Source organism: Manis pentadactyla, chromosome 3, assembly GCF_030020395.1.
Source record: "Manis pentadactyla isolate mManPen7 chromosome 3, mManPen7.hap1, whole genome shotgun sequence".
Classification (NCBI taxonomy): Eukaryota; Metazoa; Chordata; class Mammalia; order Pholidota; family Manidae; genus Manis; species Manis pentadactyla.
In genome coordinates this window covers 32,251,169-32,323,257 of record NC_080021.1, presented here as the reverse complement: position 1 = coordinate 32,323,257, position 72,089 = coordinate 32,251,169, and the positions used below count along the sequence as shown (strand labels likewise).

Here is a 72,089-nt window from a genome sequence, read left to right as displayed (position 1 = left end):
TATAGATTTGATATAGATTATAAACCTATACTTCCAAGAAATTCAGCAAATAACAAGGAGTATAAGCATAAAGAAAACACTCCATGGTACATAATAACTAAAAACCTAAAAAACAGCCAGTGGAAAAGAAATATGTATATATATACAAATATGCTTTTATATGTATGTGTGTGTGTATGTATATATATATATATATTATAGAGAGAAGAAGGAAGATAAGAATTACTACAGACACAGTTCTGAATTTTCATCAGAAACTATCCAAAATAGAAGAAAATTTTGTGACATCCTAAAGTACTGAAAAAATAAAAACCTTCAACCTATAATTCTTTACTCAGCAGAAATTTATTTCATAAATTAACTGGAAATACATTTTTTTGCAGACAATCCAAAGTGAAGATAATTCATTGCTAGCAGACCTGCAGTAAATGAAATTTTAAAGAAAGTCCCTCAGTCACTTAAGAAATAATGACACTATCTTTCTCAGAAGAATGAACACTGGAAATAAGTAGGCAGGTAAATATGAAAGACATGTTTTCTACCTTCTTTAATCCCTTTAAAAGATAATTGATGGTCATAATGTAGGTGGGGGGACACGGGAAAGGCAGTATATACAGAGAAGACAAGTAATGATTCTATAGCATCTTACTATGCTGATGGACAGTGGCTGTAATGGGGTATGTGGGGGGGACTTGATAATGGGGGAGTCCAGTAACCATAATGTTGTTCAAGTAATTGTACATTAATGATATTAAAATTAAAAAATTAAAAAAATATATAATTGATGGTTTAAAGCCAAAATAATAATAATTTATTGTAAACTTTACAGTATGTGGATAAGTGAAATGTGTGACTATAGCACAAAGAACAAGAGGGAAGTAAGACAAGTATATAATTTAAGATTCTTATATTACATATGAAGTGCCATAGTGTTATTTAAAGGTAGAGTATGACAAGTGAAGAGTATATAAGAAACTCTGGAAAACCATATAAAATTTTAAAATCCATATAGTTAATAAACAATATTGAAGATAAAATCAAAGTAACAAAACCACTTCAATTAATCCAAAAGAAGATGTGAACAGACTGGGGAAAAAAAGGGAATAGGAGATGTAGGCATTTGGACAATTAGCAAGATTGTAGTATAAACCCAAACATACCAATAATTACATTAGCAGTCAATGGTGTAAACATCTCAAATAAAAGACATAGACTAATAGAATGGAATAAAAAAGGAAGAACCAACTACATGGTACCCATGAAAACCTGATTTTTAAGATGCACATGGGTTAAAAATAAAATGATAAAAAGTTATACCATGCAAATATGAAAAAGAAAAAATCTGGAATGCATATATTATTTTTAGACAAGGTAGATTTGAGAATAAGGACTATTATTCAGACTAAGGCACATTTCATGACAAAGAACTCACAACAAAGTTAAATATTTAATAACATTAATAGAGCTTAAGAACAGATGAAAAACTTACAAAACTAAAAAAAGAAATAGATACACCTATCAAATTCAGTTGAAGATTCAACAGTCCTTTCTCAGTAATTATTAGAACAAATAGAAAGAAAGCACAGTTATAGAAGACTTAACACTATAGCCAACTTGACCTACTTGACATTTATGTCATACCACAGAACAACTTCAGATTACAGTTTTCCAGTGTATAGAAAACACTAACCAAAATAGAACATATTGTGGGTTAAAAAACAAGTCTCAATAATTGTTAAAATAAAGCTGAATTCCTGCTAAGCATATTTTCTGAACACAACAGAATTTAACCACAAATCAATAACAGAAAGATATTTGGTGAATTCTGAACTATTTGGAAATTAAGTAACACATCTCCAAATAGGAAATAAGTCAAAGAAGAAGTCACAAGTGAAATAAGAATGTATTTTGAATTGAATGAAAACCAAAACACAATGTAACAAAATTTGTGGGGTGCCGCTAAAACAATACTTAGAGGGAAATTTAGAAGATTAGATGTTTATTTTATCAGGTAGAAAGGTCTACAGTCAATAATAGCATCTATTTCCACATTTAAAGAATGGGCAAAGAGGACAAGTTAAACCCAAATCAAGCACATGGAGGAAAATTATAGAGTGTAAAAATCAATGAAATAGAAAACAGAAAAATTAATACAGAATATTAATAAGACCAAAAGCTGATTGTTGTAGAGAAAAATAAAAATGGACAGACCTCTAGAATCAAACATGAGAGCTAGATATTTTTATTCTTATACTACAAATGAATAATCTGAGACTTAGAGTAGAGAATTAATGTTCTTGTGGTCATCCACCCACTAAGTGACAAGAACTTAACTTAAACCCAAGTCTGTGTGAGTCTAAATCCCATTCTACTTTCAATATACCAGGAATAAATAAGTAAATTGTATACTGTAGGGTGGTATGGACATACAAGTTTTCTGTTTTATTTTAACTCACCCTTAAATGTGTGACCAAGCACTAAAAATGAAAGTAAATACTTTTAATATCTGAAGCTAGACCCACTACCGTATTACCATTTATCAGACAGTGACATTACTAATTTATCCCTGAGTCACAGCTATGGTTATACAACGCAGAACTCTGTCAGCACTATTCACACTACGGTCAATGTGAATGATTCCCCTGGAGTTGTGCTGCAAGCCACATTCACAGCCATACCTGGTGGCTGCTCTGGTTCATTCATAATTAAACAAATATTTACCGAGGGTCTGCTATGTGCTAAGCTCTCAGATATGGATTAATAGGGATCTTAGAGTTTAGTGGGGGGAAATGGGCAAAGGGACCGTTAATTACAGTACTTTACAGTGAGAGCATAATGACATGGTAAGTCTTAGGAAAGACTTCTAACTCGGAGACCAAATGAGTGTCTGGGATTTTCCTCTCTTCTCTCTCTCCACATTGGATATTTACTCCTTTGCCAATAAACCCAGGGTTTCTGCTCCACAAAGGTGGTAGTGCACCAAAGGTTACGGCAGGAATGTCCTCATTCCTGGCTCCTTTATGGGGAGATTATGGTGGGCTCTTAGAGTTTTTGGCTCATTATAGCTCTGGTAAATTAATCTATAAGGCAAACAAAAGTGAGTCTGTGACTATTGATTCCTTTTCTTTTTAATGTCAAAGTTATTAGGCTAACAGACTCTCTCCAACAGGGGCAAAGCTGAGAAGAAGAACAGGAAGGGAAGGGAAGGGAGAAACCTCTCTCGGCAGGGCTGTAGATCCCCTGGGTGACAGAGCCATGAGTATCTTGTTCAAGACTGTACTCCCTTCCCACACACGCCTGCACACACAGTGGTACTGGATTATACTCAAATTTCAAATGAATAAGTGGATGGTTGAATGAAAGATGCATGAAAGTATTAGCCAGGGAATGTGAGTGCTTCAGTGGATGGGAAAGAATATTCCAAGCAGAGTAAACAGCATATGCAAAAAAAAAGAAAAAAAAGTCAAGTGAGAATATGAGAAGTTCCAGGACCTGAAAATAGACTAGTCTAGCAGGAGTTGAGAGTAAGGGGTTGAGAGTAAAGGATGAAAGCTAGAAATGTAATTCTGAGTAAAATAACCAACCAATTCAATCATTTGGCATCATGAACTTTTTGAATAAACTATTTCCCTTTCCATGGACTGGATTAGCATTCTCTAGCATGTCATAATATACAGTTATTAACACATTAAACCACCTTCTGTGTGTTATTATGGATTTATGGGGGTATATCAATGAACAGATCTACCATTTTGAGTATAAGCAAACATAAAGATTTAAACACATATTTTAAGTTTTCCCCAATTTTAATAACTTTATCTGAGTTGTCATGGTTGGGAAGCTCATAAAGTCATTCTATAATTTAAAAATAATGTTAATCAGCTTGAAAATTAACATTTTCTTTCTTATGCTAGCAGCAGTAGCTTCTGAGAGATTAATTTCAATTAGAAATGTCCAATTATATTAAATTCCTCTAATGAAGATGTAAAAGGACAGGAATAAAATTGAAAGAACTGAAATACTGAAGAGATAGGTTCCAAAGGGCAACCATTATTCAGTTTGTTGTAATTGCCCTCAGAATACACCATCTCCCTTAAAGGAAGGAAATCTAAATTATATATAGTGTATTAGTAACAATTGTGCTTTGGGAGTTTTTCCAGATGGTTCACATAAATGGAAAAAATATATATATATATAAGATCTTGCATAGCTGTCTGAATACTTAAGGATAATCATATTATTAATTCCAAAGAGAAAAATAGGTCAAACTTTCCCTACTGCCCTTAAGTTCCTATTGCCTTGCTCAAGTATACTTTTGAAAAAGTTTCAAGATGAAAAGTTGTCAAGTGCCAACATTTATTTATTGTAGCCAATGAGCTCATATTTTAACTGGAAAAAGTTAAAATTTCCCAGCATTCATCTTAACTATTAAGATATTTACTCTGGGTTCATATGGACCATGTGTGGAAATATTTTCCTGACCAGCTCTTAAGACAAAGGTGAAATTCAAGAGCTCTGGCTAGACTCACAATCACACAAGTAGCATTAGAATCAAAGTCTATTTTAATGAAACCTATAAGCACAATATTTTCTTTCAATAAAGTAGCCACTGTCCAAGGATGGAACAGCACATTCAAATTGATGGTGTATATAAGCAGACAGATAAAAGTCCAGAAGCAGGGCAGGGGGGAAAGTTTGACAAACTTGTCCTACTATTAATAATCAGTCTTTGCTCTACTTTTGCCCATAAGGAAGTCCAAGACTTTTAAAAGGAAACTCCACAGGAGGTCTGTGTAAGAAATCTATACCTACTATTATCTACCGTTTGGTTTTTTAGTCCCATGATTTAGTTTAATGCTCACACTTCTATAAGTTAGACAGGTTGGTTTTATTATCTCCACTTTACTGGTAAGGAAAATGAGGATGACAAACTTGACCAATGACACAGCTAAGAGGAGCAACCAGGATCTGAATCCAAGCTTATCTAACCCAAACCCTTTGCTTTTTCTTCTATACCCACAAACTATCAATCCTACATAAGTTTTTTACAACATGGAATTATGGCTTGGACTATATAACAACTTTTCTCCTAGTACTCAGAATTCTGTACCGTCCTTTGGCATAAAGGGGATTGTCATGGGGTAAAGTCTGAAAATAACCCATTCCTGTAGAAAAGCCTGTGTAAAGTACTCTGAAATGAAGAGACCCATGATGAATATATTCTGTTTACTATAGGCTCACATTTAAATATCATTCTATTGAAAAAAATTGGTGTCTGTGATTCTTAATATAACCACAAGGCAGAGAACATTCTCTTACCTCCATCTTGAGTATCAAACATTATTAAGAAACTTTCTACAGGAATATTGCCATTGTTAAAATAAATTAACCATTAATTTAACCATTAGTCACTTCCCATATTCCAATTATGGAAAATCTCCCTCAAATAGGCACAGATTTCCTTAGGGAAACTGGGACAGTAGGCAGGGTGGAATTACCACATGGATTTGACATTTCCTTTTTTGTGAATCTCATTTAAGTAACTGAACAGGAATTCTAAGGAAGCTCAGAGACTGCCACTGAAGAGAGTTGGCTTGATGTCACAAGAAAGGGAGAATAACGTCTCTATGATTCCCATTATTTATGCATCAGTCAGTATTTCTTCCCCAGACCACCCCTAATCCTTCATGGCTTTTCCTCCTTTGGGCCTATTCCAGCTACTTCACTTCTTACCTATTTGGAAATGATTTCAAAGTAAGACCTCTAAGCAACCAGAAGTACCCCTCTCCCTGCCATGCCCTTAATTAGATGCAGCACAGTGGTCAAGAAAATGGGCTCTGGTACCATTTGGCTAGCGGTGTAGTCCAGCTTTGCTGTAAACCTGGGCCTGTCATTTAGGCCTCAGTTCCCCATACATAACAATATCTCCTTCATGGAGCTGTAGTGAAACATTTCCAGTAGTACCTGGACAGAGAAGGTTTTCAGTCAATGACAGTTATTAGTAATATTTTGAAGAAGTTGTAAGTTGAACCTATATAATTCATGAAAATTCCATTTATACTTTCAATTTACTTGTGAAAAACAGTATTTTTGTTCCAAGATTTATTTAAAAAATCAGAGGTAAATATCCCATCTGCCCCTGAACAACATTTCAGACCTCACTGGTCACCAACTTCCTTTCTGTGCTCCTATAGTTTATGATTATTAATTTTTAATGTAGTGAAAAAGGAGCACCCACACTTTGCCATATTTATTATCTCCAGCTTTTAATGTGAATGATAAATATTCTTTTATTAATTAATTCATTTAGTCACACCTATATAATTGCAGGCTAGTCTTTTCATGTTTTTCTTCCCTTATATGTACACATGGCCATTAAAGCCAACAACTAAAAAATTAATGTTGTTTTAGTTTCTGTTAAATCATATGAACAGTTAGATTTACAGAAGGTGACTCGCTAGTCCCAGTTTTCTGGGGACTTTATAGATTTAAGCACTAAATTCCCATGTCCAGAGTACTACTTTGATCCTGGACAAATTGGAATAGTTGGCCTTTTTACCTCATTAATATTGAACAAATATATTGCAATAGTCTTTAAAGTATCTTAAGTTATTACAAAATGAATCATAGTGAAAATGCAATTGAACCTTGAACTCAGAATAGCTGGTTTCAAATACGTCCTGGTTTTGCCTTCCACTATTTGTGATTTCAGCAAGTTAGTCTAACTTTCAAGATTCTCATTTATAAAATGAGTTTGGAATATTGGCCTTTGTTAAAATAGAGCTGCTGGGAAGGTCAAATGTAATGATGGCCATGCATACAGAATCTTCATGAAGAAAAAGTTTCACATATGTTATATCCTCTGATCTTAAAATTTAGTGTAAAAGTTGCTAAATGGTGCTGCTGTCAGTTGATGGGGGTTCCTAAAATTCAGAAATTGAAATTAAGTATTGCACATGGAAGTTTTTGCTTTTTTGCACAGATATTTCATGTCCACCCATATCCAAAAGTGACTTTATTATATGTTTAATCAATAATAAAGGTTCTCATCTCTTATGGTATTCTAATATGCTCAGCCATAAGAGAGTCCCAAAACCCTCCCTTTAACATCTGTAGCACAAATGTCCTCTCAGTTCAAAAGGGATTAGTAAAAGGATACCATCTTAAGTACTGCTCTCATCAGTGAACATACTCACACATAGTTATACAGGTATTGTTTTTCTAGAATAACCATTTCTTCAAAATGTACAATATGCTTATATGCACCCAGCTTCTGAAAAGAGACTACTAGTCATGCCTGTATGAGCTGTGTGACCTTCCGTCAGTTGCGTAGCATCACTGTGCCTATATCTGTGCATCTGTAGAGTGGAGTTAATAATAGCACCCACCATACAGGATTGTTATGAGGACTACCTGGGTGGATACAGAAGAAAAGTCTAGAACAATACCTGGCACAATCCATGTATTCTAAAAAGTATTTTATCATTTTATTACTTTGAGCCAATCACTGCCCTCCCTGGGTGCTGAGAACAAGACACTGAATAAGGTTGGTTACTCTCCCCAAGGAACAGCATATGGGTATTATAAATCTTTTAGGGAAAGTGATCCAAGGTCATGGTGTCAAGCAAGGCTATCCTGAAGAACACTGTGCTTAGTCTCTCCCTTTAACTCTGGAAAGGAGCCTGATCTTGCGATGCATCCATTTCCTACAAAGCTTCATAAAGTTAAAACCTTACTCCCAGATCATTTCCAGGTTTCAAATGTGTTTAGTCTTCAAGAAGACTTTCTCTTCCCAAATGAGATGTAGGACTAGGACTTGCGACATTTCAAATACATACCAGGGTCAACAAAAATAGCTTCTGTTTGTATCTCAGTGCCTTCTATTCTGAATATTTGTGTTAACAATTTACTTCCTCAGTGCTCCAAACCAAAAGATTCTTTATTCTCATCCTAAAGTTTTCTGAGGTTGTCTTCTTCAAGGAAATGTTGCCAAAACATTATTATTCTCTCCATTAGAAAACTGAAGAACTGTTTTCTATGTAGTTCAGTAAGAATGTGAGCATAAGTGAGGCTGTCCCAGTCAGACGGCTAAGCTGACAGCATCCTCTGTTGTCATCTGAGGTCGTAGTGACCATTTGGCCCAGCACTCCCCCCCTACCCAGTCTTGCCATCACTGCTTTCCCCCTCTCCTCAGTCCCTCACTAATTCTGCAGTGTGAGTCACTTTTCACCACAAGGTGAGAGGATAAGTGACTCACTGCCTGTACAGTTATCAAAAGTGCAATTATTATTTGCCCTATCTTCTTCTGAAATGAATCCCACCATATCTCATTTGGTTTTATTAATTGCCAAACTTTAACTTTCTTAACAGCATGGCACCTACTACTTAATTTCCTTCATTGGAAAAGTAAAAGTGTCTTAAAGATGGTAATTAGATGTTTTCTAATTACCTTGTGTACCTACTCTTCATGGGCAAATAGGGGTGCCATCTAAGGGGTGTGCAGCGGTGGCAAGGCAGCTTGCAAGACACAGGAAAAGCTTGCTGACCCTTCCCAGCCCCACAGATGTCCCATTAGCCACCATGGCCCATGATTCAGCTGAGCCCCACCACAACCCAGGCTGACTTCCTGATTTACTCCGTGGTCCAGTTCAAATACCAACAGAAGCATCATCCCATAATGAGAAGATCATGGAGTCAGATGGGCTTGAAGTTAGGTTGCTCCAAACAAAAATGACTCAATCAGTCAATATTTCACCTTGCTTATATTTCTTATTAAGGCTCTTCAGAGATTCAAGTTCAGCCATGTACTCAGGGCTTTATCTTATGAATGGTCTCATGTTCTTCCCGATGTCCGTGTGCACTTTTCCCTGCCACATTCCAGACTGCTTTATCTTGTTTTGTTCTCCTAATTAATGAAGCTTTTCTCTTACTGTCTTACCACTGTGAACTATTTCTTTAAGTTCCTCATATTCCAGAGGCCAGCATTCAAATCCCATTACTCCATTCTCCCGTGAATAACAAGAGTAATCAGCTACTGCTTTCTAATGATTCTCTTCCACAGATATTTTGCACATCTTCCCTCCTCTTCTAAGCCCCATGCCACAATTCTAATAAAAACAACAATAATTACAGTTTATGGAATGGTTGTTAGGGGTCAGGCACTTTGCACACATTGTCTCTAAATCCTTGCCACCACCATGTAATCAAGTAGTTATTACCTTCCCTTGGTTTTTATCTATTTTCTTAACTATGGTCTGATATATAAATGTTAAATTGATTCATTTATATGTTTATTGGTTGTCTCAATAGCCTAAAATGCAAGCTCCGTGAGGACTGGGATGTTTGATTTGTTATTTGTGATATCACCAGTACCTAGAACTGGTACCAGGTTGGCAAGAACCAAGTCTGTTGCCCATCATTTTAATTTAGAACACAGCACAAAGTCTGGCATTTATGTATCACTCAATAAACACTTGTCGAATTAAGAGATCAAGAATGACATACAAGACTCCTCTTTTCTACTTCTGTCTAGTATATTCTATTTTAGGCACTTCATCCCTAATTGGCCCACCTTGCACTTATTTATTCCCCTTAAATTTCAAACTGTTTTTGAAGGGTACATTTTATCAGCCAGGGTTCAACCAGAAAAGCAGAACCTCTAGGGGAACCCATTATAGGAAGGGATTTGTCGCAGAGATTTGACCTTCTGCAACTGTGGTCTATATAATGCTACTGTCTTTGCACCTGATGTTAGAGCTTAAAGTCCACTCATTCGTAGTCAGGAAAGGAAAATAGAGAGAAAGTCCAAGGAGAGCAAGAAAAAACTGGAATCCATAAACATGATCTGGAATCCACAAAGGACCGAAACCTGTGTCATTTCCTATTGCCTCTGACCCTGATGGTTGGGCATCTGCCAAACTCTGAGCCTTTTCACTGTGAATCAGCACACACATCAGGCCCCTGAGTCAGCAAAGCTGAAGAAGGATCCAAAGGAAGGCGGAATAATTGCAGACCTGGCTGCTGCCTCACAACAGTGAAGTGAACCAACAGGTGTGCAGCACATTGTATAAGTTACCAAATGGCTGTAGCTTCAGTTCCACCCTCTATATATCCTACAAGGATCCCTCTTGTGGCCCATCCTACTGGCAAACACAGAAAAGGGGATCTAAGAAATGTAGTTCAGCTTAGCAAAGTTGAACTATTACAAAGCTACCACTCAGAGATTCCACCTAGTTGGTCATGACAATTTTGAGTTGCATTCTTATTTTGTCAGTTATTAACAATCCACCCTAATTTAGACTAGAAACTTGAGGAACAGTGTTTTATTCTTTTTGAAAGTCTTGATAGTATTACTGAATACCTGTAATGTCTTTCTTGTACCATGTCACTTAAAATTTAATTGGATATTCACTTAAATTAATTTCTCTATTGGATAGAATTACATTGGTCTGCAATAATGATAAAAAAATATATAAATAAAAATAAAAATAATACCTTAAACAAAATAGAAACATTTCTTTCTCACATAAAAGAAGCGGGAAGTTGAAGGAAGAGAGAACCAAAATGGCGGCGTGAGTAGAGCAGCGGAAATCTCCTCCCAAAACCATATATATTTTTGAAAATACAACAAATACAACTAATCTTAAAAGAGAGACCAGAAGACACAGGACAACATCCACACCCATGAGAACCCAGCACTTCGCGAAGGGGGGTAAGATACAAGCCGCGACCTGGTGGGACTCAAGCACCCCTCACCCCAGCTCCCGGAGGGAGGAGAGGAGTCGGAGCGGGGAGGGAGAGGGAGCCCAGGACTGCTGAACACCCAGCCCCAGCCACCCGCACCAGAGCGCAGACACACAGTGCATGCATGGGGTGCCGGAAACTAAGGAAGCAGGACAGTAAGACCTGTGAGCGGGTCCCGCAGACGGCACCCCTGGAACAAAGAAAAGCGAGTGCTTTTTGAAAGTCTTAAAGGGACAGGGACCCCACAGCTGGACCGAAGCACTCTTGGACACTCTTGGACACTTAGCCCAGCAGCTGCAAATCCTGGGGAACTCTGGGTGCCCGAACCCCCGCAGTGCAGATCGGAGGCCCCTCACTGCGATAAACAGCCTACCGCCTGTTCCCCCTCCAACGCGGCTCTGCCATATTGGAGCAGCAGCCTGAGGCAGGCCATGCCCACAGCAACTGCAGAGCTGAATAAACTCCATAGCAGCCAGGCAAGATCAGAAGCCCCATCTGCATGCAGCTGCCCAGCACAAGCCACTGTTCTCCCAGGAGAGGAAGACCACAAACTGGCAAGAAAGGACTTTCTCTTACCCAACGCATGTGCCAGCTCCCCACAAATATATCTATTGCCATGAAAAGGCAGAAGAAATTTATACAGACCAAGATCACAGAGGCAAACCCTGAGAAGGAGACAGACCTAACCAGTCTTCCTGAAAGAGAATTAAAAATAAAGCTCACAACCATGCTGATTGAGCTACAGAGAAATATGCAAGAGCTAAGGGATGAAGTCTGGAGGGAGATTACAGAAATGAAACAATCTCTGGAAGGATTTATAAACAGAATGGATAGGATGCAAGAGGCCATTGACGGAATAGAAATCAGAGAACAGGAACGCATAGAAGCTGACGCAGAGAGAGATAAAAGGATCTCCAGGAATGAAACAATATTAAGAGAACTGTGTGACCAATCCAAAAGGAACAATATCCGCATTATAGAGGTACCAGAAGAAGAAGAGAGAGAAAAAGGAATAGAAAGAGTATTTGAAGAAATAATTGCTGAAAACTTCCCCAAATTGGGGGAGGAAATAATCGATCAGACCATGGAAGTACACAGAACTCCCAACAGAAAGAACCCAAGGAGGACAACACCAAGACACATGATAATTAAAATGGCAAAGATCAAGGACAAGGAAGGAGTTTTAAAGGCAGCTAGAGAGAGGAAAAAGGTCACCTACAAAGGAAAACCCATCAGGCTAACATCAGACTTCCCAACAGAAACAATACAGGCCAGAAGAGAATGGCATGATATATTTAATGCAATGAAAGAGAAGGGCCTTGAACCAAGAATACTGTATCCAGCACAATTATCATTTAAATATGAAGGAGGAATTAAACAATTCCCAGACAAGCAAAAGTTGAGGGAATTTGCCTCCCACAAACCACCTCTACAGGGTACTTTAGAGGGACTGCTCTAGATGGGAGCACTCCTAAGACTAAACAGATGTCACCAGAGAAAATAAAATCACAGCAAACAAAGCAGACCAACCAAATACTAACTAAAGGAAAAAAATAAAATCAACTACCCACAAAAGCAGTTAGAGGAAGCACAAAAGAGCACAGAATAAAATAACCAACATATAAAGAACGGAGGAGGAGGAATAAGAAGGGAGAAAAATAAAGAATGACCAGACAGTGTTTAAAATAGCTCAATAAGTGAGTTAAGTTAGACAGTAAGATACTAAAGAAGCTAACCTTGAACCTTTGGCAACCACGAATCTAAAGCCTGCAATGGCAATAAGTACATATCTTTCAATAATCACCCTAAATGTAAATGGACTGAATGCACCAATCAAAAGACACAGAATAATGGAATGGATAAAAAAGCAAGACCCATCTCTATGCTGCTTACAAGAGATTCACCTCAAACCCAAAGACTATAGGAACAAGGAAAGACTGAAGGAACAAAACAGCAGCAGAATCATAGAACCTAAGAATGGACTAACAGGTACCAAAGGGAAAGGGACTGGGGAGAAAGGGAGGGAAGGGAGAGATAAGGGTGGGGAAAAAGAAAGGGGACATTACGATTAGCATGTATAATGTGAGGGGGGGCATGGGGAGAGCTGTGCAACACAGAGAAGACAAGTAGTGATTCTACAGCACCTTACTATGCTGATGGACAGTGACTGTGAAGGGGTATGTGGGGGGGATTTGGTGAAGGGGGGACCCTAGTAAACATAATATTCTTTATGTAATTGTAGATTAATGACAACAAAATTAATTAATTAATTAATTAATTAATTAATTAAAAAATAAAAAGAAGTGGGAAGTCTAGAGTTGGTTTGTCCATGAAAATCACAAACCCAGGCTTTTTCTATCAAAAATATAACATCTTCAAAGATACTTCATAGTCTGTGAAGGCTTCAGATCACCAACCAGTACACCTACTTTCCAGGAAGAGATAGTCAAAGAACTAACTCCTAGCTCCCTTACAACTTTCTTGACACTTCCTGGAAATTCTAAAAAGCAACTTCCACTTGTATCTCAAAGCTTCAAGAGAAACTGAGAATTAAAGCCCAGAGCTCTGTACATGACTCAGGGGAAAATGAATACTGGGAAGCAAATAGCAATGTCTGCCACAGTTTCTAAGAAGAAATACTCTCTGTGCAAATCATACTCACCAATATGATCTATTGCTTTCTTCCCTAGGGATGAGAATATTATCAGATATAATGGTGGCCTTTAAAACAGTTAATTTTGTGATAGATGACTTCATTCAGTGATGACCAACAAATATTTTGAAGCTCTGTGCTTACAATACAGGTGTTACAAAGAAAGTCTTCAAACTCCTAAGCAGAAGCAGTGGAGATTCTGCAAAGTCATAAAGCGTTAATTACTGTAAAAGTTGTGCAGAGCTTTCTGAGAGGTCAGTGGGAGGCTGGGTGCGCATCAGCTGGGAGCAATGGCCGTAGGAACCGGACACTGATTCAAACAGGGCTGTGGGTGGGGCATTGGTGTATTGAGATGCGCATGAAACCATCATGATTTGAACCAGGTTGTGGAGAGCACAGGGGTCAGTCAGACAGGGTTCATTAGTTTTCCAGAGGGCATTTTTCCATTTGAGAGACAGAAGGGGCCCTAAGAAGTAAACCTTGATAAGAATCCTGAGGACCCGCAGAAGTGGAGGAAAGCTATGCAGAATTTACTTTGGCCACAGAATTAGTATCTATTTAATATCATAGCCTGTGAGCCTGAGCTACCCACAATCCCCCCACAGGGATTGCTTTAATCCACCCGATCATACTACCGTCAAAACACTTTCCTGCTTTCATTGTTAAGAATGCTATGCCAGATAAAACATAAGCTTCCTGAAACCAGTGCAGTGTTCTAGCTTTGCCTTTACTGCCTTCCCTCTCTAGTGTTAAAGAAAAAGGAAGCTGGTTTGTCAAATTTTGCTTTTTCTCACTTATCCAGGTTGATTACTATATATGTAGTAGGACAACAGTGTAATGAGATTAATGTCTTACACATGTGGCAGCATTTACACATCCTTGTGAATGCTTTTTCCTTCAAAGTGTCATGGGGCAAGGAGACATGGTGCTGGGCTGCTACAGTTCCAAACATTTTGGGGTCTCATGTTTTATAATCAACAGAGACTGTGGCATTTTTTTGCCACTCTCATGTGTTCCTCTTTTTTTGTTCCATCCTGCTTAGGTAAAAGAGGACCCAAAGCATGGGTCTGTTCTATATGGTGGGCCTTGGGGAGGCCCAGAGCATATAGTTAAGAGTACAGGCTCTAGGAACAGACCACTGAGTTCAAATCCCAGCCTTGTCCCACACAAGCTGGGCAAACCTGGGTGAGTTTCTTACCACCTTCTTGTCTCAGTTTTCTCATCTGCAAGTGGGGATACTAAGAGTAACTCCACATCATAGGGTCTGGAGCAGAGTTGAGGTTCAGGGAGGGTGTAAGCTCTTTTAATTATGAGGATAAGGTCCCTGAGAGCAACCAGAACAGGAATATGGTATTGGTGAACAAGTAAGCATGAACTTTGTACTTTAAAGTATTTTTTCCTCACAAAATATTATGATGCAATTTTGCTAAATCTCAGCAACCAAGTACCTACTGTTTTAAAATAAAAATGGAAACTTTATAATTAATGTTATAAATCTTTAAAAAATAACAGATTCTCATAATATAAAGAAAGAGCAGAACAAGGTGTCTCTAAATTAGCATTCCTATTTTGAAGATGAACTAAAAGTTACTGAACAATTAAAGGGCAGTTTCTAGTTCCCCATTTGCTTGTTTTCAGGACTGTGTAGTGTAAGCTCAGTGCTCTGGAATGGTTTCACCGCCTCCCTTCAATCATCTGGTGTACATGAAGTTGTGTCAACCTGACAGGTCAAATTCAGTTTGAGGAAACAAATTGGAAAAGTAGAATCAATTATTGGATACTTTTAAAGATCTTCAAATTGTTTAATTACAGCCTTTCCTGAGTTTATTAAATCCAGTTTTCTTCCACATTAAGAACTGAGTGGTTATCTCCAAACGGCAATGTAAAAACAAGACTGCCATCTGCTATTGCCACCAAGCCCTAGAGCAGTGGATCTCTCAGGCTCATGACTCACTCAAAGCCCAGGACCAGTTGAGCATGCCTGCCAGCGTTGGATGGGTCTTGCTATGAAACTATTCATGTGTCTAGAAATGCTAATTTGCATTGGGGGTTTTGCATGAGTATGTGAATTCAGATCCATGGATCGCTAGGGCAGCAATAATTTTGACTAAATGTCTGTTTCTTTATTCTCAGGCAGACCTGGCTTTGAAGAATTCATGTGGGTCCTTGATTGTTTGTCTAAGCACTTTGCAACTCATGGCCACAGGTACAATGTTCTGTGGTTGGCCCTGGCCATGGCTGTTTCCTCCATTCCTCAAAAGGATATATTCACTTTCAGGCAACATATCCCTGCCTATGCAACATGCGTAGCCCTTCTTTCTGGTTGTAAGCATTGTACAAGCAGTACCTGAGAGTGATTTATACCATGGGCTTGAATCAGACAGAGGGGAAATCTTTATTAATGCACAAAACAGAATTCCTTCTAATCTGAGATGAAAGACCATTTTGGCATATACATTTGCAATGGATTTCAACTATCACTTTTCCTTTTTTTCCTACTCTTTGCTTTTTCCACCTATTTCAAAGTGTTAATCTGATGCTTTGAGAAAGTTTCCTTTAAAAAAATGTTAAGATGCTAATTGTGAACTCACTATAGACAATTCAAAGGAAAATCTCTAGAACTCCTGTAAGTTCCAGGAGATGTGAAGAATACTTCTGTGCCTGGCATGATATTATATTTAGACCTTCAGAACACCAGCAGGAATGTCAGTAAAAGGTAACACGGCAGATGCATATGGGCATTATAGAGGTGGAAAAAGATAAAGCATCGTTTTCCAAAATGAGTTCTACTGGAGTAGAGCATGAAATACACACACACACACACACACACACACACACACACACACACATTTCCCCCTGAAAACAAATATTCCTCAACTCTAAGCTCTCCTAAAGGACCAGGAACCAGAAGTAAATGAGAACAGTTAAATGAGGAGAGAAAACAACAAGCATCATAAAAAACTTTGTATTTTCATAGACAACTCTGGGAGGACAGCTCTCTACTGCCAGACAGCTGCATAACGTTCAGCAAAAATTTGCCACTCTAGATTTATGAGGTATAAAACATGGCCATCATAAGATCTGAAAATGATGAGTCCTGAAATCACCATGTCAACACTTAGAAAGTGCAGCGGATAGCAAATAAAAATGATAAATTTTGTGCAACAGAAGGTGTCGGCACGCAAAGCACAAGGCGCCATTTCCACAGGGAAACATAGGTCATAAGGGGACCCCAGATGGTGGCTGGGAGCAGGAGACCAGGGGCAGGTGGGTGAAAGGCAATATTTATTGCTCTGGTGCCTGTGGAAGGGAAGGGTGTCTATATTATATTCTCACTCTATGTCACATTAGCTCTCCCCATGGATTTCAAATCTTGCTACTTCAGTCCGGAGCCATGATGACAGAGCATTTCCCTTAGTGCCCGGAGGTCCTTGGTGGATGATAACCATTCCTATTAGTGAGCACTCACTATGTTAAATACGATTGTAATCACTCTACATCTATCCTCTTATTTAAACCTTTAAAAACCCCACGAATAGGTATTATTACCAACTTCACTGTACATATGAGTAAACCAAGAAACTGAGAAATTAATTGTCCAAGGTAAAAGAGGTAGAAAGGAAAAGTCCAGACTTCGGAGAGAGACAATTTTACCCAGATTCCACCCTTTGAACATTCTATGGCTGCTGGCCCAGTCAGCCCACTGCCTGTTATTTCAGTGGCCCACTAAGAATCATTTTTACATTTTTAGATGTTTGAGGAAAAATCAAAAGGAGAATAATATTTTGTGACATGAAAATTACATGAGATTCAAATTTCATTGTTCCCAAAGTCTGACTGGAATAAGGGGGCACATTTATTCATTTATGTATCACCTCTGATTGCTTTTGTGCTACCGGGACAGAAGGGAGCAGTTAGTTATGAGAGGTGGTATGGCCTGCAAAGCCAAAAATATGTATTCTCTGGACTATTATAGAACAAGCTTCCCAGAGCTGGTCTGTGCGACACTGAGTAAGGGCTGAGGAGGTTCTCCAAAGTCTGTGTACCCCAGTGATGATCGGTCCTTCTGCTGTTCAGGCAGATCTTCCATTCCGCTGAGCCCCATCTGTTTCATTCTCTTATCTTTGCTCCTGTGTGTGAATGTGATATAGTACCAAATTTCTAACCTATGACCAATAGGTTAGCTTATTTTGTCTTGAAATATATGGATAGAAATATAAGCATGTTATACTAGCAAAACTGAATAAAAGCATTCTACAAAATAGAGCTAGAAACGAAATCAAATTTCCAAAGTATAGTTACTGTGACTTTAAATATTTGGGCCAGTGTTCCAGTGGGAGGGGACAGAAGCACTTAAAATCTGTTTTTAATTAGATTGCTCCCATCAAAGAATTGAAGGTTAAACTGTTGCCCAGAAAAGGTAGTCACTCAACTGATCTAGTCATTCAACTGCCTTCATTGTGTCTTGAAGATTCTCACCTGAGAATAAAAAAATGCAAGTGAGTCACTTTTGCTGAAACACTTAAGTGCATAAAACAGCAGTCATAGAGGAAACAGCAAAGGTCATTGGGAAAGCAGTGCTTCAGCGTCTCTGATCACCTGATTTCACATGTTTTAATAAATAAATTAAAATCCACCTTTAATTTAAACATTAGTTTGATAAAATTTCACCTGAATACTTCATGCCTGGCTTTTATCACTCAGCAATCACTATAGCAACTGCACAGGGACAGGATTTGGCATTTCCTGAACCATAGTTAAGGGGGCAACCAATAAAGGGGTGAACTTAACAACGAAAGAACCATAAAATGTACATCTTTAGACCAGCACAGCTCTGGAGTTTTCTTGCATTAATATGCATTCCATTAGAACAGAATGCAAGAAGGTAAATATAATGCTTATCTCCAAACTGGAGACACTACCCTGAGCTCTCAAGAGGACTTACCTACACATGAACAGTGGGTTTAAAGGTCCCCCAGAGCTTGATTCTTTGAGATTATGTGGGTTTTTCTGCTCTGTTCCCTCAGGCAGCTTTTAGCTTCTTAGCTTCCAAAGACTCTGTGAGCTGTTGTCATTAAGTCTGTGGTGCAGAAGAGGCTTGGGCCTTTTCTGTGCTGGAGGTAAACCAACATAGGAGAGCCAAACAGAGCAGCCGTGTAGGCTGCCAGTAAATGCAGGCAGTGCAGTTCTACAGATAGGATGAAATCCAAGGGGTGCCACGAGAGGTCCAACTTCCCAGCCTGTGCTCGGAAGACAGCGTGGTCCAGCTTCAGAGAGGACACCGGCTTCTTCCCCTTTTGCTCCCCTGAGGTGACGGGGTAAGAGAGATGCTATAGAATGACTCTGAGCTACCCGAACTGTAAACATCTTTTCTTTTGGTTCTCTAGAAGAGCCTAAAATACTCTCAAAATCAAACATATAAAACCAGAATATGTCAATCATTCCAATACCATCATTTTTTTCCACCAGGACACTGGGGTTCAGAGAGTTGACGCAAATTGCCTTTGGCCATCCAACTAATTAACGGTGTACTCAAGTATTTTAAGGGGCACTCCAGGCTTTCGTTTCCCCTACATGTATCACCCTGCCTCCTTGACCCTTTAAGCATGGACCGACTATTTTTAAAAATAACCCTGGATCACTACACAGTATACTGAACTCTGAGTTGCTAAAAGCTAATGTTACTTGTTGAAGAATGCTGTTAAAAGCATGTGTCTAGAATAAGAAGATATTCTCATGGCTTGTTCTACCCTGGAGAGGTGGTGAACATTTGACATAATCTAATTGAGGCAAGAAAAGAAAGTTTAAAGTTGCTGCCTGCAGCATCTCCCTTGAAAGGCAATCAATCAATAAAAAGTGTTTCCATCTCTGAAATACACTAACCCCTTAGGTAAGCCAATTCAGACAGAATTTATTTGGGACAAACATAATATTGTAGAAATTTTCTTTTACTAGCTGTGCTAGTATTCAATAACACATACTCAATAGAATGCAACTATCTTGGCAAGATTTGGCATTTCTTCAGTTATTAGGCTGTGGTAAGAAAACACAATGTTTATTGCCAAAGGCATTCTCATTCCTAGGAAACATGGCAGTAAGTTGGAACAACACATAGTTGCATGAACACACCCCACCCTCCCACTCCTTCACTTTATGACACACATTCTTCCCTCCTCTTTCTACTCCAAAGATTCAGGTCAAGGATTAGCACCTCTGTGAGGTTTTTTGATTTTCCAGGCCAAGCTGGTGCCCACTCTTCGGTACAACTGAGCAGCTCGCTGCATTTCTTCACATTTCTATCATTGAGCTTATGAGGTAATCTTGTACCTCATATTTTGTGTTTGTTTGCCTCTCACATTGAACTGTAAAATACTGAGAACAAGAAACCTGTTTTATTTATCTTAGCTCCCCACAATATTTGGAATATGTAGATGCACTGTAAATATTTATTTTCTGAGTTAATGTTTCCTGAATGATACTGAATTGTTTATGGTCAGCACATTCCAGCAGTTCACTATTTTCTCTCCCTAAAACATGTCCTATAGACTTTGACATCTTATTTCTTTTTGCATATGCTTACATTCCTCTTTCATTCTTAAATTGATTAAATCATTTGGCTAAAACTCAAGTAACCTGATCATTAACACCCGATAAGATTGCCAAGATGGTGGAAAGTTTGCAAAGGTAGGGACTTGTCTAGGGATGTTGGGATGGCGGGAGTCACACATCTTCACTTCACCATGGTGGCTTTCAAACTCTTTTGACCCAGACCCACACTAAGAAGTATATTTATATTACGACCATGAACATCATAGTTTCTAAGGCCAGACTTCCAGGCCTGTGGCCTCGTTATAGAATACAATCTTTCCTTGCCTAGTTGTTTCAGCCCTTGGTTTCCTCACCTGCAAAATAGAGCTGATAAGATAAACTATCTGCTAGGATCGTTATGAGATTTAATGGATTTACTATACATAAAGTTCATGGACAGTGTTAAGCACTGTATCAGTGCCAGCCATTGTTTTATTACCTACATGAATCTGTGAAACTAGAAGTTCATGAAATAATACCCATATAATCTGCAATCTAAGAAATCTAGTTTGAAAAAAAAATGCCTAGCTATTTCATTCTCTTATTGAGCATTTATTTGCTAGAGTTTGGTGAACACCAATTGCACTTGGAAACCCCTTCGGGACAGGCAGAGGGGCTGCACAGTTTCAGTCGGAAAGAGTCATGAGAATGGACACTCTAGTTTCCCTCATTTATCTCAAGAATTTGTTCAGCAAAAAAGGAGCTACACTAACCATTCCTTTCATCATTAAATAGATTTGAATCCTGTTTTTCTCTGTCAGTTCTCTGCAATACAGATGAGCATTCAGCTCTGGTCCTGCCGCTTCTTGAAACCTATAAGTAGTCAGCTGGGTACAGCCTCAAAGCCCCATGCCTCAAAACTCAGAAAATTAGAAAACAGTTTTTTTCTTTTGTTTTAAGTACAATTACTGTTAACATTATATCAGTATGCTCTTTGTGTTGGCATAGTTCTAATAATTTTACCTTATAATATGTCATTTAATTCTTGAAAAAAATACATACAACTCCATGAGATAGCTACTGTTATTACCCTTATTTTACAAATGGAAGTATTGAGACACAGAAAAGTTAAATGACTTACCATAGTCACAGACAGTAAGTGAGCTGGAACTAGAGACCAGCCAGTGTGAGTCAGGAGCCCTGGGCTAAATGTGTGCCTTTGCAAGAGGGCTGTGCATGTGAGGGGGAGGAGTCAGGCGCTGCATCTGCTACGGGGTACCGTTCACCACGGGGCGTCCTCACAGAGAGAGGGGGCACCTGCTGCCCTCCACTGAGGATTTTCTCTGCATGCTACCTTCCCTCTGCCGCAGCTGGGTGGCCAGGGTCTCTTTATCCATCTCTTTATGGCTTACTTTCTTCTACTGGACCTGAGTCTGTTGACTTTCTCCCTGGTCTTGTGAAATTACTCCACACCATTTCACATGGAATTAGTTACTCCTGACCCTGTACACCCTTAAAAATGTGTGCACACCTCAATTACAGCAGCTAACACTGCATTATAATTGGCAGTTTATGTAAGTCACCTCTGTCAGGCTGGGAGCTCCTCTGTGCTTTTCATATTCACATTTCTATCTATAGTGTCTGGCATAGAACCTGTTCAATAATTGACACTCAGTAAGTAAGCTCTTAGCAAGTGTGAATGAGTGAATCAGTGGACAGACAAATGAGCCTTTACACTGACGTGAGAAATTGCTCCAAAGTTGTCACTTAATTTGGTCACCACACTTCTTTCCTGTCATTCTTCGCAGAGGATTTCCCAGCAGAATGGAAAGTATAAGAAAAAATACAAAATATTTCAGAAACATCTTGCTTTAGAAGAAATTACTATAATTTCACAAACTGAAAATTTGTTCTATAAAAAATTCTCTTTTTTATTTATTTATTTTTTTAACCATTTTCAGTATTAAAGTGGCCTTGATTCTCTAAGATGCTATACTTTTTTATTTTGGCAGGTCTTACTAATCTCCTTCAAACAAGCCACCATTCTTACCATCCTCCCAATGGGCTCCCACCCCACCCACCTTCTCCATGGCTGTGGGCCACCTTGGAACTGTCAGAAAACACCTCAAGGAAAAGCATTTCCTTTTGCACATCAGTGTGAGGGTCACCTCATCAGTGACACCAGATATATCCAGCTGCAACTAACACCTGACAGGTAACTGCATTTTATTTGTGACTACCACCTTCCTTTCCTTCTTTTCTTTTATTATATGCAACTTCAATATTCTATACTTTCCTTTCTGTTTTAGAATACTGTTTAAGCCAACAATTCCTAACAACTGAAACAAGTAATTTTTTCAAGGTTTCTGTCACAATCATTATCATTTCAAAGACATTAGTAAAAATTTCAATTCCACAAATTCCCTCATTAGTTATGGGCATAATTATGATGAATGGATGAATGCTTGCTTTTTTGTTAATTGTAGTTAATAAGGTTACAGAGGCATAAAACATTTAATGTTACGTTTCACATTAAGTCAGTTTTAGAAGCATTAGAGTGATATGCCACTGGAATATTCATAGAGATATAACTTAGCCTAACCACTGAGAACTCCATTTAATGGAGCAAGAAATACTTTATAACTTAGATATTTTAAAGGTGCTGTGTGGTGTTTTAGCAAGTTTAGTAATAACAGGTTTATTTTCCACAAACACATTGTATTTATAGAGTGGAAAACAGACTAAATTTTTACAATGTGCCAAATGTTGGACTGCATGCTTCATATGTGTTGTGTCATTTACTCATTACATCTATTCTCTTTTAAGTCATTATATTTTAAGTCAATCATTTGGGAAAATTAGCTCACTCACTTTACAACAAACTTGTACACCATCTACTGTCTCTGTGTGCTCTGCATATTCTGTCTGCTGTGTGTTGGGGGACACATAAATGTGTAAAGCAGACATGTAGAGTTACTTTCTGCTTTGAATTTTTTTATATGTAGCCATTATTTAGATATGTATGAAAATGGTGCTATCATTTTGGAAAAAGTTTTGCAGATTTTAAAAAATGTACTCATATACTAGATTTATGTCCTAACCATTTCACTCATAAGTAACTTGGCAATTCTTATCCAAGAAAAAATGACAACATATTTCCACAAACATTGTATTTGTGTGTGCATTAATAGAAGTTTTGTTCATAATAGCCAAAACCTGAAAACAAAATGTCCAGCAATGTGTGAATGTATAAGCAAAATATGATATATCCATATATTCATAAAAAGGTATATTATGCAGCAATAAAAGGGAAAAAACTACTGATTAATGCAACAAAATGGATAAATATCAAAAACATTATCCTGATTTAAAGAAGCCAGACACAGAAGAGTTCATACTATGTATTTCCACTTGCATAAAACTCTTTAAAAGATAAATATAACCTAGACATAGAAAGCTGGACAACATTTACTTGAGCACAGAATTGTTCAGCAGATAGAGAACTGACTAGGAAGGAACACAAGGCACATATTAGGGTGATGAAAGTTTTTGTATCTTAATTGTGGTGGTGGTTACAAAGTTCTACGTATTTGTTAAAATTCATGAAACTATGCTTAAAGTGAATTCTTTTCATTTTATGTAAATTGTACCTTACCAAATTGATTTTTTTTTTAATGTCACACATCTGGAAGCAGGGCTATGTGTCTCTGTTTGTGTATATGACAATAAAGAACTAACAGAAGAGAAACTAAAGGTCAACTACTAAGATGCAGGATTTAGTAGACAAGACAAACCCATTTTATTGATAAATCTTATACAATTATTCACATAAAGATGTACATTTGTACTTGAGATTCCTAACAGCTAGAGTAAGAATAAAACATGATCAGCTACCAGATGGAATTTTATAATAACTTAGTTACAGTTACTTTTTTTGAAGTATATTAATTTTTAAAAGTAAGTTTAGTGTTCCCTAAAACATGTAATAAATCAAAATAAACACAAGCTCAGGAATTAGATGTTTTGATTAAAATTCTTACTCTTTTATCTTTCGTGTAGGTCATGTGCCCAAGTGACACTTTGGGGAAACCTGTAAATGTTGGTTGGTTCCAGAACATGCTTTGCCTGACCAGACAACAAACAGCACAGACTGTGGAGGGGAAGGAGCTATGTGTATGTGTACATACTTTTTCATTTAAAAATATTTTTAGGTTAAGTTCCACTGCACTGTTTTTTTTAAATTTAAGATCCTATTTTCTCCACAGATGTGGACATTAGGAAGTATGGAAGTCTCTATGGTAGAGACACAGAAAGGAAGGGCAGCTTGAGCTAAGAATTCAGAAAATTACCGCACAGCACATTTTACCTTTCAGAGTAAACGAGGTTTCATGTATTTTCCAATTAGCACAAACACAACTTTACAATCTCATTACATAAAGTATTTTCTTTCATTGATCAAAAGCCAACAATTTTCTTTGGCTAATATTTAAATTTCAGCAAAAATAGATTTTGACTTCTTTTGTATAAAGTTTGCCAAATGCTTTCTTCTCCTGCAGGCTCTGTGATGAAGCGCTTACACCTGAACAGAGGAACCGGAAGGATCCTTGGTTCAGGATCGAGGTGATTCAGCATCATACCCTGTGCTGACTTTCTTTTCTACTTCCAGAATCCAGACCTTATATCCCAGTTTCAGTGATTAATTCTTTGCCATGGTTTCTGCGTCTGAATCTTAACATGATAGACTGCATCACACTCAGCACTTCTAAACCTGGAAAACTGCATAGTTACACAATTTGTCTCAGGAAACACAATGTTGTGCAGGTGTTCTGGGGCCAAAATTTTCTGATGTTGCCCCCTTTCCAAATCTTTTCAGGTTACTTGCACCCAGTTTTTTTTTTCTTCCCTGACCCTCCTACAGTCCAGGCCACCATGGACCACTAATCTCTAGCCCAAGAGATCAGCCTTTGCAGGTATTGCTCAGTGGTTCTTAACCACTGTTGTAAAGACCAAGCTTAGGCTTCATTTCCTGACTCATTAAATAAGAATACCTGGGAGAGGGGCCTAAGTATCTGTGTTTTTGAAAACTCTCCAGATGATGCTGAAATTCAGCCAGCAATGAGAAGGCTGGGAATAGGATCAAACAAGGGAGGGACAAAATGCAAGGGGGCCCCCAAAAAACAGTAATCAAGATATAACTTTAGTGAAATATTTTTAAAAACCAGAATGAATGCAAAATAATCCATAACAAAATATCAAAATTTTAAGTAAAGATCAGTGCTTGGAGCCTGAAGTGAAAGGGAAAACTGATAATATTGATCCTGTCTTTAGGTAAAATTTTGACGTTTTAAGTCATCATAGACTTCTTACACTAACAGTAATTTCTAAAAAGTACTCCATTACAATATTGATTATATTAACTCCTAAGGTTTTTGGTGTCCCCTGAAATTTTGCCGTCTCCTCACCCAGGTCTGGGCCCTACAGACCACTGGCCTACTTGAATGCTCGACGTTATCTCTGGCCCGTTTGAGACCCGTTATCTCTGACTGCAGCAAGCATAGATACCCTCTTTTGCTCACCTACTGCCACCTGCCAAGCCAAGCTCCAGTTATGACAGTACGAGATAGTGACATAAACACAAGGAGAAGTCAGCTGCTTTGTCCAGTGTCCCAATCTCTTCCTCAGGTCCTAATCCAATCCTAGGATATACACCTGTACCCAAAATATGAAAGAAGAGTGGACTGGTATGTACACTTTTTAAACTCTCTCTAGAAGACTGATTCATCATTGCTCCCCACCTCCCACATCAGAACCCTTGAGCTAGATCGTAGAGTACAGGTTACGCAAAGTGTGGGCCACAGAGCAGAAGCATCAGCATCACCTGGAAGTTGATAAGAAAGTCATATACTCAGGCCCCATCATGGGGCTACTCAAACAGCACTTTGAGGATGGAGCCAGAAACCTGGGCTTAAATAAGCTCTCCAGGATTCATATGGTTGCTAAAGTTTGAGAAATACTGATTGTGTAAATGATCATCTATCTACAAATGGGTTTCTGACAACCAGCAGATAGCCACCTTTTCTCTAGAAAGCTAAGATCACCTCCAGAGACAAGGGCAGGGCTTGCCTGAACTCCTCTCCTGTAGAGGCAGGCAGGCCCTGCAGGGGTGATACCATGTCAGCCATTGTGTCCCAGGGACAGAGAGCTGGCCAGGCAGGTGGTTCCCTGGGATAGCCAGGAAAGGGAAAACCAGATTCCAAGGGCAAGTCGTCTGGTTGGGAATGCCAAGAGTGAGAAGTAGAAGAGATGAATCTTTCCTAATGCTCTAGGGCTAAGTCTGAGCTCAGACCAAAAAGCAAGTCCCGTGAGTCCAAGGACTTTCTTACGAAGGAGCCTGTGAAGTCTGAGGCTCATTTTTATTGATGCTAGGCCAAGTGGTACTTGAGTGAGAAGGCCTGGATAAAGGCATAATAATGTCAGAGAAAACAGGGTGAACCTGAAATGGGTTTGCTATTTACACCACTGTAGCCATGACCTACCAGCCTTTCTTCAAAATATATGTCTCTGGACTATCTTCAAAGACCATTTCTCTCTCAAGAAGTATTCTCATTTCTCTCAGAAGTATTCAACAGATAAAAAAGGAATAGTTGGTACTATTGTGGGAAAAATCATCTCAACCCAAGTGTAAGGTTTATTCTAACTGAACCCTATTTTTGTGCAGTTCTTTACTTCTAGGGAACATTTAGTAAGTATTATCTGATTGGGGTTTACAAATAAAAAGTCTAGCTTCTGAAATCAGTTACTTTGAAAATATAATTCTGCACAAGAGCATGAAGTTGATTGAAAACAGATGGGACTGCAATGCACAGGTAGGTCTGGGATGGTGGAGTCAGAAGTCCGGACCCTCCAGAGCTGAAAGAACAACACTTTTAGAGGGAAGGGTGAATGGTCTGGGAAGGAGTAGAAAGGAAGACTCCGCACTGGAAAACCTGCCTGGTGGCCATCACCTTGTAATCTCGCTGCCTGCTCAGACTCCTCATGGCCAAAGCAAAATCATGAAATTGCACCCCTACTCCCCTAAATCCTTGCCATTTTACACAGCTGGGCTTTGCATATGCTATCTCCTTCTGTCAGAATATCTCCTACTTCGCAAAAGGCAGATGTTCCTTTCTTCAAGATTGTTCTCAGATGTTCCCTCACCTCTGAAGCCCTATGTGGTCCATCTTTCCATCAGCCCTCTACCACAATGCCTTCCCCCTCACAGCCTACACCCCCTCAATATCCATTTTTAGTGCATATCTCCCTAAAACTGTTTATAAGTCTGCTTCTCCCAAAAGTCCATGGCTTATTTGGAGTTAAAAATGAAATTGTATATACTAGGTGCCTGGAAAAATAATAAGAGTTTAACAATAATGTGCTAAAAAATGAATAGAGACCCAAATTGGAGATTCCAAATTGAATAGAAATGCTGAAGAATGGTAGGATTTGGAATGGAGGTGGAATTATCAGAGCAGACAGGACTGTAAATACTCTCTCCTCTCATCTTTACTACCCAAGAGGAAGACTTGAAGTAAGGTCCTTTTAGGAGACCTGGAAACTCACTTAAATCCTGGGAGACTGAGAGGGGAGGATGTGCTTGGTGAAGTAGGATTTTTCAAGAAGTTCTTTCAGATTGGAGGGGTTGGGGCAGGGCAGGGAGGCAATGCCTTCACCTTAGAAAGCATTTCTCATCCTGAAATGCAAAGGGCTATGGAAGAAAAGGGGTGTTCTCAGTAATCTCTGTCTTCTCATCCAGGGACAGAGGTAAAGGGGGCATCCATTGTCCAGTGTGCTAAACCACACTGGGGAGCAAACCAAAATGTTTGAATTAGCTACATTCTAGTCCAGCAAGCTAGAATGTAGGGGCAGAAATTCTACTCAGAGTGGAAAAAATTGCACTGCCTCTCTCAGGAATGTGCATTGGAGGCAAGGGTCAAGACTCAAATGGCAGTGGAGGCCAGGTACACATGGTCACTGAGGGAAGTTGGCTACTGGAGGGAGGCAGCATGGAGTGAGGAAAACAGAAGTCCATCCTATAGAGGACTCCCACAAACTGCTACACACAACCACTACTTGGCTTCAGATGATTACTACTTCTGTATGGGAGTATGGGTCATGATTTCCAGACCTTTCTAATTTTAAAGAGGCAGAAATCCAGATTTAGTATACAATTTCTCAGTTTTGAAAGATAGACAATAATCAAATCACACTCGAGCCTACTTTGTAAAGGCCAAACAATACATGTCTGAAAAGCTGAATATGGGTTGTGGGTTACTAACTTATAACTGCAGATGATTTGGAAAGAGAAGTAGATACTCAAGGAGCCCTTGATAGTTCAGAGGGTAGAATTAACTCAGTGTTATCCAGCCTCACTTTCCTTTCATTCTTACACAGCCCTGAACACTCCCAAGGCTTTGATACTACCAAAGTCCTATATACTCAAAATTCTATTCTATCATTGACATTTTCCAGAAGGAAGAACATCTAAAGTTCTTAAAACAAAGAATCAATCCATTCACCATATAGGGCTGCTTTTCATTGTCAGTTAATTAAGATGGACACACATTAACATTTGATCTATTCAGTTCCTGTCTGGAGAAGGGAGTTCCTACAAAAACTATAAGGATTTGCCCATGGGCTAATTTAGAGAAATAAAAATCAAGCTGAAGTACATTTTTCTAAAATGATAGGTCTATAAGACTTCATGTCAGAGGTGTGGTACTAGAGTGGCCCTAGCCTACATGTCCACTAGATGTGTCTTCCACCTAGAAATAAATTGACATAAATCATTGCTGGGTGGTACATGTGGTTGGAGGTCCCCAGGGCGGGTGAGAGGATAGAGGCACCCAGAGCACTTGGAAAGATTTTAATAAATGGCAGAGACAGAGTTGAATAAAAGACTTAATCATATGTACTTTTAAATTGATGTTCTTAGTTCAAACAGTTTAAGAAAAAAGTCTTTATAAGCCTCCAAAGATTGCAGCTGAAATGGTTTAAAATCAATTTTAACTCATTTTCCATTCATATAATATGAGAGAAGGGAGCCAATTTCATTGGCTCACTGGAGAACTAGGCTAAGGGTTTTCATATCAGCCTACAAGGGCTGTGTCTGGACTGAGAAGGCTTTACTATCCCCAAAGTCCTATCACAGGGACTGTAAATGTCTTGCAGGAATGCTCAGGTCCTAGAGTTCCTGTAGAACTTAGACTAGAAGCAATTACCAAAGCAGGTGTTCTGGCCCGCTTGCTTGTGATTTCAGCCTTCTCTGAGGACTGTATCATCAGCACCTTTAAAAGTAAGTCCTTCAAGGCAAGGGAAGATCATGAATCAGTGAGGACTGACTGGCACTGGTGAGAGAGAGAGAGAGAGAGAGAGAAAGAGAGAGAGAGAGAGAGAGAGAGTGTGTGTGTGTGTGTGTGCCAGAGAGAGCGCGCGTTCTCATCAGGGGACGGTCTCTGATTTGACAGCCTCTCTGCCGCCCCTGCTGCGGCTGTGTGGTCTGTCAGCGGTTGCAAAGGGCTGCGAGGGTTCAGAGGAACTGCAGCTCTGAAGACGGAGCACTCTCAAGCACTCTGAAGACGAGCTTTCCTGCAGTGTTGGAAACTTCGGCTTATTACTGCTTCCTCTACCCGGAAAAGCAGGCGTCACTACAAAGGAAAAGGTGAGAGAAGAAATTGTTGTCTTTTGGGTATGTGGGGCAGGGGCAGGGGGAAATGAAGTCCCGGACGCTTCTTATTTTGCAGCAAAAGGGTCTCATCCTCTAAGAGCAAAGGAGGCAAATGCTAAATTCCTGCAAAGCTTCATCACGGAACCTCTTGGCTTTTCTCCCATACCTTTTTCTTTATTTTACTTTTCCTAAGCATCTAAGCAGTTTCTTTTGTATTTATTTTTAAGTTAGCAGATATTGTTTAGTTTTTCACATTGGGCACTTTTTCAAACTAGGGAGCTTTTTTTGTTTCTCTTTTCTTAAGCATTTTTTCCTACAAAGAGGAAACTGATCCCTCTTAATGTAAGTGGCTGCGCCCTCCTACAATAGAGTTTTAAACAGGAGTTTTCGGAAGTGCCTGTGAGCTCTGTTACTGTAGACACATGGGAGGTGAAGGAGAGGAAGTGAGAGTTACCTGACGGTGACTGTGTCTTGATCTGAAGTGGCGACGCTGTGAGTAAATGTGGACTGTGTCACTCTTCACAGGGGGAGAGAGCCCTGTGACACAGACAGGGCTCTGGACAGAAGATGTTCTGAGAAGTGTTTCAGAGGCAATCAAGCCACTGAAGATGGAAAACGAGACAGTAAGCGAACTGAACCAGACACAGCTTCAGCCGAGAGCAGTGGCGGCCCTGGAATACCAAGTGGCCACCATCTTGCTGGTGCTCATCATCTGTGGCCTGGGCATTGCGGGCAACATCATGGTGGTGCTGGTAGTGCTGAGGACCAAGCACATGAGGACCCCCACAAACTGCTACCTGGTGAGTCTGGCAGTAGCTGATCTCATGGTCCTGGTGGCCGCCGGCCTCCCAAACATAACTGACAGTATCTACGGTTCCTGGGTGTATGGCTATGTTGGATGTCTCTGCATTACTTACCTCCAGTACTTGGGCATTAATGCATCCTCTTGTTCGATCACAGCCTTTACCATTGAGAGGTATATAGCAATCTGTCATCCCATCAAAGCCCAGTTTCTCTGCACATTTTCCAGAGCCAAAAAGATCATCATCTTTGTCTGGGCTTTCACATCCATTTACTGTATGCTCTGGTTCTTCTTGCTGGATCTCAATATCAGCACCTACAAAGATGCTATTGTGGTGTCCTGTGGCTACAAGATCTCCAGGAATTACTACTCACCTATTTACCTAATGGACTTCAGTGTCTTTTATGTTATGCCTATGGTCCTGGCCACCGTCCTCTATGGATTCATAGCTAGGATCCTCTTCTTAAATCCCATTCCTTCAGATCCTAAAGAAAACTCTAAAACATGGAAAAATAACTCAATCCATCAGAATAAGAATTTGAATTTGAAGACCTCCAATAGATGTTTCAATAGCACAGTATCTTCAAGGAAGCAGGTAAGCAAATCCGAATCTCTGAATCCACAGAGGAAATGTGTGATAGGGTTCCTTGCAGGATGGGATCAACTTTGTCCTACTTAGCTGGTGGCAAAACCAAAATATAATTATGCAATGTTTCACAAAGTAAGCTTCTGCTTTGCATATTAAATCTATCTCTAAAGTAACTGAACATCTAAAAATAGTTGGGAAAAATTTGATAGTACATAAGCAGGTATAAGTTCAGGTACTGTTAAAATATAAGGAAATATAAATAAACAGAAACTCTTAGAAATCCACGTTTAAAATGTTTGTGCTTCTCTGCAAAATGTTATCAAAATATTTAGATCATTTCTGGCTTCTGCAGAAAGCAGATTTCAGAATTCTCCTACGTGACAAAGAGCTGACAAGATAGTTTGAGAAAAGATGAGTCAGAGAAATAATGAAACTTTCCTTATTGTTCCATAGTTGCTCAAGACTGAGACCCACATAACTGAAAGGGGTTCCTGGACTTACTTTTTAGCCTTAATGAGCAAAGAGTCTGTTACCTCTATAACCTCCTGTGCCAGTTCCCTACAAAGTATCTCAGCATGCAAAAGCTGAAAATGCACTTTGCTCAGAAAATGGTCTAAAAGATAGGCTAAAACCAAGCTCAACTTGTTACAAAGAATGACTGAATTTTCTAAAATGTCTATTTTTCCCAGTAAACATAACTAAAACCCCTTTATGCTTTCAGATCACCTGAATTTCCATGGGGCTACAGTTGAATAATGGTTTTACTAGTGAATGAAGTGCAAATATATATCTACATTTACAAAATTGTTCAAAATTACTTATGAACTTAGCTTTCAGTTCCTTTTCCTTCTTTGTTCAACAGAATAAACAGATAATTAACATTTACTTTCCTAACTAAAAAAGAAAAGTTGAAGTCACCAGTACTGGATCTTTGAAATGGTTTGAATTCTCTCTCTTTTTTTTTTCCTGCAAAGAATACAGTTCTTCTGGTGTGTGTAGATAGAAACCGAATGTACATTTTAAAGTATGCATATGGACTATCCTAAACTAGAGGGCTTCCTAAACTCCAGATTAGCTGCTGTATGAAAAATTATAATTGGACATATGAGCACACAGTTAAATAGGCTACTAGTAACTATAAGGGTTTCAAATATGCATGAAATGAATAATAAACTCTAAAAATAAATGTATACAGTATTTTAAATGATATTGTGATACTTGATTTTTATAACATTTACTATTAAAGATACCTAATGACAGGAAGGGAAGGTCTAATCAGCTATTACTAACTCTCAGATTTCTATTGCTTTGGGTCTAGCAGCGTATTACCTAATACAAGGCATTTTTGTCCATCTTTTCCTAAAAGTTGTTTAGGGGAAATTTAGAGAGATCTGCTGACCATCTGCCAAGACAAACAATAACAAAGACAGTAAGAGTAAATAATATGTTCCTCTCAATTAACGATTAAACATGGATTAATGTCTACAGCAGAGACGGTCAGTGAGCAAATTAATTCATTAGACATCATTTTATATTCTTGTTATAAATTCTAAAAAATTGTTTGTTCTAATGCCCTTCTTTTCAATTATAGTCATTAGTACCTATCAGCATTAATAATGTGCTTTAAATTGCTAATTATGTTACATGGTCCCACTCCTATTTCAAAGCTGTTAACAGATAGGCTGTCTTTATAGAAGCTGTGTGATAGAAGAAAAAAGCCAAAGATTTTCCTCTAAACAATTCTGGGCTTAATTGCCAAGTTTCTAATCAAACTGCATGACCTTGGATAAACAGAACCCTCTTAGTCTCAGTTTCCTCATCTAAAAAATGAGGACAACTAGCAACATCCAGGGTTGGCATGAGGGTACACAGAAATGTCTTATGTGAAACACTTAAAATGAAGCGGTGATTAACACCTGAGAGTTAGTCTTCCTCTTAGTTTTTTAATATGTTGGCAACTGTAAGGGAAATACAGATGTGTTCTTTAAATTATATGTTCATCATTTAAACAAAGATTATTTGTGGAACAGGTGTGTATATGACATAGTAACTTCTCTAAGGAGCTTTTTAATGATGAGGGCATTTGGAAATGTATTCTGATCGTGTGGTGCTGCCACAGTGACATCACTAGCAGCTGGCATTCAGGAGTGAGGGGCGCCAGGTGTCCTGGAATGAGCAAGACAGTTCTGCACAGTGAAGAAATGCCCTGTTACTAATGCCAATAATGCCCTTATGGAGAAACACATAATGACATATAATCAATAGAACTGCATTTAAGTAATATGTTGTGTTATTCAGTCTTGATTATAGATAGGATGTGAGGTCAGAGAAAAGGAAGGAAATGATGGGCCTAGAGGGATCAGAGAAGGCTTTATGGAAGAAGTGCCATTTTAGAAGGCTCTGGAAGGATAGGGACCATTTGGAAAGTAAAAGTGAACACGGACAGCACTCTCCACAGAAAGGACATGGCTGGAAGGAGAACGTTTCAGCTTTGGAGAGGGGCAAGGCGGGGCACATGCAATGGGGAATTTTATGGGGTGGAGTGACTTGGTTGACTAAAACAAATGATGTCTTTGGGGGAGCAGTTAAAAATAAGATTTGGTTGATAGAAGTGTGTGTATTTGTGTGTGTGTGTGTGTGTGTGTGTGTGTGTGTGTAAGAGAAAGAATGAGCAAGCTATGAAGGATCCCAAGTAGAGGCAGAGAGAAATGTGAGCTGGGTGCAGAGGTGCAGAGAATGAGTGGGGAGTGGGAGCAGCGAGAGGGAAGTGGTGTGTGCAGTGATGAATCTGACAGCTGTGGACATTGCAGATTCAGAGCCAGAGACTGGTAAAAGAAAGGCCACTTTGGAAGTTGATGGTAGTGATTATCTTCTGGAAGAATTTAAAGTAAGGTGTGAATCAGAGAGATGTTTCAAAGAAAGAAAGCGCAAGATGTAAATGTATTAGATGCAAATGAAGAAAGGACAATTCAGTGTGGCACCGGTGTTCTGAGACTGGAAGAACTGAATGAGAATGAGTGAGTGGAAAAGAGAGCTGGGAGGGGAGCAAATTTTGTCCAAAATCAGTGACCTAGCTTTTTCCTCGTTTGAAATTGTTCTTTTCTTAAATTGTCAAAAGGTTCAAACCACCAGTTCCTATAACCTGAGGACTTTTATTTTAATGTTTTTTCTGTGTTTTTTTTCTTTCAGGCAAGTTAATTTACATTTTAATAAATATTCTGCCTGGGCCAAGACCTTCTAACCAAGTTATTAAAGTCAAATATGGATAGCCTAAAAGAACTACATTTAAAAAAAGAAACAAAAGAGCACATTTATATGTAAGGGAAATATGAGTTTTATTTATTTGTTTTTTATTTATACCCCTCATGCAGAAAATCCAGGCCAGAGTATTTTTTTCCGTGATTCAGAAATTCAATTATATTTTAGGAAACCAACTATCTATTTAGTAAATTCAGTGAAATAAATTACTAAAAATAATGGCTTGGAATTGTGTAGACAAAAGAATTGATGATCAACTACATCTTTGGCTTTACATTGGTTGTTTTGATGTAGAAAATATATGGTTTAAATGATCACTTTTGTCCCATTTCAGCTCTCTATGTAATGCCAAAAGATTCTCTCAGTTCATCCAATTCAGGTGTTCAGTATTATGTAGATAAATTATCTCTATTATTGACAATATATTTCAAAGGAATTAATGAGATCTTTTGATACTTCAGAGACAGAAAAACATCTTGATAAAAGATGATACTATGAATAAATATATTCAATGAAAATATTTGCTTTCCATAGGATGCAGGGGTGTGCAGAATGTTTCTTAAATAAAGCTACCGGTTTTATTTTCCATTGAATAACTGTAATGTAGTTTTCTTCTCCTACAGTATAACTTGGGGAGAAAGTGTGTCACATAGTCCAAATTTACGGCAAAATTTCATTATGGGTTTTATTTGTTTAAGCTAGCCTTTAAAATACTAGACAGTCTTTGTTTCCATAAATTTCTTAAGAGCCTTCTATCTTACTAGAGAATATTGGTGGCCCAAGAAACAAAAGCAACTTCCCTTTTTAAAGCAATACATGCCTTTGCTTGCTGCTATTGTGTTGTTACTGATGATCATATAAGAGCAATCAGGTGTACTCTTGAAAACAGAAAACTAGGAGTAAGAAAAAAGATGTACCTTACCCCATCTCTCAAAACCACAATTATTAACATTGTGTTATATTCTTCTTCTTACATTTTTCACTTACTTTTTAAATGTAATCAGTCAAAATAGGTATATAATTTTATATCCTGCTTTTGCATAAAATGTTGAAATTAATATTCTCAAGGAGAATAGCAGAATAAAAGAAAATGGATAGGATGGTGACTAAGTTTTTCTCAGACTCAGTTTTCTCATCAATAAAATGGGAGTAACAGTTATGCATAGAGTTCTTCAAATCCAATGAGATGCACCAGTCAAAATTCATCTTTGTTGTCCTCCCACCTGCCCTGTCAGCTACCCCTCCCTCACTCCTCCTCTCATGGATCTGCACCCCCGGGGCAGCCTCTGAGCCCCTCCGCAGCCCTCTCCAGCAGTGTGAAGCTCTCGCGGACAGTGAAGAAATCAGATGAAGGGTGGGTGTGTCCTTTCTCTTCCCCTGCCTTCCCCCAAATCCTGCCTGCAGTGCTGCTTACTTTTTAAAGGAGAAAGCTGAAAAAAAGGAAAAACCTTTGAGACACAAAAGAAAGGAGGCATAATGGTGGAATATTGTGCTGTAGGGCTGATATTTGGGAGCATGGAATTCCTTAAGTTGTATGGGAGCTTAGTTGCTGATTTACTTTACAAGGCAAATTAGTGATACTAAAGTAGGCCTTCAGAATTAGGTCTAAACCAGAGATTTCTCAGGTTTAGTGGGACTGTTTTCATAGAGTTTTCACAGGTTCCTCTTTCATTTCTAATTGTTTTATTTGTTCCACTTGTGTGGGTTCATGTATATCGTGAATAGTCTAAAGATCTCTAAGATGGGGTGAAAAAGTGCAATTTTTGTCAGCATACAGATATCTAAGTGTGCCACCTATTTTTATTATTAAAAAATAGCTTTCCATTTTCCCATTCATATCCTGTAAAAGGAAAAACTTCATTCACATCCCATAAATTGAATCAGTGAAAATCTCCTGCAGTTACATGCTTTGTGTCCTTTGGTTAGATGAACACACACTGTTTAGTCCCAATTTTATATTTGTATCCTGGAGCTATTATATCACTCATAGAGAAAAATTAATTTTCTCATATGCTTACATAAAGGGAGAACCTGCATTCCACAGCATTCTCAATTTAGCCACACACACAAAAAAGCACCTTAAAGTCAGCTTGAAAATAACCACTTTATATTTTTTTACACAGCATCTTGTGAATTCTTCAAACTTCAAACAAATACCCCAAGTCCCAGACAGATGAAGGCTGGATGTTCTTAGTCTCCTTTATGTTTTTTTCTAATAAGTTGGGGGAAGGGTGACAAGTATAAAGCTAGAACTAGGTCAACATTAAGCAAAATTTTGCAGTAGGTCATTTACATTCAATATCTTCCCCAGTTTAATGAAACAGTCACTCACAACCCCAAAAGCACCTAGCACTGTTCCAGATGTGGAGGCCACAGGGATAGATAAGACAAACTCTTCACCTACAAGGAGTCCCTCCCACTGGCTTTATAAAAAATAATCCTGAGCAGCCCACTGGTTCTACGACAGAGGGCATGGCATTGCTGAGGAGAGAAGCAAAATGGGGAGAATGGAGGAGGGCTCTACGGAGCACATGGCACTGGCTGGGCTGTGAAGATGGGCAAAATGTCTAAGGGCAGCATTAAGGAGACGGGGAGAAAAGGAAGAAACACAGTTCCACAGAAAGAGAGGTTGACAGTGACTGAGCAAATTCCAGGAAAGAACAGTCCAGTATTGCTGAAGTGGGGCTGTCCAGTGAGGGAAGCATGGACCAGATTGCCTTCCTGCTACATCTGACCCTTACCCCTCCTCCCCACCCCTGCCCTTCGTCATTCTGTCTCCTTTCCTCCAAACCCATGCTCATAGCTACTACCTATGAGGCTCTGGTATGTAGCTCTAGCAAAGACATCTCCCCATCCATAGTCTTAATTGTTTTATTTGAGACCATGTAAGTTGATCAAATCCAATATGTCTAAAACTAAACCCAATATTTTCCCTCAGAGACCCCTACCTCCTTCTTTCTTCAGGTTTCCAGAATCTAGAGTCCTTCCTTCTAAGTGTTTTTTTGTCCTATACACCTGCCTGCAAATTGAGGCAATAGCCAAGGCCTAGTTTTTCCAGCTCATAACTCTCATCCCTGACCTACTCCACTCATAAAACCATCATCCTAGTCCGCCGGTTCTCACTTGCTCTATTTCAGGACATACCTCCCTGTCCTCTCTGACTCCCATTCTTCTTTCAGAAAATCATTCTTGCCATTGCTCACTAAAGGGTCTCTAACTCACAGATACATTGTCAAAATGATTTTTATAGTTCCCTGAGGCCTAGAGTTTAAACATCGTAGCCTGACTAATAAGATCCTGGTTCCTTCCTATGTAGCTCCCCTCATCCTTGTAGCTCCCCTAATATGTACTTTATGCTCCAGTGGTACTGAATTATTTGTAGTTCTCTGAACTTCCTATGTTCTCTCAGCCTCAATGACCTTCATCTGGCAAACTCCCAATTATCTTCCAAGACTCAGATCAAACATGGCCCCTGCACCCTATCAAGCCTTCCCTGAATTTCTCAGGCAGACTGATACAGCCAAATTTCTAGGTATAACTGTGGATGTTAGGTGGTCTACCTTGTTTTCATAATACTTTGCGTGTACTTCTGATTTAGTAATTCTTAATATAATTGTCAGCCTGTCTGCCTACTCACTGCCACCAAAATCCTTAAGAGTAGGGCCTTCTATCCCCAGCACCCTCAGCACTGAGTTTGGCATAGAGCAGGCTCCTGAAAGTGTATGTACACAGCCAAAGAATATAGACTTTGCCAGGGCAGGCTGTTTGCATCTCTTCCCAGCTCTGCATTCAGTGATATCACACCGGTTGCTTAAAAGCAGTCATGGTCGGAGATTTTTTTAACTACAGAAATCAACACATAAGACAATTCAGGGCCCATGTCCTTTTGGCTATTGTTAAATGTTTATCAGCACCCTTCATGTGTGTGTGTGTATCATATGTAATTATACATATATATAAATGAAAATGTAAAAAAGTACATACATGCATATTTCAGGGCTCAGTCACTTCCAACACTATTTTGCTGCCTGAAAAATTACTTTGTATTTATGCCATATACTTCTCTGATTTAAATTAAAATTTCCTTGTCTTTCATTGAATCTCTTTTGAATTCCAAAATAGCCAAACTAGTAGCTAGCTAGTATGGTTGTGACTATGCGAGTGGATAAGACTTTTTAGGAAGATTTCCCCCTTCCAGATGAGAAAATAATAATAATTTTTACTTTTTAAGAAAATCCTATTCATTTTCCTTTAAAATACTCTTCAGTGAGAACTACATTGGAAAGAATAGGCAGAGAGGCAGAGGGATGGCAGCTCGGAGAAGGAAAACATTGTAAGCAGAGGTATAAAGATGAAAATAAATCTATCTATGTGCCCCTAACTAAGGTTATTAACACAATTGGCACACATCATCTTCTTTCAAAAAGAAATATCCCCAGTCTCCTCTGACTGGCTATCAAAGCCCCTAAATCTGTTTTATCATTATTCTGGCTTTGTTCATCCATTAGTTCTTTAATCCAATAAACATTTTTTGAGTGCCAGTTTAAATGCCAGGCATTGCTCCAGAGAACCAGTGATAGTCACTATCTTGTGGAACTTTAAATAAAATACAAAAGATCGTTCTTAAAAAACAACTGGAAAATACAAGGTTAGCCTGTACAGCGTGCAGAAGAGGCAACAAGGAAGGGTGAATGCTGTACTTAGTCAAGGCTGGAGAGAAAGCGCACAGCAGAGTGAGGGGCACTTCCACTCTTGATCACTGAGCGGGCACTCACCAGGCCAACACAAAGGACCAGAAGCCCTGCAAACCAGTATGTAACCATGCTGAACCAGGGCATGACTATGAAAAGCCCTGAGTGTCATCTGAAGGCATCTGGACTTGATTCGAAGGTCCTGGGAACCACTGGAAGCCTGTAACATGGGCAGCAGCAAATGGGATTTGACTCTGGGGAACTTTGCTCATAAATTTGTGCAATGAAGCCAGCTGAGAACCAGGGAAACAGAAAAGAAGCTGTTGCAATCCAGTCAAGAAGCAAAGAGGGCTTGGGTTAGGAGGTAACAGTACAGAAGGGTGGGAGGAATGTACATGTGAAATATTTAAGAGGTAAAATCAGTAGATTAAACAACTAATTTGGCAGATAAACAAGAGAGATGTTCCTAAAGGGAGTCCAGATTCTTAGCTGCATGACTGGACAGTGGTGGCGTTATTAAGCACGACACAAAATGCCAGAGGAAGAGTGGTTTTACCTATATTCCTTCCCCATAGATTCAGACATGGGTGAATTTGGATAAATTAACTTTGGGTGAATTATTTTGCTTCTTAATACCTCAGTTGTTCATAGGTAAAATGGGATACTAATGATACCCACTCATAGGGTTGCTATGAGGAAATGCCTAGTACATAATAGGTATTCAGTAATTTGTATTTACTATATTTAAATTGTATGTTATATTTAAAGTATTATTTACTACCTCCTAATTCATGAAAAGCAAAAACATAGACTGGTAATTCTTTCCTGAAAAAGACAAAATTTAGAGGTTATAACAGAGAGCTTACAGGTTCTAACAACATATTAATAATTAAAGACCAAGTTAGCACATACTTTTTGAGCTCCTATTGTGTGCTGCGAGAAACACACTAAGTACAACACAAAAATTACACACATAACAGAAACTAGATATTACTGATTTTTTAATGTACTCTGAACTATTTTAAATGTTTTACATGAACTAGCCCACAACTCAACTAACTCAATGAATACGTACGATCCCCTGGAAAGTAGTGACTAATTATAAAAGAGGATTTGGAGGCATAGAGCTGCTAAGTGACTTGCTCTGGGTCACACAGATAGTTGTGGCAAAGTCAGGATTTGAAAACAGGGCTCCTGCTATAGAGCTTATATAATATCGACCATAAGGGCAAGAGAAAATCAAGTAAATGTGAGATTGGTGGAGGTTAAAGTAAATTTCCTGGAACTGGTAGATGAAGGGGATCTGGAGATTTTGAGAGGTTTGCTAAAGAGAGTGAGAGAAGAGAGCTTGTTTCAGGTAAGGAAGGAAGAGGGGAAGGATGTGAATGTATTAGCAACCCAGAGGAAAAAAGCCCAGAATTTATAAAGCATATTCTGTCTGTGGAACAGTGATGAGATTAGCCAGATATGGGTCAAAGCTTCATGTCAGGAAGACATGGGAAATAAATGTGGAGGCGATACAGGCCAGGGCTGGATCAGTGAGGCCGAAACCCCAGGGCAGCATCTGCCCAGCACCTGCCTTCCTGGTTCCCCCTTCTCACTACAGAGCAATGCCAGGAAATTACATCATATTGAGAGCAGCTACCTTACCCCACGAGTTTCCATTCCAGTGACCCTTAGTAACCTCTGTCCATTTACGGGACTATAATCAGTTCCCCCTTTTCATGGCTTAAAGGTCCATTTCAAAACTCCCCACTCTCCTCGAGTCATCATACCTGGTGTTTTCCCCTCGGAAACCCCACCTCTCCTTTCTCAGTTCCAGCCTCACCTGTTCCTCTCTCACTGTAGACACGGAGGCTGGCCTCTCTGCCTCACCAAACTGGTGCAGAGGCTTCCTAACCAGTGTCCTTGCCTCTGAACTACTCTCTTCCAATTCATCCCTCAGGTTGAGGCTAGAACCATCTACACTGCAAATTTGGTAACAGCACTACGATACCTTAATTCCTCTAATATCGTTAATTCTTGTTGATGTAAATCGAACGTCATTATCAAGGTCTACTGGGACATTACGATCTGCTCCCCATCCCCAGCACATTGTTCTATAAGCAGTTTCCTACACCGGCCACACTCTCTCATGCTTCCACGTCAGGATGCATACTCCCACGGCTACAAACCTTCTGCAGCCCCTTGTTTGACCTGCCACTGCTAACCTGCCCTCTCACAGACCACATCTCAGAGCAGGCTGCCCTGAGTCCACTGGCCAGGGCTGGTGTCTCTCCCTTCTCTTTGTGGCACTTTGTTCTTGTGTCTGGACAGCACATTGTGGTATATAGTCATTTGCTCAGAGGGCTCTCCCACCAGACTGGGCATCCCACGGTGGCGGAAACATTACCCCATTCATCTCCGGGCCCACAGTGGGTGTCGTGGTGCCTGGGGACATATTGATTAATAACTAAACTAGTTGGCTGTATATAAAGGATGAGGAAGATGAAAAGATCAAATTTGACTCTAAAGGTTTTTTCAGGAGGAAAAATTGCAAATGGTGAAATTGTCGAAAGAGATGTTGAAGGAACATTGTCAGAAATCTTCAGCTTAACATGAGAATCTGGAAATTTTAGATTGTAAGAATGTAGGATTTGGAGAAACACAGATCGTAAGCGAGTGATCAGGATCAGATATGTGCCTTTGGGAATCATTAGAATAATGGAAAAAGCTATGATTAAGATTAAATTTTGAAAAAGAGAAGGACAGATGGACAAAAACTGAGTTTTGGAGGAATCTTTACATTTAGAAGGCAGGAGGGGGACTGGAGTCTGCTAGAGATAAAAGACCTATTTTCCCCTGTTGGAACATGGCCGGAGGGCCGAAGGCAGAGTTCTGGCGGATACTCCCAGTTGGGAAGGAAGGAGAAAAGATGATGAGCCAAGGAGAAAGAGAAGGTTCAGTTAAGAGAATAAGTGTATTTGTCTGAAACAAGGAAGGCATGGCATTGCTGCTGAAGTTGGACACGGCTTTTCAGAGCTGCATGTGAGAAGAACTTGAATAAACTAAGAATTAAATTAGCTCTGAAAATTAAACAAAGCTAAATACATGTGCGCATGAAATAGGGTGAATAATGTACAATATCTGACAGCCATATTTAGTTAAAATAAAAACAGATAACATTATTGTGGGAAAGAAAATAATGCAACCTTTCAGAAACAGTACTGGTGACTTTTAGCTGTGCCCCTTGGATAGATGGCCTGAACACAATGGTATAGCAACAGCAAGTATGTGAACCACCCAAATCTTTTCATTCTGAGCCTTTGTTGTTTGAGTTTTATGGGTATTTATGACTATGGAAGAACACAGCAGTTTTTCTGCAGGCAGCAGCTCTGAGCTTACAGAATAAGGAAGTGACTCAGTGAGAGAAGTGGCACCCTCCTGAGAACGAGCGAGGCTAGAGGCCAGGTAAATGCAGAGCAGCCCATGAATTTTTTAAAGATCATTTGTTAAGTCAAGTGACTCAGCCTCTAGCAATGTGCAGGACTGACACCCTGCCATGTTTCCTTTGATAAGAGTTAGGCTTTGTAACTGATTCTACTTGGCAAACATTTGAAAGATTATGCATACAGAAAATTTGTGTGGGGAAGGGCAGGAGAAAAGAGCACACTAGTATATATTTTCTGCTCTACCAGCAAAATAGGGATAGGCTCAGATTCAAGGTGAATTTATAGGAGAAATATTTAACTAGAGGTTATAAAGTGCTAGGTTGGACCACCAGGCATTTCTTTATAAATCAATGAAACATCTCTCTGAATAAACTAAGCACAAGTCAATAGTTTTATAAAAACCAATTGCGGTGCACAGTGGAGGTATTATCCTGGAATTAAGGATGGTCTTGTTAAATTATGACATTCCCTTCCAGGGTGTTTATGGAATGGGAAAATAGTGGAAGTGAGGACAGATTTGTACCTGTTCAATTATGATTTAATTGAAAACCTGCTATATCTCAGGCACTGTTTTAGGCACAAGGATACAAAAATGAACAAATCAGAGTTTCTGCTCACAAAAAGTTCCTATTATAATAGGAAAACCAGAAAAGTCAACCAATAATTAAAGCAGTCATGTAATAAGTGTTTATAAATCATTATATATGGAAAAAACACAAATTAGTATTCCCTGACCTAGATGGCTTGGGGAGAGGTGGGCATCAGAAAGGCATTCTGGAAAAAAGGACTCCTAAGCTGAGCCTTGCAAATTAATAGGAATTTTGTAGGTGAAAAAGAGTAGGAAGATGGTTTATGCAGTAGGAACTATAAAGGTGAAGACCAGGATTCCAGAAAAAACACCGTAAGTCCTGAGAACTTTATGTCACTATTAAGACTCAACAACAAGAGATAAGACTAATGAGATAAGCAGGGACCAGGAAGTAAAGTCTCTATCTAGGATTTTGAGGGATTTGGACAATTTTCTAAAGGCTATGAAAAGTCATTGGAAGATTACAATGCAGGAAATATTATAATTAGATATATGCTTGAGGAAGATGTCTTCAGTGTAGGAAACGGATTGGACCCTAACTAAAGTCAAGGGCATTAGTTAGGAGAATGTTGCAACAATATGGGCAAGATAATCTGAATAGTGCCACAAAGGCTTAACATGAAAAATGGCAGTAAGAATAGAGAGAAATAGATGCATTTGGAATAGAATCCATAGCTTCATATAAATAGCTATGCAGAAAGTAAGAGAGAAAGAAGTCAAAAGTAAATCATTTGAACACTGAGAAAGTGGTATGATAATTGAAAGCCTGTATTCTGGAATCTCATGCCCTAGAGCAGAGCCGGGGTTGGCCACTGACTATGTGATATGAGCCAGTTAACTTGACTCAGTTTGCACATCTGCATAAAGGATGCTACTGATAGTACCCATCTTTCAGGGTAGTTAGTATGGTTTAATGCAAAAATCTATATAAAGTACTGTGCATGGTGCCTGGAATATGGAAATGATGAATGTTAGCTACTGTTATTATTTATTGGATAGTGTAATTTGCCAAACGAGGACAATTAGTGAAGGAACATACTTCAAGGCATGTATATTTAAATTTTTCCCATGTTGTATTTGGAATGTCAATAGAATACAAGGATACAGTTGGAAATACAGAATTTTTGCTCACAAGAAACATCTGGCATGGAGATACAGATTTGGGAGCAATCAGTATACAGATGGTTTGTTGAAGACTCGGAGTAGATATGATTACTGGGGGAAATTTTGTAGAACATAAAAGAAACCCTGGAGCAACTATAATTCAGGACAGAATGAGATGAAAAGACTGTAAAATCTGTAAAATCAAAGCTATTGCCAGAGAGGAAAGAAGAAAACCAGGAGAAAGTGGAGTCACAAAAGCCAGAAGAGACTGTCAATAGTGGTCAATAGAAAGAGGTGAAGATAAGAGCTGAAAAAGCACCAAAAACAGGCAGTGGTAACCTTTGTGAGTGCAGCTGTCATGAAGCGGTAGAGGGAATAAATTAGATCATGGAGTTGGTGGATGAACTAATGGAGGGAAAACTGGAACAAGAGTAAGAGTAGGCAGCTGTTTTAACAAACTTGATTATGAGAGAGAACAGTAATGACAGAGAAGTAAGGCAAGGTATTTTTGTTTTGCTTCATTTTACTCCTTAAGACAAAAGAAATCCTACATTCTGATGGGAAAAATTTAGTAGAGTGAGAGGAATTATTTGGAGATACATAAGCAAGACTCAGTATTGATAAAGCACACTCCTGAGGAGTCGAGAGGCATGACCACGAAGGGCGGAGGCAACGCCATCACCTTGGAGAGGAAAAGTGACGTCTTTCCGGTCCTGTCCGCTGAGGTCATATCCAATAAATGTCAAATAAGTACAGGGATAAATTAGTGAATTAAAGAAGGCATGAGTTAGGTACAAGGAAAAGAGATAAGGATGATCACGGTTGCAGATCAATTTTAGGTTATGGGACAGGAAGTGATGAGTTCTCACAAGCTGATCTCTTCTCAGTGCCACAGAATGGGAAGTCACTGACTGAGAATGAAGAGGCACTGGCGAGGGTGGGGAGGGCATGAACAGATACATGGCAATTGACTGTGGGACATGGGAGAGGTAGATGACAGGTAGAGGGAGAACAGGACCAAGTGCCTTCATGGTTTAGAAAAAATGAGCTGCTGCAGTAGTAAAGTTCAGACAACCCGAATTTCTTCGTGACATCTAAATACTTTGCAATGGACCTGTTCTGGGACTCATGCCCTTTGAACACTGCCAGCAAACTAAGAAAATCCATCCCTTTGGACAGTCAGAAGCACTATCGTGAAGGGCTCTCTGTGTGGAGCCATATGTAGATGAGCCATTTCGTTGTCCTCAAGGTCGTTTCCTTTTCTGTTACAGAGAATGAACACCCACAACCAGTACAATTTCACATTTAGCACTTCCTTGAGGCAAGGATCTTATGCTAAATGGATAGACTGGATCAGACAAGGACAGGGATTTCTACATTTGCCAAAAAGTTCCATCTGAAGCCCTGCCTCCAAATCAACAGAAGTCAGGTGCCTGAATAAATCCCTTATTCAAAAAATACTGAGTAGGACCAGCTCATGAGCAATCGTTTTTTCCTCCCAATCTTGAATCTGGCCTCTCTGTGATCAGCACCCTCGGCTAGCTAGCATGCCTGGCATTCAGTCTGGTTTTCCTTACCCCCAAACATCTTTGCTCTTTCCCCTTAATCAGTGAAGGATTTGGGAAACACATTTAACAGTAATTAGCCTTGAGACAGAAGCAACACATTCGATTTTGCATAGTCCTTGACTTTACTTTGCTACTGACTTTATCTCAAAGAAAGATGGTATCTTGAGGTGCAAACACTCTTAATAAACAGGGATGGACAAGATCAAGGGTGCTTGACCCTCCTCATTTGTGCAAGCATTCCCAGTTTTTGTGCCACCCCAAGACCCTTGACATACTAAAAGCAAAAGGCAGAAAGTTTCCATATAATAACACTTTATCAGGGCACCAGTCTCCGCACTTCAGTATCACACAGGACGTTTGTTTATTCCTTAGGCAGTGTAACTCAAGGAGTCTGTGCCAGTCACTCAATGTTCAATGCAGACCCAAAATTCAGGCAAGTAGAAAACTGCCGTTATTGACTGTAGTAATAGACTTTTCAGCTAATGAATAAAAGTCTCTGTTCCTGGCTTCTTCCCAACTCCACCCATTTCCTCAAAATAATTAATCAAGAATGGTTATTAAATCACATCAGGTTTACTGTGTCCATTCTAAACATGTTTCAAAATAGACAACTATCCACGCATAAACCACAAATAGAAAAAGCAGTCTTGAATTTTCATTTTTGATCATGAAGAATGAGGCATCAAAAGAAAACTCATGTTCCTATTATAGCCAGTTAGTCAAAAGCTAGAAACTTCTGGGCTGTGACAGTATGAATTAACTTAAAATATTTTCATGATCATTGAGAAGCTCTTGGTAGTACTTAAGGAAGGTACACTAATTTTTGCAAACTGATACCTAAATGTAAGCCTACTTTCAGACTATTTTTTGCTATCTTTTAAAGAGAGTAAAGCTATTACAATTAAAATTTTATTCAATAAAGTCACTTTTCTGCCTCAGCTAAACTGACCCAATACAATCCCAATATTAAAGAGAGAGTCAAGTTATTTAGTAACACCAAGGAATACAAAGTAAACTTTCAAAAACACCAATAAAATGTACGATAAAGACAACTTGAAGTATGATGATTATCAAGGATAAAACTCACAAAACCATTTTTCCCTAAAGAGAAATAGAAATGCCTGCATTCATAAGCAAAAGACCTTGGTAAACCATTATATAGTGGTACTAGGGGAAATGCTCTGCACAGAGCCTCTGTAAGGAGTAGTGATTTCCTTGTACAATGGCCGGTATTTCATAGAGATGCCATGTTTACAGTCATCTAAAGGTTTAAACATATTGTTTCTTAATAATGTATTGTAAATTTGTAATCAACTTTTATTTCACTCCAAAACCCCTGAGGAGCAGGACATAATCCCTTCAGTAGTAGAAACACATCCCAATACAAATTATAAAGGCGGAGGGCAACATTGCCCACTCTCCAGGAGCATGGAGAGTTTTGAAAATTCCCCGAAGTGATTCTTACAACCCTCCCGAAAACCTCTCCATCCTATGTTGAGACTTACTGTTTAAATATTCTAGCTTAGATTCTTCAGTTAAGATCATGCACCTATGTCCTTCGTCCCACCAATGTAACCTGGAAAATAATCTGTCCTACTTAGTGTCAATCATTTATTCACCTTTCTGATAGGTAATGTTATTGAACTCTTGCTATGTGCTAGGCAGTGTACTCAAGGATTTTCACACATCATGTCATTTGCACCTATGACATAGGTGTAATTTATCATATCAGTTTCAAAGATGAGAAGTATGAGATTCAGCAGCCTTAAGCTCAAGGTCACCCAATCAATAAGCGGAAGAGCAATGAATCTCACCCTAGCATCTAATCCAAAGCCTCTAAAAGCATTAACACTACACTCCATTTCCTCACACACTTGCCCACAGTACTAGTATCTCAGAGATGAGGTACAGAGTGGGTCATATCTGTCTGAGGAAGAGGGAACTTCTTATATATGTGACAATTACATTGGTTCATTCATTCCACAAAATGTGTCAAACACCTGCTTGATTGTTCCAGGCACTGTTTTAAACCTTAGGAATACAGTAATGAACAAATGACATGAAAATCTCTGTCCCATGGAGCTTACATCCCAAGGAGGTGGGGTAATGAAATAAATAATATATATTATATATAAACATATGCACATAGTAAATCAGATTGTGCATAAAAATTAAGCAAATAAGGACATGAAATGCTGAAATAGGAGGGGTGCAATTTTAAATAGCATAGTCAGAGATATAAACTAAATAGTACGTTTCAGAGTGCAGTGTTATTTTGGTTCTTTAGGCAGACACTAGCAAATGTCATTTATAAATCAATGCCTGAAACAACAGGATTTTTTCCCATCGATGAAATGTTAAAATACGAGGCTGACCTACATAAGTCATTTGGCTTTTATGCACAGGAAATATAGCATTAGTGATACTATTCAATTATATTTCATTAACTTTTATAACATTTATTCTAGAAGAAAATGCATTCTGCATTCTAATTCAGAACTGAAACATTTTCCAATGGCAGGAATAGACAGACACTTCTAGGTCAGTCAGAGATTGAGAGAGGTTGGTGATCAATATTCCTTTATCCAAGTACAGTGTTGGTTCTCCTCATTTTTGTAACAGAAAGAATGACAATGAACTACACCTAGTTCTTCTCACCTGGAGAATAAGAAACAGTTGCCTTTTTAGGGACAGATAGGACAAGAGGCTTCTCTCGTTTTGATGGCATCCAGAGTGGGTAACAAGCACAGATGGGGGCACATTGCCTGAATCAAATCCCAGCTCATCCACTTGTAAGTGGCATATGAGTTCCCTTATTTGTAAAATGGAGGTAATGATAGTAGCTTCCTCATAATGCTCCTGTCGAGATTAAATGATCTAGTATGTAAATGAAACTCTAAGAACAGAGTCTGATGCACACTAAGTAATGAACATTATCTGTTATTAGTTTAAAAAATAGATTTCATTTTTCTTCCATTCACTCTGTTGCAAGCACTACAAAAGTGCTTGGCCAACAGTATCTCATTTATCCACACAAGAATCCTTCGAGATAGGTACAATTTCTTTCACCATTTTTACTGAAGGGAAAACTGAAACTCAGTAGTGAGAGGCCCCAAATCTATCAGTTGGTAAGTGCTGGAGCAAAGTGGCTGCTGTGGAAGACGTGTCTTTGAATTTGGAGAATTAGGACAGCCTGACATAAAAACCAAAGGACTGGCTTCCCCTGGGCCAGCAGGGCCACTACCATCAATCATGGAGGTGCCTCCTTCCAGTTGGCGCCTGTACTGGTTTCTACACTGGTTTCTATTCCTGATTTAATCACCCGTAAGTGCATATCTTCTGGGAAAGTTGCTCCTGGGATTATTTATATACTGTTATTAGCAGGATATTTTTAGGTAATATTTTTTAGAGTGGGAATGCTAATGATGATTCTGTCATAAGGGAAATCAAATGAAAAAAAAAAACATTTATCATAGGTTCTGTTGATAATTAGGTAAAGAACTTGAAAAAAATTAGCTGCAAATCACAGTCGTGGTTTGAAATAAGTTACGTACCACTTGCCTGTTTTATTAGAAGTGCTCAACTATTCCACTGGTTGTCAAACTAGGGTCATGGGCCAAATCCAGCTCTATTGTTTGTTTTTGAAGTAAAGCATAATGGAACAGTCAGGCCCATTCATCTATGTGTCCTTTTTCTTGCTTTTGTACTACAAAGCCAGAGCTGAATAGCTGTGACCAAGACTACATGGCCCATTAAGTCTAAATAGTTATTATCTGGCACTTTACAATAAAAGTTTGCTGGCCCCTGAACTATTACTATTTAAAAATTTATTTGTGAATATACTATATATTTAGTATAGGTACTGATGTATGACAAGTGCTCAGGAAATAAATGATAAACACATACTAAATAAATACATATGGTTCCACAAAATGATCCAAAACAGGAAAGTTCAAGCTCATCACAGGCAGCTGAAAATAGCAGCCAGTGTTTCCCCTGCCTTCATCTTGACTCTGTGTCCCTAAAGAAAATACTTTGCCAGTTATATGCCTTGATCTCAATGGGCTCTGAAAATGCAAATTTAAGATGCACAGTGAGATCTAGATATTGTTTTTTACAGCTTCATGAGTGACAGAGAAGTGACAGATGATTAAATATGAAGAATGCCTGTCACAGTGAGATTTATATCTTTTGAAGACAAACCCCACCTTACTTTGGTATGTATGAACATAGTATCAATTAACATCCAGTAACAGGGAATGAACTCAGCATCAATCGAATCAAGTTAATATCTCCTTAGCCCTTTATATTTCCTTCATTCTTCACAATATATCCAACAATTTTTTATTTCTACAGAGTAACAGACTATTCCCCAGAAAATTTCCTTCACCATAATTCTATCATGCCCCTTTTTGAATTTTTACTCTAAAATTGATTTTAATCTTTAAGAATTTTTTATTACAAATCCTGCTTCAGGAATAGTGATAAAATGTGTAATGCACATTATTTCTGCCATCAAGATCTTGCATATCAGAAAAGAAACCAGTCCCAGAATAATAACGGCATTTGTGACTAGGGCTGTAAGTATCAAGTGACTGCACGGAACTCCATGGAAGAAGCAGAACAGAATAGTACTAATTAATTGTTCCTTCATCTGTTCATTTGTTCATTCATTGCCTGAATATTTATTGCACCTACTCAGGGCCAGACCTTCACATTACTCCTTGCATTAGGCTAGGGCAGGGATCCTCAAGGAGTCATCATGCTAGGGAGACAATAAATAGGTAAACAAATGAAGCAACAAGAGCCTTTCAGAATGTGACTCTCAGCACCTAAGAAAGAAACAGGGAGATAAGAGAGAAAGCAACTTAGGGAAGGGTTCGTACCCACGATTCTCTCCAGAAGGGAAACCTCTTCACATCTCTTTCCCTTCACCTATAAAATGAAGAGAATACACTTCATACCTGCTGTAATGATTCATTCAGTGAAGTCCCTGATGTTATATTTAAGATATATTAAGTTCAAGAAGGTACTTTTTATTGTTGCTGTTGTTATTATTGCCAGACTTCTCTGCCTCTTGGTTACATCCTCCATGTTTCCCCAGAGATGGGAAAAATAAACTCATTTACTGAGGACCATACTCTATGCTAGGGCTTTTTATAAATTGCCTGTTTTTCTTCATACTTACTCCTGTTTCACAGATGAATATACTGAATTTAGAAGCATGAGATGTCTTGCCCAATGCCAGACAGGTAGAAAGAGGCAGAGTGAGAATTAGAATCTAGCCGAGTCTGGCTGCATAGCCTGTTCCCTTAACCACTAGACTAATACCATTTGGCCAATATCATTGCAAAGAGACTCTAATGAGATAATAGTGTGTGGTGAAAGCTAGGGCCTCATGGCACAAAGGCCAGCATGCCATGGTTGGCATCACACACCTTGCATAGTAGCTCCATTCAATCTGTTAGGTTAACACAGGGCAATGAAGACAAGGATAAGAAATATAACAGCCTCTCATACTAGAAAGGTATAGTGTATGTTACAATGTATTTTTACATCTTCCTTGCAATTAATCCTCAAATGTGTATTTTCATATTCATATAACTGCAGGCACCAAGGCTTGAAAAGCTTTGAGTGATACGGAGTGGTAAAGCTGAGATCTCAGTCCAAGTCTTCTGCTTGTGAGTCCCATGTTCAGCACATGGGAGAGCTACAATCAGCAGAGAATGCTGAAGTTATGATTTGCTGAAGGAAAGAAACAGCCCTCTCTTCTTTTGGCTGTCTCTGTCAGTTCTTTGGCAACAGCTAGAAAACTAGATTGTAACTCTTGATAGCCATGAGAATGGTGCAGTGGATCTCCCTGGGAGAGATTCAAGGAGGTGACTGTCTCCCACATACTCTTAGCCCTGTGATAAGGGACTTTGTCCAGGCCCTTTAAAAGCAAGACAACTAAATGCCCACTAAAACTTCGGCAGCCCTTAGAGCTTATGTAGAGATCACCTCCCTTCCCTTCCATCATTCACATTTTACATTCCGAAATATTCTCATTGACTTCCCATCCTCTGCCGTGTGAGCAGCTGAGGGATCGCTTGTCTGTATCACAGGCTACGGGGTCACCCTTACCGGGCTGTACCGCCACAGCAGCACCGGGGAGAGAGAATACTGGAAAATACCTCCCTCAGGAGGGATCGATATCTTCATAGGAGTGTTACAGCGATCAAGTAGATTCCCTGCTCAGAGCCAGCCAAGATGCCTCATTCAGAATTTCTATGGTTTGGTTCCAATATGAAAAGTGACCAGGAGAAGTAAACATAGCCTAGAGAGCAAAGGTAAGAAAACCAAAGCACGACGTTTTAGGGCAGCCTTCTCGCATGCCCAGACGTCTGCCACTGATGTACCTGGAAGAGGGAACACCTAGAAAAGGCTACATACACACCCAGCCCAAGGCAGATCAACTGCAGCACTGTTTCAGGAGGGCTCATGAAAGAATTCAGAATGACATTTTGTTTCCTAAATTGAGATATTATAATTTGAATCCCAGTTCCGCCAGCTGCATTTTTCCCTTCCCAGCATGTTTCCAAGTATCTGCCTCCTGTGAACAAGAAAACATCCAAGCAACAGGAGGGAAGCCAGCCTTTCATCACACGCAATTACCAGGCTCTGGAATCAATCCTGAAACCTCCACACTGTAACAGTCGCTATGGTGCAGAAAGTTTTACACCTAGTCCTCAAATCGAGCTGCAAATGTTACCTAGCAGACAGCTGTTTTCCACCCTTGGCCCAAGAACCCTGAGACCAGAAACATTCAGAACACATGTTCCATCAGGATTTAATATCACAGAGTGAATTTGTTGGGTGCTGAGGCATAAATCTTTGGGTAGAAATAAGAATTAGTTTTCTTACTCCCTTCTCCACTCTTGCATTACAGCCTTAGCCAATTCCAACCTTTAAACCCAACTTCTGATTTTTGGTTTTGCAAACTTCAATGAAGAAATATTTCTTCTCCAAATTCAGTAAAGTCCCTGATGAATAGGGAGTATTTGAAGTAAAAAATACATGTCCTTAAAGTGTGGCTTTCATTCATTAGCAGATGAATTTTCTCTACATCAGTCTTATCTTCCATAAAATGTAGATAAAGTCAGGCTGTATGAAGGAAATACCACTTTGCTTGGCACACAGTAGGTATTTCATATACCTTAATACTCTCTCCTTTTCTTCTGCTGGTTCCTGTTGCTAAATTGGAATACCTTCCATTTTCATCCCATTTTCCTCATTCTACACTGAAATCTGTTAAGAAATACTGCATAGTTCTCATCTAACACAGACTCAGAGATTCTCAGAAAATAAGGCTTATGACCACTCAAAGTGTCTCTTACCCCGAGAGGGTTGGTATCGGTTAGCCCTAAACACTGAATTGGAACACTAATAGGTTGGCTCAATGTTCTACCACTTTCTTCCACTCTTCAGGTTCATCTCTAACATCTCTCTTGAAAGAAAGGCTCTCAGGGTTCATCTCACATCACATTTGGGGGCAGAGCTCAGGCTAGGGTCTGCAGGAAGCACTATTACTGGTGATGCTTAATAATTTGACTGGAGAAGTGGAGTGTCACAGAGGAAGAGTCACATCACACTCCACACAGAAATAGGTCATCCTGTAACTCCAACTCTTCTATGCTCCCCTATCTTGTATCAACAGTAGTGCCATTGTGTGACTAATGACACACATAGCTCCCCTGGAGCTGTCCTCATCCAGTTTTCTGTCTGCACAGATGTCTCACTTAGGAAATAACTCTGCTTGACAAGTCTACCTTCTTTATTGATCTTATATATCTTACCTACCTCACCTACCTCCCCCAGAATTACAGAGAACTTTTCTTTTAAGCTTCATTACACTACAAATTTACACTTTAAAACTCTTGTATCACCATTTTTTCCTTTAATCCCCACTTCTCCTTCCTCAAATATCTCTAAATACAACCATACTTTCATTACTGTGAATCTCTACTAATATTTTCATTAGCACTTTTAATCAGAGTAGAGCCCAGGAAACATTCCACAGTTCTTGCCAGAATGGCTATTCTGAATGTAACATTTAGATACAGTACTTGACAGGTGGAGTCAAGAACCGATTCATTAGCATCCTTAGTGGCTTCTAGTTTATCTACAAGGCAGGATATGGTAGTCCATCATCTCTCTACCATGAATCACCACTCAGACTCCATTTTTAATATAGTTTAACTGACTTTGAGTTGATCTCAAGCCCTTCTGTGACCCCATCCTTTCATTTTTTAAACCCCAACAATGATCTCACTCCACAGTATGAAGCACCCCACATTGCTTATAACAGTCTTTTAAAAACTGCCATGGACAGAAAGAAAGTCAAAACAAGGCAGAACAATCTGGAAGAGGAAAATTCCAGATCTCCCAATCAATGTAGAAGCTTGGCTAAATTCAGATTCATATAATTCCCTAGTCAAGTTTATTCTTCGATTGGCTCAATTAATATAGCAAAATGCAAAGGATCATTGATCACCTTGCTGAAGGCCATCTGAGAGCAAAATATTCCCAGGAACAGAACACTTTGTTAATATGCAACAATGCAGGAGAACATGGACAGGGTCCAAACAGAACGTATTGTTACCCTTCAAAGAATGGCATTAAAATATTAAAATGAACTGTTTTGTATTCAATAACCAAGAAAATGTTTCCAGAAGGAAATGTATACTTCTGAAACTGGAAATATTCCAGCCAGAAGTACAAGAACTAGAACACTTTGCTAATTTAAAGAGCCTTAAACCCATACATCCATCCACAATTATAGTTTAACATCTGTGAAAAATAAATTTTACTCAGTAATAATTCAGCTATGCATTGAGCACTTCTTATGTGGCAAGCATATGTACTAAGGACTTCTCCCAACCTTTTGTGCACTGGGAGATCTAATAAAAGCTTGTTATTGACTTACTTTGTTCATGAAGCCAAAAACAGAGCTTTGGCATTATAGAATGTGGGATCCAAAATTAATAGATAGCCTATACACAAATCAAAGTTACCTGCTATGACTCTCTTGAAGATAATAAATTATAAAAGTGGTAAATATTCTTCAAATACAGATTTGCTGATCTAGTTGACATCTCTTGTTATATGGCTTTCCCTTCTCAGTTCTAGGAAAGCTTTTTCAGTATTTAAGATTGCCCTGAAATTTAGATATTCTGTCATTAAATGACAGTCAAATATTTGAATGGTCCTGGTGCCTTTTATCAGATAAGGTTTAGTCTTATCATTAAGTCTAAACCTTCTATAGGTTTAGTCTTTAAATTAATAGTACTTCCTTAAAAGGATTAAATTATTTACTATCCACTCTAAGTGATTTCCTTATTTCTTTCTGTAACTACATTTTTTTTTCAATGGTATTTCAGCTATAATCAACTTAAAAGAAAGAAAATAATAGTAGGTCATGAAGCCAGTGTCCTGGGTAAAGAGATACATCACATTCTTAGCTACAGGAAATTACAATGAATTCTAGTAATTTCTTCAGCACTTCAGAAACCTGCACCATCTCTGAGAATGCAGCAATTAAGATGATTACTGACAACCACTGTGATTCAGAACTGAATCTATTCCTATAGTTTATCAGCACTTTGAGGGATATGTATGCTCCAGGTGCTATTTCTCTTTGCATGGCCTATAACCCCTAAAAACAAAACCCAACTGTGTGAAAATGACAACAAACATGTCTGAATATTGTGTTACCATTAGTAACATATAAGTTAGATTTTCTTAGGGTATTTGAACGGGAGAGACTTCTAAGAGGAATTCAGTTTGCACATTTACTGACGTTGGAAAATGAGTTTCAGACATAAATAAATCATGTGACCTGCCCCATCTCCTAAGACATGGACTGTGAGACCAAGATGCTAGATGTCAATTCCAGTTCTGTCTTATGTACCCTCTGCACTACAACATTCACTAACATGCACTAGCTAGGATTGTGCCACAGCCTTTACCTCCCAAGGAAGAATGTCTAAATTACATGACCCATGACTGTGCACAGAATTTTTTCTCAATCATACAAGGACAGAATTTTTTTCAGACTTGGTACAAGTACTCCAGTGGAATCTCCTGAGAACTGACATATCAGTCAAACCTTTATGACTTCCTAGGTAGACTAATGAACTAATCTCTGATCATTAATCAAAACGTCCCCAGATCCCATGTAACCAGATCTTTATAAGTGGCATGCTATTAATTGGACTGAGACCCAAATATAGAAGTTTCTATTTTATTTTTTATTCCGTTTTATTACTTTTACATTTTTAATTTCATTGTTTGTTTGTTTCCCTAGGAAATAGATTGGTGTGAAGGATTTCTATCTGCCTTGTTAGGACAACTTTCTTCTTCCTAATCAGTACTTGCTAAATGTAACACTCAAGTTTGGGCCAAAAAAACCCATATGGGATTCCAGGGCTACCAGTGATTCCTGCCAACAATATTATCCTTTTCAAATATTTCATAAACATTATTTACAGCAATCGGAAATCTTCAACTCACTATATATATTGGTTTTTGTAATTACCTAGCAAGTAGCTTTACTACTTACATATGAGCTACGTGACCTTATTTCTCGGCTTCTCTGAGCTCAGTTTCCATTGCTCATCAACAACGTGGAATAATAACACCTGTCCTACAGATCTCATAAGGATAGAAACACAAAGTGGTTTGATGAAGTGAAAATGCTTTGGTAATTCCAAGGAATTAAACAATTAACTATTCTCAGGGCTCTGTTCAGAATTTAGGATTTGATGAGAAAGGCGGCATTTTCTTCCACCTTATCTTGATCCCTTAGATCAAGTGTGGCAAGAACAAAGGCACAGATATTGGAAAAGTAATTTTGTGTATGCACTTGAGAAAAGGCCAACCCCACCCACCACTTGTGCACTGGACACTATTCCCTATTCAAAATGTAATTTCTCCAGTTGTCTTCTTTCTCTCTCTCCTGGACCACAGACGTTCCTCTCCCTAAGGGATTGTTCCCTAAGCAAGTAAAGATGTTGTATCTTCCATTTTGGGAAAATATAAATTGATACTTCATCCCCCGTCTGGCAACCCTTCTTTTTTTACTGTTACCTTTTTCAGCAAAACTCTCAAAAAGATATGTTCGCAATCACCATCCACTCCTCCCATCTTCTCTTAAACCCTCTCCAAACAGGCTTGGCTGATAAATGAAACTTTTTAGTAATATAAATAAATAACAGTTTCCCCCCAAAGTATCCATTTCCTCTTACTCACATTTGTCTGTCTGGTAGTTGTTCTTCAGTTTTCAAGAGCAGCCCAAGAATGCATCCCAGCTGGTTTAGGTTTGTCTTTACTCTGTATCTTCCTTGAGTCCTAATATAGCTGTAAAATCTGTACTTTTTACTGGGTTTATAGCAATCATTATCTCTCAGAATTATTTCAAAGATTAAATGTTTGATATTCTTGAATAGTTTATAACTTGAAAAGCAGTATACAATCCAGCAATTCCACTCCTACATATATACCCAAGAAAAATAAAAACATGTTTCCACATAAAAACTTGTACACAAATGTTCATGGCAGTATTATTCATTACAGGCAAAAAGTAGAAAGCATCCACATGAATGGATAAATAAAGTGTGGTATACACCTAAAGTGGAATATTTTCCAGCAATAAAAAGAAATGAAGTATGATACATGCCACAACGTGGGGATGAATCTTTGGAACATTATGCTAAGTGAAAGAAGCCAATCATATGCAAAAGACCACATGATTCCATTCATATGAGATGTTCAGAATAGGCAAATCTAAAGAGACAAAGTATAGCAGTGGCTTCCTAGGGCAGCCTGGGCTGGGGAAAGTAGGAGGAAGGTGGGAGTCAACGCTAATGGGCATGAGGTTTGCTTTCCAGATGGTGAAAATGTTCTCATGTTAGATTGTGGTAAAGCTTGCACAGCTCTGTGAATACACTAAAAAACCCTTGAATCGTATACTTTAAGTAGGTGAATTTAACTTTGTGTAAAGTATATTTCAATAAGGCAATATACAAGGTTAGCGTCATTAAGTCATAAATCAATTTGATAGCATGCACCCTTGACATGTTGTGTTGAGAATGGAGGCTTACCTCTGGCCTTCCTCCCCAAAATCCAAAATGTTATTCTAACTATAGAAAAACAGCCAAACTCACACTGATGGATATTCTATAAATACCTAACCAGCACTCCTCAAAACTATCAAGGCCAACAAAAATCAGTAAACTTAGAGAAACTGTCATAGCCCACAGGAAGCTAAGGAACCTGTGAGGTGGGATCCTGGGTGGGATCCTGGAACAGTAAAAGCACACTGGGGAGAATACTAATATAACTGAATAAAATATGAAGTTAACTAACTCTATATATAAATTATCAGTATGAGTTCATTAATTATGACAAACACACCATACAGTGTAAGGTGTTGATAATAGGAGGATGTTGGTATAGGGGATATGAAAACTCTCTTATCTTTGCAGCTTTCCTATAATACTGGCATTATTATTTTAATTCAATATATAAACATTAGTTAATAGTTTTAGACTTGTAATAAAAGTCAAAGTACTAGTAATAATAGTTACTAATACAAGGCTCCTCAGCAGGCTAGAACAGAGAACCCAGCCTCTGGTTTCTCACATGTAGTGTGTTCACACAGAGTTGAGCTAGTGCCCACTTGAGGAACCATAATCTCAACTTTAACAATCAGATAAAAATCTATCCAAATAACATTAAAAAGAAAAAAAGTAAGAAAAAAATCCCTGAATAGGGTCTTTATCTAGAGGTTTTATAACAATTACAAAAGGATGTGTTGAGAAGGACTGAATCCAAACTCTGTTATGAGAACTATATGCCACTTATTTAAATACAGTGAAGAGTAAAACATACATAGTAGGATTTGACTTTAAAAATTTAAGCTGAGGCTCACAAAGAGTAACCCTTCACCATGATGGCCAAGGACAGAGGCCCGTCCAGCTGAGACCCTCCTGTTCCCACTCAGCTCTTCTCCTCGACCATTGCTGCAGACAGTCTCTCTTTCTAAGCACTAAGCTTTCATCAACTGATTTTTACAACCTCCTTTCCTTGCCCTCAAAATACTATGCAAAAATGATTGCCTACTTCCTTGTTCACTAAATGGCTCCATGGAGATGACATTTTCAGAACTCAGTTCTCTGTTTCTCCTTTGGAAACTGCATCTCTTCTTCTGTCACAGAGTGTGACGTCACCTCACTGTGGAAAAATTATGGTTCTTATAATGGTTTCCGTAGGCTTCCTAGAGAAAAAGCTCTGCTTGTTCACCCAGTCCCCAGTTGGAGCTTGCATACTAACTTATTTCTGGTCCCCATGATATGCCCCACTATCTCATGCCTCCAGACCGCCGCACGCACAGTCTCTGCAGGAGCACCTCTTCCTCTTTTACCTTCAGACTTTGGCTTAGGTGCCACTGAGAACAGAAAGCCCTCACTCAGCCCCCCTCAACCCCAAGTCCAGATCAAGAGTTCTCAAAGAACCCAAGCCTTCCTCTGCCTCAGCGTGAGTCACACTGTGTTATAACCACCCATGAGATCACAGAGTACACTAAGCCATGGGCAATGTCTCTGAATCACTGTTTAGTCCTGAAGAGGCAGGACATTGACTGGTACACAGTAGGGATGCACGGAATCTCCTAGTAGATGTGGTAAATTCCTTCCCAATCAAAAATACATTTTGGGGTCTTTTTCCCCCTGGAGAGAGCATCATGCTGTTTCTCAAGGGCCTTTATGTCCTGGGGCAGAGGCTTCTGTAAAGAAACTATCTTTAATTGCCTACCCCATTTAGTGCCCTAACAAAACTGTTAAAATTTAAAACAGTGGCCCAAAGATATTTTCAGATTTGCATTTTTTCCACTTTATTTGAGATAAGGAGTAACAACAGAAATAAAACTTCAACAACCACAATGAAATTAATTGGTTATGAAAGACAATCCCCAGGACACTTCCTTTCCAGGTGTTTGCTCCTATATTGAGTGAAAGCTGTTAAAATCAAGCTATGGCCGCACTAAAAACTTGTGAGCATTTTAGAAAGTGATTAAACATAATCAAAGTATTTGGAATTAACTAAAAAAATTTATGAATGGGATTAAATACATTCTGTCTCATCCCACTGGAGACATATTTTCCTCTGGGTCAATCTTAGAAACATCATTATATTTGTTTCATTTCACACCTTAAATCTTTTAAAATATATTTCAAACAAAAAGCTGAGAAATATGTTAAGGTCTCAATTTATTGATTAACCAAGCTCCATTTAAACGGGATACATTTCTTTAAATTTCCAAATAAAATGTTTGCCAAAATCCTCTATCAGTATGTAGGAGTATTGAAACTCAGAAAAGGATTGTGGGTACATATTTTGAAATAATTCTTTCTATGCCTGAGTTTATTCAACATAACTGATGACTATTTTATGTCACATACTGTACTAAATCCCTGAGGACCAAACTAATCTTACCCATTGCTCAGAAGGAGCCTACTATCTTTTGGAGAGGTTGACCAATACAATGCATTGCAATAAAAAGTTTTGGTAGTGATGTCAAAGTATCTGGGGGGCTGCAGTGTAGGGGTGCTGTGGAGGCTCACAGCAGAGGAACCAACCTGGAAACAGGTTGCTTTTCTTGGAAGCAATGAAAGTTGCTCCCTCACTGATACTAAGCAAAAGAGGTAGGTAGAAGTTAAATGTGGATTCAATGTTTCACCTGACCACTGTAGAGAAGAATATAAAGATAGAGAAAATCCAACCTTAAGTTTGGAAATTTATCAGCAACAAGTATGTTTGATTCATACTTAAAAGAAGGTAAATCTTTTGGCAACCATAATAGTAAGAACACAGTAGAACTCTTCATCAGTGCAAAAGACTTTCATAGAGAGAACAAAATACAAAGGAAGGAGCATGGGCTTTAGTTTAAGTAGACTTAGGTTGAATCACAGCTCTGTCATTTATTACCCACGTGTCCTTAGACAAATCATATATACGCTCTAAAGCCCAATTTCTTATATGCAAAATAAAGCTAATACTAGCTTACTCATGGAGTTATTACAAGTATTAAAAAATATAGTGTTTACACATCTTTATGATGAGCCATTATAAAGGACTCAAATATGATGGTAGCAATCTAATTATGAATCAAATCAGGGATTCAAAAATAGGATGCTTAGTCCTTGGCAAGGAACAGGAGGGTGTTTGCAAGTATGAAGTAGGGACCTGATGTCAGCGAACCTAGAGTATGAGGCAGAGGAGAGAGGCGGGTTTGAGACTGCTGCTGATGATGCTAAAGATTCTAATTGCTATAGTTTTTTCCAAAGCTCAGAATATTTATCACTGAATTAAGCCTTTGATTTCCTAGGACCAATTAAAATATTTACTCATAATCTTAAAAGCCTGCTTAGGAATCAGACTTCAGTTAGCCTCTTAACTAAGTAGATCCTCCTAATTTCTGAAAGAAGTCAGACTCTCTGGTATGTTTACCTGATATTACATGACCCAGTGTGAGAATCACACCTTCTGCCCAATAACTTCCCTACCCCCAGTGAGCAGAATATGAAGTGTAACTATCCTCTGTGGGCTGAGTCAGAAGAGAACTTCAGGGAACAGTGAGTGAGGTAGAACAGGAGAGCATGAGGCACATTTGTGGAGGGCAAGGAGAGCTTCAATAAAGTTACAAAATGGCCCTGGAAGCAGAGGTGGCACAGTAACTTGAGAGTAGGTGGATAGCTCATGAGTCCCATTGCAAGGAAGTGGTATGAGTTGTTCAAAAAAGAGATGGTGGTTCAAAAAGAGATAAAGGCTGTATGCGCCCATAGATGAGAAGTCTTACAGCAAATATTTGGAAAGCCAAGGAGGAAGAAAATTACCCTAGATCCAGGAAGAATAACACCAAGTGGGTAGCACTACCTCCACAATGTAGGACCGGTAAGGAGTCCTAGCTGGGGTGGAAGAGATAATGTTAGAGTTAAGACAGGGTCCCAGCAGCCTAAGATTAGGACTGCTAGGAGAAAAGGGACTTACTCAAACAGGAGACTAAAGTCGATCTTATTACCAGGATTAGATGCAAGACTGGGAGCTGAATTTACAGTAAAAACTAATGACAGAGTAGATGTTTAGATGTGGAATCTTTATTTCTTCACTAAAGTATTTTTGAAAGCCTTCTCAAAACAGGATTGCCCCTCGATGCCAGAACAAGATAGCAGCTGCTGGCTCCGGTTCAGTGAAACAGCTGGAAGGTTAAGAGGAGAGAGGCGGGAAGAATCCGTTCCTTCTGTTTGGAACAGTTTTCAAAGTCAGAACATCTAGAAAGTTTGGGCTGAAGAAGCTGAAATTTCTCAGACTCTGTGAGAGACTAAAATAACTGAAAGCTTATTTTAAAACGTGTAAATAAAGTATTTTTCTTGAAGAAAAGCTGTCAGTTACTATCTCCCCCACCAAAGATAATCAGTGCTTAAATTTTAATTCACCCTCCATAAAGTTGAAATAATATGGTCTTTTAGATTGCCACTAAGCTAAGGTTAATATTCCCACAGTGCTTTAAAGTTTCAGAGCCCTTACTATGTTCATTATTTTATTTTATTTTCTCAATGTCTTTATGAAGTAAATGAAACAATGTGGTCAGGCATATTTTCACATGTGGAAATGGAAGCACAGATAAATGACTTAAGTAAGAATTTCAACTATTTAGAGAGTCAAAACCTGATGATCCAGCTCGGCCTCCAGACCGATCCCCAGCCTCTCACAGAGCATGAAGGTGCATGAGAAGAATCTGCTAAATTACACTCTGATAATCTCGTCCCTGGGCAATCTTGGGTGTTAAACTCATTGTGCCACTGTCCTATCTCCTGTGCATTGCTTATATTTAAGAGTAGGGTTGGCCCTATGTCAAATTCCAGTTCATTGCTCCCTCTCCCCTGAGGAAAAGCTGTGCAGTGGGAAGGGCAACACTTTGGACTTGGATTGCAGTCCTGGCTCCGTGACAACTTCTGCCGAAGTACTTACTTAGCATCTACGTCTCAGTTTTCTAATTTGAGGAAATGGAGGGTGCAATACCTATAATGGAGGGTTATAGGCTTTTTAAACATCATAATATGTCTAAAGCACCTAGTATAATATCTGGTACATAGTAGATTCAATAACTATTGACTTTTTTTGCTTAAGATACTTTATCCTTTTCAAACTACTATGTTACCTATTTGATTTAGGGGATCAATATTGGCTCCGTTTTACAGACGAGCTATAAGAATGGTTAAGATCATCTCTCAGGGCCATCTATAAGGTAAGTAAAGTGGGATTAAAACCTAGGTTTCCTAATGCCTGCCTCAGACACTTCAGGCACTGTCTGTCCTGTCCTCCTGGCCAGAATCTGACTCCAGCCATTGCTGTAGTGGATGGTTCCTGCTTGCCGAGGACATCTCATTTCAAGTATCCAGCATCCTCTGACTGTCTCTGCCTCGAGGTTCCCTCCAGAGCCCCCAGGAGTTTCCAGGCAGGAGAACCCTAGATGCACAGGGCATTTAAAACCCCTAAGGGCCCTCAACAAAGGGGAGATGGCAGCCAGTGGACAAATGCCCACTGGACAGATAATCCTGAAGTGTGTTACTTGACTGAGAGTTGTCTCAGTAACATACCCTATTTTGGCTTTTTCTCCTCCATCGCACTTTCCCTATACCATTAATCCTGCTTCCCAGGATCATCTCCCAACAGAACCCCCTGTGCTTAAGTCCTTGTCTCAGAACATCTTGGGAACTGAAGATTGGGCTGAGGGAGAAGGGGGCATGTTGTATTATCATTGTTTTGTTTTCCTTTGTGTTTGCACTGCATTTCTCTTTATTTCTCCATAGGTCACCAAGATGCTGGCAGTGGTTGTGATTCTGTTTGCCCTTTTATGGATGCCCTACAGGACTCTTGTGGTTGTCAACTCATTTCTCTCCAGCCCTTTCCAAGAAAATTGGTTCTTGCTCTTTTGCAGAATTTGCATTTATCTCAACAGTGCCATCAACCCAGTGATTTATAATCTCATGTCCCAGAAATTCCGTGCAGCCTTCAGAAAGCTGTGTAACTGCAAGCAGAGGCCCCTGGAGAAACCTGTCAATGACAGTGTGGCCCTAAATTACAGTGTCATCAAGGAGACAGATCATTTCAGCACAGAGCTTGATGACATCACTGTCACTGACTCTTATTTGTCTGCCACGAAAGTATCTTTTGATGACACCTGCTTGGCTGCTGAAATAACCTTTAGCCAAAGCTGATTCTTGAATTCCAAGAAAATGGACCACAAAGTAAATAAATCTGTGGAATTATCAGCCCAAAAGAGGAAACGGCCAATACTCGTATGTGAAGACAGAGCATATAAGGCTTCTGTGATGCTCTAACAAATCCTGGCCCACGGTACTTAACCCGTGGGAATGACTATATTGTCCTTCTAGGACCATGAAAAATGCACCACAAAAAATGGAGTAGATCTGTGAAATAGTCAAATGGGGTATCACAAAACCAGTATAACAAAAAAATGGAGCAATCTGTGAAGGAACCAAATGATAGAAACTGCAAATGTAACACCTTCCATTTAGTTTGAAAAATTCACTGAATTTTCTGGGGCTGTGAAGTTTAGATAAAATTTGGACATCAATTTACATTATTCACAGTTACCTTACCAAATGTAATTCCTCAACCACCCACACCCAAATTATTTTTTCATTTGCTAATTTGGCAACGTGCAAGTTCTTAAATATTTGCATTCAGCATTTTATTTTAACAAAGTACAGTGACACTTCATGGATATCTGAGACTGCTAGAGAAAACAGGAAGAAAAACATTTTAATTATCGAGTAAAATGAGATTTCAGACAAATATGTTCACTATATGAAAAACAAAAACATACGTCATAGGCTTATAAAATTCTGAGATGATTTTTATATCTCACAAATACGTGGTCATCATTCAGCTTGAATGTAAAATATGCCTCATAAAAGCTAAAATTTCCAATTGTAAAGACATGTACATTTGATTTAGGTAAATCCAGCTCTCATGAACTCTTCAAGCCTCCTAAATGCTGAGTGAGACAGGAGAAACACCAGATTGCATAATTGTGGTGATACAAACTAACATGTAAGTAATACTGAAAAGTTTAGCCAATACGAGACCAACTACTTAAAATAAGGACTTACTTTTCCTCAGAAAAGTAAGAAAGGAAGAAAATCCTTTTTGCACATTCTCATATATAAACCACTGAGCCATGTCAAACGAATCCTTCTAGCTGCATCTAGCTTAAAAGTCTGAAACCTTCTCAAAAGCTTAGTTGCTATTCTAAATCAGCCAAAGTCTGACTAGACACACCCAGACACAGGCTCCCTACTGGGCACTGTAGGCAATGGATCTTAACTTCTCTGCAATTGCCCTTCCTTTCTTCCTGCTTGTCATTTGTAGGTTTTTTTTCTTTTTTTCCAAGTGCTAGTGAAATTTTCTTTACAGATTCTAAGTCAAAACAGTGCAGAATTCCGTTGGCTTTATTTTCAATAGAGCTAAAACTGATACCATCTTGCTATCAATTATCTCTTTTTAGTTATGACTTAGACCTGCTATTCTGTTGCAGAGATTAAAAAGGTGTGAAGGTGAATGGCCCAGGACACAGTGTCAGGTCCTAATTTAATCCTTTCAAATGAGTCACCTACTGAGATTTGTCCGATCAGTATTTCAAGTGCATAAATCACCCTTGGCGATGGTGCAGTAATAGTTGATTTTTAATGAGTGGGTCAAAAAGTACTGAGTTCCTTTAGGTGCCCCATAGACTGGTATTTTCCCTCTCTAACCTATATCTAGTGAATTTGTTTGAAACCTAAGTGCTGATAATAATTACCCCTCCCCACCTTCTTTACGAAGAATACATCATTCTATTTTGGAAACTTCCGTTTTAAAATGCTGTTTCGTGGAGACTTTGTCATCCAGAAAGAACATCAGACCAGAATATGCTTTTGTGAAAAACGGGCCTCATCTACTCCTAGAAAACATTCTTATCCTGTCATTGTGTTACTAAATAAAAGAAAGCAAATATTTACAGGAAATACCCTAAAATTCTATCTGACACTAAGACATCTATTTAACTACCTTTTCATCCTGGATTAATCTTGGAATCCTATAGTCAGAAGCACCCAAGCAACCTAGCTCCAACCCCCAACAGCACACGGGCAGGTGCTTACAGACAGCCACACCTGTGCACACGTTACCTATGAAGGGAGATTGGACTGTATTTGCCAGCACACGGGCAGGTGCTTACAGTCACAGACACACATGTGCACACATTGCTTACGAAGGGGGATTGGACTGTATTTGGTTATTTCACTGGGGAAAGGAACTGATATCACCAAGTGTCTGCTGAGTCTCAGCCTGGGAGGTGCTTGATCCACATTTTCTTTGTCACAGTCTCATTACTGTTCTTACTTCTCAAATGACAAGACCGGGGACCAAGGATCAATGCATTTTTCCTAAATCTATGTAGATACTGGGGAGAGAAAATATGTCTTTCCTTTTTCCTTTTTTTTTAGCCAGCATGCTGATGGCACCTTATGACATGATGGCCTAAAAATACAAAAATATATAATATACTTTGCAGAGTGGTACTATTAGATCTTGAAAAACATTCAACTAGTTTGGACACAATATATTCTTCCTATCTGTGGAAATGTAATATATGGGCTCAGGTTTTCCATTTTAATTTTTGAAGTTATTTTCTAATAATCTGTTGATTTTAGACCAAAGGGGTAATTCAGAAGGATATAGTTCATAGTGTTTCAACTCTAAAGCAAATGCCAGTATGAAATTAAATGTTCCCACATAATATCCAATAGGTATTTGGGTTTACACAGAAGAGACATAACTTTCTAAAGTATTCTTCATCACAGTGTTCTAAATCATAAAGTATTTCTATAAACAATCAAAACTTAATATACCATCAAATGAAAAATAAAGAACTAGATTAAAAATTGCTGATGGGGTGAAGTAATATTAAGGGCCTCCCTTAATAAAATCCCTGGAGTTATTTTATTACTTCCCATTTCACTAATTGCTGAATGCCTCTGATTAGATCTTGCACCTGAGGTATTAGGTCACAGATCACAAATAAAACAAGCAAACATAAATTCCCTCTTAGGATTTTTCCATAAGCATTGTGAGGATATTTCTAGAGCCTCACTCCAACATAAATATTCTAAATGCAGAAGACAAAGTGGAAAAGGCCAAACTATATTCATTCTTAAACAGGCTAAATGCACAGAACAAATACACCTCGATGATATTTCAAAACAAATGGCTAAACAACTAGTAAAGTTTGAACTAAACAACTAGTGAAGTCAAAAGAAAGCTATAGCCATAAAATTTAGATTAGTGTAACTAAATCTTGAATGGATACTTGAATTGTTTCATTTTCAGAAGAATATGTTGGACTAATAAGGACACTATTTCTTAATATAGCTGGGGTCTACACAATTTTGGTCTCAAAAAATAAAGGAGCTGCATCACTCTAAACTATGTTAAATCTGTAAACTTGATAGAAGAGAGAAAATACTCACTTCTTGGAGGAACAAATTTTTAAAACTTTTTTAAAAACTTTACTTTAAATGTTTAAAACTTTAATTCATAGATGCTATGAATTCTATAAATATTCAACATTATTTTTGCCTCTCAACTGCAACTCACAAAGAGGTTTCAATATTTGTGCATGGAGCTTGGAAACTAGATATGAAGGAGACAGCACCCAGAAATAACTCATCAGTCCCAGGTTCCAAGAAAAATTTTTCAAATATTTGGAGTCACTCATTCCCTCTGGAAGAAACAGAGGATGAAAATCCCTAGCAATTTATTTTTTGTTCATCTTTAGTTGTCTACAATAAACACCATCAAAACCAAGGTTTGACTGAGTAAATATAAATCTTTAGGGTCATGCACATGAAGGAGTCTTGCAGAGCTCTGCTGTCATAAATATATTTTTCTCTCTTTCTCCTCCTCCCCTATCAAACTCATCCCTTCACAGATACGGCTGTCCTCAAATCAGGCAGTTTTATCTGACTTCATTCAAGACTAAACTTGGACATAAACTTTCTTAAGTAAAAGTAATAATATTCTTTCAAGTATATTAATATGTAAGAAGATATTGTGTTGTTATGAACACTTGCATGTTTTCATAAAATCGGGTTTAAATTATGGAAAAACTAATGCTCCTAATGTTTCTATTTCACTCATGTCCCCATTTTCATGGTGGGAGGCAAGTGCAGAGTTGAATTGCTCAGTATGGCTTTTTCCTCACAGAACAAAGTAAAGGCTTGGCATTTCAGAGCTTCAGTGAGAAACCAATAAACACTGCAGATGTGAAAAACTACTGCAGAAATTTGCTTAAAAATACAAAAATTTCTTCCCGTTCTTAAGAAGCTCACAGTCCAATGAGGAAAAAAAAACAACAATATGATATCACTTCAATATATAACTGGTTGGCAATATTCAGAATACAAACTGGAGATGTCAGAAATGTTTAAAGAAGCAATTGTTGAGATCATTTATGCATTGGGATTCTATTTTATGGACTATAATTAGAAATATTGATTAATTTGTAACTTCATCGATGACACAGGAAAAAAGGTCAGACAAGGGCCTGTAAGACTTTTGTTTATACGTTTGGTCTATAAATATAATCTCAAATCCCTCAGCAGAAAGCCTCATTTACAAGAGTTGCTCACTGGGGAATAGTTTTGCTTCCGAGGTGGTTAGGCCAAGTGGACTATGACATAATATGACATAAACTAAATTTATATGGTTCTAACTTTAACATTCGAATAATCTCTTTTGTAAAGAGTGGCCGTGAGTGTTTGTGTACAATGTTTTCAGGCTTGTTTACATTCTACACGAGACATATTCATGGTAAATCCAATATCAGGTGATTGATTTGTTTGAGAAGTTAGGTCTCAATAAAGGGGTTGCAGGAAATACTACAGCAGGGTCACCATATTGTCAGAACTGTCGAATCTGGACCCAGCAAGAAAAAAAAGACAGTTTTATGGTCAATAAAGAGCAAGTCCACATAACGATCGCCTGTATATCTTCACGGAGGAACATCTGGGTCAGATCTGTACTACAGGCTCTCAACTGTGTACCGGAAATGAAAGCACTTTGAAAATCGTAAAGGACATATGGATGGGGCAAACAATGGAGTTGGTTAGCGACACCCACAGGTGATTTCTGCATTCCTCACAGAATAATGGACTTAATTTCTGTGCAAGTGGCTATTCTCTGACTAGAAAAAAAGAGAGATCATAAACTTTCACAAGGATGTTAGGTACTGATATTGATAAAGATTGAGACGTTTCAGAAAAGGAAAACTACATCTGTCAGTAGAATAAGACTTCACCTAACAGGAGCTGTGAATTCAAAAGTCAGTAAGAACAACCTCGATATTCCTCAGAATGGCACTAAATGCACCAGTCAAGAGGTCAAATGTTTACTCCATAGCCAGGAATAATAAACCATCCCACTTTGGTATATGTAAGAATTACCTGGGAGCTTACCTTAAAATGCACCGTATTTAGCCCTGATCCCAAGAGCTTCTCACTTATTCAGTGATTTTGATGCCTGTAGTCCTCTGACCACATCCTGAAAATCACTGAGTGCTTGTAGAGCCTTCCCATATACAGCCTTGAAGGCTCGTATTTATCACATAATTCTTAAAAAACAACTACCTGGGAAACTCCAAGAAAAGTCTATTTCACTTTTGTATTCCACAGACTACCTAAACTTAGATGATATCCCTAAGTATCTGTTAAGTAAATGAATAAATCATGACTCTCAACTGAAATTGAATGAATACATTTGAAAATCTTGTGATGATGACCAATTTGCCTGTTGATCTATCCTCACAATAAGACAAAGAGTTCTATTTGCCTTTTTATTTTTAAAAACAGTTTTCCAACTCGGTGGATGGCACCGCATTAAGTGTACTGGATCATGATCAGGACAATTCCTGCTGTGTGCATTAATGCTTAATAATTTCAATAGCACTTTTACATCCTAATTTAATATGAGAAATAAAGAAAACAAACACATTTTCTCTGCCCTCAAGGAGATTATAATTTAGTGACAAAATAGTAACACAGAAGCATGTAGAAAATACAAAAAACTGGAAGACAAATTCTGTGATTTCAGACTACAAATACCAGAGCTTTTCAGAGGAACAGGCACATTGGTGGAGCCTGGCATAATTATGGAAGACTTTGGACAAATGGTAGGGCTCCTTCCAGGGATACCTCTGATATAGATAGTTAAAGAAAAGACAATCTGTGTGGGGGAAATAAGCTGAGGGAGGGCAGGGAAATTCAGAACAGGAATCTGGACACTGAGGAAATGTGTCCAAAGTAAGTCCATTTCATGAGGGATTGATTAGGGAAGGCAATTAGTCCTTTAATATTTGTCACCACCAATAAAGGAAGGATAAATGACTCATGGACCTACCTGTCATATCTGGTGAGGAAGCAATCACCCATCCAGTAGAATATAAACACAACATATAGGTCAGCTATGTTTGTTTTCTAAACTCTGTGAATTTCATTTATTGTGTCTAGAAAATATAGTATACTATTTGTCTCATATGTGTTATATTTCTATAAGTAGTCTTATAGCTTAAGTTTCCAAATGAAAAATATGTATCTTTGCTTCTATATTAATTTGTCACAATATATTTAAAAATATTTATACCTGTGTGTATTATTCAGGGGTCCTTAACTCTGGATTTATCAACTTAATGCTAAAACAGAGATCAGAGCTAGCTCAGGGACCTAGGCCCTTCATAAACTTAAGCTTCTAGATTAAATATAAAACTGAAAAGCATGTAGTGATTACCTTCAGATTACTTGAGACACCGTGGACTTGCATGTTGCTTGTGATATGTTTCTGACTGTGTTAGCTTCCTTCTATCAGTTTTAGAAAGTAGTATATTGACCCATTTTATCACTTGGAATAATTGTGTCCTTGCGGGGCAAAGACTTTTCTTTAAGAGAGTGCAGTATTATATGTTCTGCTGTGGAAAACTGTCTATTCCAGTATGTGCATTGTGAGCAATAAAGTATCAAACTGGAATAGCTGGCTTTTTAGCTTCTTTTTTCTTCTTAATTATTTCATTTTTGGTGAAATTTGATCCTAAACCACTTGCCTAGATTTCATTTTAATCCAGTGGAACTCAACATGAGCCATTGTGTTCTTGTGAGATGATTATCAGTAACACACAGACATTTTCCATTTTAATGATAAATTTAATGTGTAGTGGAGCAAATATGACTAACTCATCAAACTCATGATGTCACTGATATCAGTGAGTTCTTTTAATGTTGACATTAGATAAGACAAACACCATAAAGGTGAAATAAGTAGTTGGAGTTTGGACCCGACTGTTTGAAGTGATTCTCTCACTGTCCCCAACTGTCCCTTTTTGAATTGCAGTTGCCAGTTCTCACCATAACAATGTGGCTTTGCCCAAGGAACCATCTCTTTTGACTTTAAAAGGAACGAAGCTTTCAAGTTGTCAAAAGAACCATGCTTCTTCACTGCTCCATATAAAATGCCCCACTTTTGCCTTTTTGAACAATAGCAAAGTAAATTCAAATATTTGTATGTTATTGTAAAGCAGATTGCTCCATTACCTTTGTAATCCAATGAATCTCCAATTTACCTGGAATAGGCAGGGCAAAAGTTCAGCTCTGTCCCTGGGGTGGCTGCTCTAGTGAACAGACTCCATTTGATGAAGTTCATTTCGGTATGTAAAAGGACATGCTGGCCTAAGTAAATCTCAATATTTGCTTGAATAATCCATTCATTTACATTTGGAGAACGTGGGGAAAATATAATAAAAATAAAATAAGAAATACACTCGAGGCACTGTAGCATTCAGGGAACAAGAAAGGAGTCTTTGAATCCTCTTTATTCAAGAAAAAAGCAAAAGTAACTATCTACCCCTCAAAGTATTTGCTCTTATATTATGATGTGTAACACTTCCAGCTATGGAAATTTTCCTAAATTCCCCCATATAATTAGTTTAGTGGTATTTTACCAAGTAGCATATTCCTCTTTCTCAGATTTCCTGAAAATGCTATAAAAATCAGTGAGGCCATGTTTCAGTTCACTGTGGTCAGCAAAGAGCAGTGACTAGCACAGTACCTGATGATTAATGGACCTTCGTCACATACTTGTTAATGGATAAAAATGAATATGCTTATTAAATAATTAAATTTAATGAAAAGAAAGCATTTTATACCACAGGCAATAACTAATGAGTGTAGATTGTATGTAGATACTGAAAGGTCCTAGGCCTCCTCAGTCTCAAAACATCCA

At 38.6% G+C, this 72,089-nt stretch overlaps 1 protein-coding gene across 2 annotated transcripts; it reads left to right on the top strand.

Moving 5' to 3' along the window:
• The first annotated feature begins 29,412 nt into the window (after positions 1–29,412).
• Positions 29,413–66,302, top strand: TRHR (thyrotropin releasing hormone receptor). Of its 2 annotated transcripts, XM_036876444.2 has the most exons (3): positions 29,413–29,621; positions 30,153–31,024; positions 63,569–66,302. In XM_036876444.2, the coding sequence occupies exons 2-3, from the start codon at positions 30,236–30,238 to the stop codon at positions 63,974–63,976; spliced, it is 1,197 nt and encodes a 398-aa protein (XP_036732339.2). In that variant the 5' UTR covers positions 29,413–29,621; positions 30,153–30,235; the 3' UTR covers positions 63,977–66,302. The 2 variants fall into 2 exon arrangements, with proteins under 2 accessions (XP_036732339.2, XP_036732338.2); XM_036876443.2 differs by lacking the exon at positions 29,413–29,621 and having other exon boundaries at positions 30,071–31,024.
• The last annotated feature ends 5,787 nt before the right edge of the window (positions 66,303–72,089 follow it).

Coding starts and splice junctions, on each gene's coding strand:
- TRHR (XM_036876443.2), top strand. CDS start 30,128: ATGTGGACTGTGTCACTCTTCACAGGGGGAGAGAGCCCTGTGACACAG. Junction 31,025..63,568: donor CAGTATCTTCAAGGAAGCAG/GTAAGCAAATCC, acceptor ATTTCTCCATAG/GTCACCAAGATGCTGGCAGT.